The sequence below is a fragment of the Delphinapterus leucas genome, chromosome 14 (assembly GCF_059928025.1).
Source record: "Delphinapterus leucas isolate spDelLeu-1000000601 "Yukka" chromosome 14, BTC_Dleu_Yukka2, whole genome shotgun sequence".
In the NCBI taxonomy this organism is placed as follows: domain Eukaryota; kingdom Metazoa; phylum Chordata; class Mammalia; order Artiodactyla; family Monodontidae; genus Delphinapterus; species Delphinapterus leucas.
The window spans coordinates 23,165,579-23,234,536 of record NC_143142.1 but is presented as its reverse complement, the minus strand read 5'-3'; the positions used below and the strand labels follow the sequence as shown (position 1 = coordinate 23,234,536).

Sequence of the window (68,958 nt, the reverse complement as noted above, 5' to 3'; positions counted from 1 at the left end):
CCTCTGCTCCAAGCCCTCCACTATCCTCCTTTCCATCGGGGAAAAGCCAGGCAGCTGCATGCCTCTGGGGCTTCGCACATGCTGTTCCCTCTACTATAAGGCCCCCTTACTTTTGCAGGCCTAATACTGCTACGTGTTTTCAAAGCAAGTTCTGCCTCTTCCTCTGGGTGTCCTTCCCTGACAGCCCAGCCCCCAAGCTATCTTAGGGCCACCAGGCTCCCCATCTCAGCTCTGCTTGCCCAGGGCCAGAGCCGTGGATTTGCTTGTCTGAGAGGCCCTCCAGGATGCGGCCCGGGTCTTATGGAAACAATAGGCCTCCAGTGCCCAGACCAGTGCCTGGCACACAGTCAGTTCTTAATAAATGTTGAAAGACAGAGGAAAGGGACTTCCCTGGTGGTCCGGTGATTAGGACTCTGTGCTTCCACTGCAGGGGTCTCTGGTCTCATTCCTGGTTGGGGAACTAAGATCCCGCATGACGTGTGGTGTGGCCAGAAAAAAGGAGGACAGATAAAAAGGAAATAGGGAGAAAGGAAAAAAGGAAGGAAGAGAGAAAAGAAGAAAGGAGGGAGGGAGGGAACAGGTAAAAAAGAGAGAGTGAAAATAAGGCAGAGGGGAGAAAGGGAGCTATTTCGCCCTTGAGGGCCTTCTTCATACTTGTCCTAACTGACTGGGGCCTGTGTCCCTGGGAAAGATAATAGATTAGCCAAGGCACACAAGTGCTGGAATGAGTTCATTAGCTGAAAGCTCACATGACACTGGGGCGGGACACAGGTCAGGTAAGTCTTGACACGGGCAGGTAGAGGCAGGGAGTCTGGAGAGTGGGTGGCCCTGGGCACCCACGAGCACAGAGAGCCATATAAGAACTGAAAAAGGAGAGGTGGCCACTCCCAGCTTCCCTGGCCATCACATCTTTGGCAAACTCTTATTGAGTACCTACTGTGTACAGGTGCCACAGTGGGAGTGCTTTTCTCAGACAAGTGCCTACTGTGTGCAGGCTCCGTGCCCGCCGCATTCACTGGACTGGGACTCACTTCCCAGCAAATAAAACCAATTAGAAAAGACCTTGCAGAAGAGGAGGGCTTTGATTACAGGCCTTGAGGGAGGCAGGGATTGGATGCAGGGTGTTGCAAGGAAGGGCATTCCAGGGAGCGGGAACAGCATAAGAAAAAGCTGGACAGGTAATAGTGGAGAGGCAAGGGGGCTAGAATAAGGAGGAGAGCAGAAGAAATCCGCTCAGCAAGGACAGCAAATAATCTTGCGCTCTAGGCTACGGAGTTTGCAGTTTCTCCTGAGAGTGACAAGGAGCCAAGGGAGGCTTTGGAGGAGGCGCAGGACTACTCAAAGGTGGGCTTCGGAGGTGCTGGAGTGGGGAACCAGGGAGAGGAATGGGGGCCTGAGCCAGGGAAGGGGCAGGGGAGGGTGGCCCACACTTGCCCCTTGTGGCTAAAGCTCTAGCCTATGGGTCTGTGGGGTTCTAGGGAGACCTCGCCCTACAAGAGAGGCAGATCCACTCCAGTTACTCCCGTGCAAGGCCAAGGAGGGAGCATCTCGGGCTCAGCGAGGCGCCCCAGGTGTGTGCTCTGCCTGGCGCCGGCATGTGAGAGACAGAGTCCTGAGTAAGCTCCAAGTTCAGACGGTCCTGATTGTCACCCAACTGCTGCACAGCTCGGGCACTCCACTTCCGTCTTCCAGGCTCTGGGAGGAACAGTAAGGGGTTCACAGAGCAGGGATGCCTTTGGCCGAGAAGCAGGCACAAAGCCCAACACGTGGTCCCAGATTAGAGGTGAAGCTGCTGGTGCCCTGCCCGTGTCCCCTGCCCTTATCCCCTCAACCTCACCACCCCCCGAGGCCTTTCTCCAGCCTCCAGGGCCACAGGTGCCAGCAGGATTGTCAGCCCCTGGAGCAGCCCTCAAGCAAAGGTGTCTAAAGACCCTCAGACCCTGGGCGGGACTCTGAGGTGAGCGTTCCACACTGTCTCCCATTATCCCCATTGGGATCGACCTGTCCTTATTTTCTTCATTACTTCCCCGTACAGCCACCTCCCCACCTCTGTCTCACTTCCTCACTCTCCTATTTGTGTTTCCCCTGATCACCTCCAGAATAAGCTCCTTGCAGTGGAGTGCTTATCTCAGACAAGTGCCTGTTGTGTGCAGGTCCCATTCATGCAGCATGATCCCACGTGTCCTTGTCTTGGGCTCTGGCTTTCTGCTTGTCCAGGGGTGGGGTAGCTGACTGTAGCCAGGAGTCTCCTGTCACCCCTCACCTGAAGGCTGGGTGTGGCCCAGCTCAGGGTTGCACATCCATCCACCTGCTGGGTCTGGGTCTGGGAAGTCTCTCCTCACCCCCGATGCCACACGCCCTAAAGGCTGTGATGAATCATGGGCAGTTGCTCCAGACACGTGGGGTGGTAATTGGAGCCTGGGACATGCTGGGGCACAATGACAGTGGTTTCAGACCTCTGTTGGGTGTGAGTGGTGGCCTTCCTGGCTCAAGGAAGCATCTGATGGGACTGCAGGAGTAGAGGGTGGGGACTGAGAGGCAGGGTAGAGAGCAGCCTCTGTGTGCGTGACAACAGGCGGTGTCACTTTCGACATGCTGTGGGGCAAACATCGCTATCTTCATTTCACACATGAGGATTTGAATCTGGGCCAGTCAGGTCAAGGTTTGGTGCCTTAGGCACCCAGCAAGGAATGGACCTTGCCATGTAGGGACAAGAAGCCTGGCAGGAAGAGGCAGGGCTTCTGGGCAGTGGTAGGCATGGGCGGGGCTGCCAGCTGGGCAGAAGACAGGTGGTCTGCAGGGAGCCACAGAGTGGGCCCTGCACTCGGGACCAGCCAGCTGGACCCCATACCCACCACTGTAGGGAGAATGAGCGGGCAAGAGGGTGAGCTGAGCCCATCGCAGGAGAGGATGCTAGCCCAGGTGAGGTGGGGGAGAGAGCCCTACACCGGCCTCAATTTCTCCTTCTGCCCCAGAAGAGGTAGCCCCCAAGGCCCCTGAGGTTCCTCTGAGCTCTGCACTCCCGGGTCGCTTCTCAACTCTGAGGGTCTTGGTGGCCAGAGTCCACACTGGCGCTGTCCAATAGAAACATAACACAAACCACAAATGCAAGCCACATATGTCATTTCAAATTTTCTAGTAGCCACGTGAGAACAGGGAAAAGAAACAAGTAAAATCAATTTTGATCATATATTTTATTTATTTATTTTTTGGCCACGCAGCACGGCTTGCAGGATCTTAGTTCCCCAACCAGAGATTGAATCCTGGCCACAGCAGTGAAAGTGCCGAGTACCAAGCAACGGACCACCAGGGAATTCCCAATAATATATTTTATTTAACCTGACAGAGCCAAATTGGTATCACTGCAACATGTAATCAATATAAAAATGATCACTGAGATTTTTTTGCACTTTTATTATTTTTTTAAATAAATTTATTTATTTTTGGCTGCGTTGGGTCTTCGTTGCTGCGCGCGGGCTTTCTCTAGTTGCGGCGAGCAGGGGCTACTATTTGTTGTGGTGCGCAGGCTTCTCATTGCAGTGGTTTCTCTTGTTGCGGAGCACGGGCTCTAGGTGCGCGGGCTTCAGCAGTTGTAGCATGCGGACTCAGTAGTTGTGGCTCGCAGGGTCTAGAGCACAGGCTCAGTAGTTGTGGCACACGGGCTTAGTTGTTCCGCGGCATGTGGGATCTTCCCTGACCAGGGCTCGAACCCGTGTCCCCTGCATTGGTAGGCAGATTCTTAACGACTGCGCCACCAGGGAAGTCCCAGGGTCTGATCTCTTAACAACTTTTTTGGAGCATCAGAAAAAGGGCCGCGGGCACAGCTGGGGTCCCCAAGGCCTTGGCAGTGGCCGTGGGTGTGACAGGGACTCAATGTGCTGTTTCTCTGGACACCTTCTCTTCCTATCTTCCTCCTGGGTGGTGGCTTCTTTCTCTGCTTACCACCATCACCAAGGCCCGCCCAGGGGCACACCCACTGCCATCAGCCCAGGAACTCAGGGGGCCTGTACCCAAGTCTTCCTGGGGCTCTGGGTACCTCAGCTCTTACCTGAGCCACACTGTGGTTCCCCATGTCAGGAAAGGGACACTCTGAGCAAAGCGGGTAGGAGGGTGGAGTGGGGCCTCTTTCTTCAGACACCTGGAACAGGCCCCCAGGATTCTACAACAACAGCCTGTCCCCTTGTTGCAGCTCGGAGCTTTGACCTGGAGAAATCCGATGACATGCTGCAGAAGGTGAGGGCAACGCCTCCCTGACCGGCCCTGTTTCCTACCCCAAGTCTTCTGAGATCTTCCTTTCTTCCTGTCTTCCCTCCTTCCTTGCTCCCTCCCTCTCTCCCTCCCTTCCTTCCTTCCTTTCCTTTTCTTTCTTTCTTTCATGCAATGACTGTTTATTGAGCCCCAAAGGTGAGTCTAGCCAGTGCTGGCACTGGGGAGAGTGCAGTGGTAGAAAGAGAGAGAAAAGAAACCAGATAAATAAGTAAACAAGACGCTTCCTGAGAGTGGAAAGTTTAACAAAGACAGTGAGATGGAAGGAAGTGAGGGAGGTCAGGGAGGTCTTCCTTGCTGAAGGGTGACATTTTGGCTGTGGCACGAATGCCTGAATAGAGGCAGGCAGGTGAGGATCGGAGGCTGAGGGCACAGCCGTGCAAAGGCCCTGAGGTGGGGGCAAGCTGGAGCAATCCAGGAGCACAGGAGGTTGTGTTGTAGAGAGAAAGGGGAGAGATGCAGCTGCGTGGGTGGCGCAGGCCCATGGTGGTGGTGGTGGGGGTGGGGCTGCAGGCCACCATCAGAGTCTAGGTTTTTGACTAAGGAGGACTGGAAGCTAGGGGGTGAAGTCTGACTCCCAGAACTCCCTGGGAGACCATGTGGGGAATGGAGGGTGTCAAGCAGGTGGAAGGATGCAGGGAGAGGCAGCTGCACCTGTTGGCTTCACCTGTTCCTTTCTGAGATTTTTCCCTCCTCATCCATGTCAGACCCACGTCTCCTCTGTCCCACTCCTGTCCACATCCCCAGTTCTGTGCCCATGGAGCCCCAGATGCCCTGGCAGGCCCTCAATGGTTGCAGGCAGAGGGGCCTGGCCAAGTGTCCCTGGGTCCCTGCAGAGGCCTTTGGCTCAGGGGGGGTCTTCGGCTCCTCCTGTGTCTCTGTAGCAGGTGAAGTTCCGGAAGCAACAGGATCTGCACAACATCCTTGCATGGCAGCCCCCAGAGGTGAGATCCCCGGTCCCCCAGCCGCCTCGGAACCCAGGTCTCCCTCAAACCCACACCCCCTCCCCAACCCTCTCTCTCGTGCATCCAGGTTGTCAGGCTATACAACACCAACGGCACCTGTGGCCACGACAACGAGGGCAGCCCCATGTGGTACCACATCATCAGAGGCCTGGACCTCAAGGGCCTCCTCCTCTCCATCTCCAGACAAGAGCTGCTCAGGGCCAAGTCCCAGAGCTGTGGGCTGTCCCTGAGGGAGTGTGCGAGCAGCGGAGCAAGGAGGCAAGGGTCCCACGGGGCCCTCCCAGCCCCCGGGGCAGCCACAGCCTGGCAGCCTCCAAGGCAGCCCCCAGCACTGGGCACCCAGAACCTACCTCCCTGGTCTCCTCGGCTCCTCCCAGCACCTCTGAGCGTACACAGGATTCAGAGGCCAGTAACCCGCTAAGTGGTCCACACTGGGGCTCACTGACCCAAAGCCCAGCTCCACCCCCCAGGCCACGCTGCTCTCTGTGGCCTCATTTGATGGAGAAAGACAGGTATTTCAGCTGCACTGGACAGAGGAGGAAACTGAGGCATGGCGACCTGCCTTCCCATGGACAGATGTGGGAAGGGCGCCCCTTGGGACGGCCCCATCCCCCTGCACCTGGCTTCCTGGCATGAAACCTCCACGCCAGGCGGAGCCGGGATAAGCCAGGCCAGTGCCCTGGGCTCAAGCCCGGCCCCACCTCTGGTGGGGTGTGGGGGGCACTGACCCTCATGGGGGTCTCACTTCCCATCATTCCCTTGCACCTGGGGAAGAAAGTGGAGAAAATCATAGCTGTTTTCGATTTCGAGGGGCTGAGCCAGAGGCATCTGTGGAAGCCAGGAGTGGAGTTTGCCCAGGAGGTGAGGGAACCCCACCAAGGGGGGAAGGGTGTCCACCCTCCTGGGCCTCTGTCCCTCGCTTGCTGATGTGAAGTGTGTATGGGGGGGTCCTCGCTCCGCCCACAGGTTTGCAGCTCCTTACTTGCTGTTTGCAGGGATATTTTCAAAGCCATAATCTCTTGGGGCTGTGCTAAATCATACTCATCACCCCAATGTCACCATTTCAAGTCCAGCAGGTCACAACAACAGGTGACCTGCTGGACATGGTCACCAGGCCTGCCAGGGTCCCTGTGGATGCCCTTCCCTCTCATACTCCCTCCCCGCTCCTCCCTACCGGCCGCACCCCCTGCCCTTGGCTTGAACCCCTCCCCCCATCCTATTTGCTGCTTTGTCTGGGAGGTGGCTGGAAGCAAGTCTGCTCTGAGAGCCCTAAGGAGGGAAGGGAGGCCCTGACAAGACCTGGGCCCCCGGGGCAGCCAGCCTGCCTTTTCTTTTCTTTCTGCTCAACCCAGAATAGCAGAGAACCTAAACTTTAAAAAAGTTTAACAATCATCAAAACATACTAAATTGAGGAAGCCAGACACAAAAGGCCACATATGGTGTGATTCCATTGATAGGAAATACCCAGAATAGATAAATCCATAGAGACAGAAAGCAGACTGGTGGTTAACCAGGGCTGCAGGGAGAGGGAAATGGTGCGGGTGGTGACTGCTAACGGGTACGGGCTTCCTTTTGGGATGATGAGAATGTTCTGAAACTAGACACCTGTGTGAATATACTGAAAACTACTGAATCGCACACTTTGAAAGGGTAAACTTTATGGTATGTAAATTCTATCCCAATTAAGAGAAAAAAGGTATGTCTTACAACTTTGAATCTTTCTTATGCTAAAAGTGTTTTGTTTCTGAAGCTGAACTATTGTCTAAACCACATGGAGGGGAACCTTCCAGAGTCCTGAGGGAGATTTTCTTACTCTGCAGTAGGTGGGGTCACCCGCTTGAAATCTGTCAAGAAATTTGTACTAGTGGCTTCAGGAGGGTCTGTGACTGGGACCCAACAAACTGGAAAGCAGCAGCTTCTCTTGTCTGGGTGGGTTCTGGGTGTCTGGGGGGCCTTGGGAGCCTTAAGGGGGCAGCATTTAGGCACCTGTAGCTTGTGCACTGACCTGAGTTTGGCCTCACAGTTTCTCACAGCACTCGAGGCAAATTACCCTGAGATTTTGAGGAATATAATTGTTGTGAGAGGTGAATGAACCAGCCCGGGATATGCTGAGTGGGGGGCAGGGGATGTGGAGGCAACAAGGCAGGGAACTGAGACCCCAGGAGACCCTGAAACAGTGCCTTTCTCAGCTTCCAAGCTGTTCCCGGTGGCCTTCAACCTGATCAAGCCATACATAAATGAGGAGATGCGCAGGAAGGTGGTGATTCCTGGAGATGAGTGAGCAGCTCTGGCCTCCTCTGCAGCCCAGAGCCTGAGCTGGGGGCTGCCCCTCTGCAGACCTGACAGCTCCTGCATCCGAGGGCACCAGGCTCGGGGACCCACTCCTCCAGACCCACTGCTCTGGAGGACCCACTCCATTATGGCATCAACTGTTGAGGCCAATGTGTCCACCTGCCAGAGGGCAGAGGGGCCAGGAGGGGTCCGTCCCCCGGGGGCACCAGGAGGATGTGGGAAATAGGGGGAGGGAGCCATATGGCACAGGACAGCCCTGGGCTTGGCCCAACTACCCTCAGTTGAGCCTCCCCGATCCCACATGGAACCCCACTTTTGCCCCCACAGACAGCTGGAAGCAAGAGCTGCCTAAGTTCACCAGCCCCGACCAGCTGCCTGTGGAGTTTGGGGGGACCATGACTGACACCGATGGCAACCCCAAGTGCCTGACCAAGGTACAGGTGCCCAGAGGATGGGGAGGGAGGGGAGACAGCCATGGTCTAGTGCCGTCTCACCCACCCTCGCCCACAGATCAACTACGGGGGCAAGGTGCCCAGGAGCTACTACCTGCGCAACCAGGTGAGGGTGCAGTACAAGCACCAGGTGACCGTGGGCCGAGGCTCCTCCCTGCAGGTGGAGAACGAGATCCTGTTCCCAGGCTGTGTGCTCAGGTAGGGATGGCGGCCACTCCACACCTGGGCATGGTTGGGAGGGGCCCGGAGCCCAGGCAGGTGGTTGTCAGTGGGGCCCTGTCCCCTGCAGGTGGCAGTTCGCATTGGACGAGGTGGACATCGGCTTCGGGGTTTTCCTGAAGACCAAGATGGGGGAGCGGCAGCGGGCCGGGGAGATGATGGAGGTTCTGCCCAGCCAGCGCTAAAACACCCACCTGGTGCCCGAGGACGGGAGCCTCACCTGCCTCCAGGCCGGCGTCAGTAAGATCTATAGGGTTCGCTGGAGTCATTTTCCTCCTCATGGTGGAGAAATGATCTGACATCTCTTGCCAGTCTGACCTCTCTGTTTGCTCCTATTTCCAGATCTCAGGGAGGGTGTGGGAGTCTGTGCTAGCTCCTAGATCCCACAGGCACCAGGGACATTGGTTTCAGGTGTTGGATCTTATGAGTGGCCCCCAGGTGTTGATACAAGGGCAGAGACACATGGTGGAGAGCACGGTTCACAGCCGTGGACTCAGCTCCTGGGAAGCCCCCTCACTGCACCCAACAGGCTAAGTAAGAGACAGCTGGAAAACAGCCGTGGGCTCAGCATCAGGGCTCCCAGCCTGTCCACATGTGTGGACCACCCCACTTTGGGAATCCTGAGGAGATGACTCTTCCAGGTTTTTGTTACCCCATTCCCAGGCCTCCCAGGCCAGATGCAGTTTGGTCTGTTTTAGCAGAAGCGACGTTGCCCAGGACCACTGCTGACCTCCCACCTCTGTGGGGAACAGAGCTAGGAGAAGGGAAACCCAAAGCTGATGTCCCCTGGAGAAGAGAATGAGTTCTGCTATTGCTTTAGTTCATCCACATCTAGTTCATCTTCGTGGCAAAGGGAGAATTAGAAGGGTGGAGACAGAAATCTGGATGAGTCACCATGTCCCAGCATGCATGTTGGACCTTGGTGTCAAACAAAATGCCTCTAAAGAATGCATGATGAGGATGCGGCTGATGGAACTCAGCCCTCTCTTCTGGGGAAAGCAGGGCTCCCCTCTGGGTTGGAACATCAGGATAAGGGAATCCCAGTCCCTCCCTTCCCTTGGTCTGGAACCATAAGTCTTACCAACCTCTAAGCCCATTTCCTTATCCATAAAATGGGGGTGATAGTGCCTTCTGTGGGATTGCTTTGAGGATTCAGGGAGCTGTGTGCACCGAAGCAGTGCCCGTAGACGGGGCTGATGCATGCTGCTGGTGGTTACCATTATTCCTTTGGTTGGCACAAGCATCGGCCAAGGAGATAGTCGGGAGTGATGGGCTGGGGCAGACCCTCCAGCCCCACCCACAGTTCTGGGCGGCCCACTCCCAAGGGCACTGGGTGCGCAGATGTGCCAGGCTCGCTTTGCTTGCTTACTTCTCCGTCCTTGCAGACGTCCTGCGCTTTGACAACACCTACAGCCTGATGCATGCCAAGAGGGTCAGCTACACTGTGGAGGTGCTGCTCCCCGACAAGGCCTCCGAGGAGAAGATTCAGAGTCTCGAGGCAACAAGACAGTCCCCACTGCAATGAAGACCCTGGGCGCCCCTGTGCCCGTGCTCTCCAACCCCTTAGCACCCCTTCCTGTCCCCTGACCCTGCCCGCCGCCCCCAGGAAGGGTGGTGCTGGAGGTGACTGCAGAGAGCCACCCACCTCAGCCATCACCATCTCAGCTCCTTGTGGGCCAACCTGGCTCTGTGGCCGAGCAGGAAGGGGAACCCTGGTGCATAGGCCACGCTGAGGATTCAGACAGACACCCCATCCCCTGTTCGCAGAAAATGAGGATGAGAACCCTGAGGATAAGCTTGTGTCCACTGAGGAAGGGTCCTACCTGCAGAAGCTGCCCTTGTGTCCCTCCTGACAAGGTCCCCCCCATCCCAGGGCTCACCCACACCTGGCGTCGTGGTTGGAGGACATGCGCATGAGCACCAGGGCCTGCAGGGAGCACCGCCTCAGGCCTGAAGAGCAGGGAAGCCCCATTCTCCACATACAGGGGATCAGCAGGGATGGACAGGACCAGCTGTAAACAGCTGGGTGGAAGGACGGGCAGGGCTGAGGGTCTCGGTTCTGACAGAGCATCAACCCTCCAGGGCTGTTCTACTGCATTTGGAGGGAAAATCAGAAACGGAGAGCGAGAGCCAGCAGGAACAACCATCAGGAGGAAGAGCCGCGCTCAGCCTTACGCAGAGCTGAGTGGGTGTGACTGAGTCTCCGGGGAATTCCCAGTGTCTCCCCACCCCCAGCCTGCTGTGATCCAGCCCACCTTCAACTTGGGTTCTTTCCGGCTCTGATGGGGGCTGGGACCGAAGCAAAGCTGGAGGGAGGTGGAACGAACATACTGGGGTGCAGGGTGGAGCTGCCCTCCCAGGGCGCTCATCCTAGACTCTGACTTGCTTCTTGGAGAACCATCAGGTTTTTCCTCCATCTTTGTGTCTCACCAAGGGGAGAGCTGAAGGTTGGCTGCCAACCCCCCTCCTCCCCCACCCCAAATGCAACTCAGTAGCTGACCAGTGAAGGCTTCATTTCTCAATGGCTTGCCCTCCTGGAGCCCACAGCCCACAGTCAGAACCGCTGCTGGCCGGACTGCACCCAGCAGGGCAGCCCATGCCTGGAAGTGAGCCGAGGAAGCCCCTGAGATGGCTGTGCCTCTGCGGTTGACTCTAGGTGGCAATGAAGCCCTCAACCTGGGCCTGGGAGCCCAGGCTTTGCTGCCCTGCCCCCTTCATCCTGCTCCCTGCCCTCTGGCTGGGCCAGGCCACTGGCCCCCAGTACCTCTGAAGACCCAACCCCAGGGTGGCTCGGCCCTCGGCTCTGGATCCCTGTGCCTGTACTACTGTCCCACGGGGTGGAGTGCTGGCCACCCAGGTGACGTCCCCGGGAGTGAGTGGTCAGACGTACCTGTAAAAGGGGTCCTTGCTGCAAAGCATTAGCATCCTGGCTGCCCAGGCCCTTCCCAGGGACCGGAAGCCTCCGCGAGCCCCACTATCCAGGTGCTTTACCAGCAAGAAGCCCAGCTCTGGTCCCTTTCCCACTCTCAGATTCTGTGCTCTCATCTTCTCCAGTTAATAAGAGGTTTCTCGATTTCCCAAAGCCTGTTTTAGACAAGAGCATGATGAGGCTTGGGAAGGTGGGGTCTTCCGGTGAGCCAGGTGAGGTCCTTGGGTCCCCAGCCCTCCATCCACCACGAGTGACGGAGTACAGAGTCTGAGCAGAGGCTCTGCTGCTATAAAAAGCAAACTAAATAAAACCGAATGCCATAAGCCAGCGCCACGAGGCACTCCTGGCCCAACAGTGTTTGAATAGTTTGGCAAGAAAAAAACTGCGTACCAGCACCAAAGAGATGGCCTGAGGCTGTCAGGCAAAAATCACATGACATTTCTGTGTCCAAGGTCCTCTCCTGCATCCCAGATGTGGCAGGCTTTCCCGTCACCCCAGTTGCACTGCACAGCCACCCTCTGTGCAGCCTCCCAGATGCAGGGATATCCAGAGCCCCCAGAGGTCCTGGCTTCCCAGGGCCATCTTCCCACTGCCCATGGCAGGCTATGGAGGGCACGGCCAACTGGGGCTGGGAGGACCCTGTGCCATGTTTCACTGCTCCCAGCTGTTGTCATGATGGGGGCTCACAGTGCCTTACTTCCACCTTCATGCCCCCCACGTAAAGACAAGGGGTTCATAGATGTGAACAATGACCCTTGCCTTTCTAACCACTCATAGCCAACTTCCCACCATCAGCACTGCCTCATGTGGTTTTCTTGCAGGCAGCAAAGACTCCTTTGCACAGGGGTTTCCCAAGGCTCTGACCACAGAGAATTTATACAAATATGGCTGTGATAAGGGGGTCAGGTGTGGGCACCAGCGACACTGAATCCTAGAGCTGGCAGAGCACACCTCTGTTAAGCCGGCAGGGCAGCAGTCACCTGCAGAGGTGAGAGCAGAATCTCTTACCTGGCAAGGGGGGAGGGGCACTTTGGGAGATAGAAAGGGAGCATGTCTTCAGCAACCTCCATCCCTGTGTCTTAACACTTTAAGGAAAAAAAAGGTGTGTGTGGGGGGAATTCCCTGGCCGTCCAGTGATTAGGACACCATGCTTTCACTGCCAAGGGCCCGGGTTCGATCCCTGGTCGGGGAACTACGATCCTACATGACCCTGCATGCTGCACAGCAAGGCCAAAAAGAATTTTTTTAATTTAAAAAATAATAAATTTTAAAAAAAGGAAGTAGCCAGAAAGGGGCTGTTTACCCGAAGCTTGTTTCTTTGTTTATCCATTCATTCATCAACGGTTATTGAGTGTCTGCCCAGCGCCAGGTACTGCAGGCCCTGGGGACCTCGGGGAGACTGGGCTGACGCTAATAGGAAGCTCATCTATATTGAGGGAGGCAGAAGTGACTCCAATGATTATCAAGTGGGCGTGTCATCACCACGTGTGCTTGGAGGGGCAGAAGCCAAATTCTAGGGGAGCTCTCAGCAAAGAAGCCTGATGGGGAATCAGATGTACTTTGTCCGAGGAAGGGACCCTTGAAGGGAGAACTGAGAGATGTGGGAGGGTGACCAGGTGCGGACGAGCCTTCCAGACTGAGGAATGGGGTGAGGGTGGCTGTGGGGTATTTGAGACCGGAGGGGTGCCGGAAGGGCTCTTGGGCGGCGCTCTCTGATGTTTACCATTTCTTTGTGAACAACTGTGTGTACACATTTGATAATTATTAATAAAACCATTTTATAAGGCACATTACAAAGCAGCCGTGTTGTTTGTCAGGAAAGAATGGCAGAATCTTGGCAGGAGGCCACAGATCAAAACTTACTCAGAATGAGGTGGTTGGAAATACCCAGGCCTCACCTGTCCAGAGGAACGGAGGCGGGGCCTCCCGGTCCCAGCACATCTTCTGGGATGGAAAGCCCCACAATCTTCTGGTGGCGGGAGAGGGGGGGATGCAGGTGAGGGACCTATAGGGGTTTTTTCAATGCAGTTGGAAAGGCTCTCCTGCCCCCCAAATTTCCACCCCAGTCCAGCTCACCTTCCAAGAGTCCAGGTTGGAGAGGACACCACTGTGGGACAGTCACGGCTTCACCAGAGTTCCATGGCACAGCATTCCACAGTTTGCACAGCCCCTTTACATGCAACCCTGAAGGAGATGGGAATTATAGCCCCATTTTACAGGTCCAGTAACCAGAAAGGATGGGCTTGCCTAGTCGTGCCCTTGTCCTGGAGTTGAAGGCAGGCTGGGTGAGCAGCCCAATAATAACCATAAAAGCCAACACTATTGATTGCTTACCATGTGCCAGGTGGTGGGTCATGTACCTTATTGGCCTCTTCTAACCATCCCATTAACCTTGTAAGAAGGGAATGTTATTAGCCCCAATTTACAGATGAGAAATCTGAGACTCAAGCTCACATAGCACATTTGAGAGAAGGCCAAGATTCAAACCCAGTTACCCAAGCCGGTGTTTCAGCACCATACATTTTTTAACTATTTGAGAATTATTTTCTCAATGTTGGGAGAGGAATTACAGCTGCTTGGCAGTTTGTTTGCAATCACCCCCAGACTCAGCCTCCCCCACAGTAGTCTTGGGCACTCCATGTTGCCCAAGAATGGCAATGAAATCAGAGACCAGTTTGGCATGAAGAACTTGGAACACTGCATGCCCTTAGGGTACACCCTGGTCTTGTGAGAAAGTGTGTGCTAGCTCCAGCCCTGGACAGCGTACAAGCTTCTCCACTTTGCAGCCTCCTTAATAATCCTCCCCCATGCTCCTATCACCATAGCAACCCATTCCTATGGTAAGCAACAAGGGCATCTTGGCAGAAAACATAAGGGGAAAGCTTCATAACAATGGATTCGGCAATGATTTCTTGAAAATGACACCAAACACAAGAAACAATAACAAAATAAGCAATAGATGAATTGGACTTCATCAAAATTTAAGACTTTTGTGATTTAAAGGACCTATCAACAGAGTGAAAAGGCAACCCACAAAATGAGAGAAAATATTTGTAAATCGTATATCTGATGAGATTAAAATCCAGAATATATAAAGGACTCCTACAAGTCAATAATAACAACAACAACAGCAACAAAAACTCATTTAAAAATGAGTAAAGGGGACTTCCCTGGCAGTCCAGTGGTTAAGACTACACGTTTCCACTGCAGGGGGCACAGGTTCCATCCCTGGTCGGGGAACTGAGATCCTGTGTGCTGTGCTGTGTGGCCAAAAAAAAAAAAGGGCTTCCCTGGTGGTGCAGTGGTTAAGAATCCACCTGCCAATGCAGGGGACATGGGTTCAAGCCCTGGTCTGGGAAGAGCCCACATGCTGCAGAGCAACTAAGCCTGTGCGCCACAACTACTGAGCCTGCACTCTTAGAGCCCACGCCACAACTACTGAAGCCCGTGTGCCTAGAGCTCGTGCTCTGCAACAAGAGAAGCCACCGCAGTGAGAAGCCCGTGCGCCGCAAGGAAGAGCAGCCCCCGCTCACCACAACTAGAGAAAGCCCACGGGCAGCAATGAAAACCCAATGCAGCCAAAAATAAATTTAAAAATTAAAAAAAAAACAATAAAAATGGGTAAAGGACTTAAATAGACGTTTCTCCAAAGAAGATATACAAATGGGCAACAGCACATGAAAAGATGCCGAACATTACTAATTATCAGGGAAATCAAATCAAACCCACAATGAGACACCACCTCACACCCCTGAGGAGGGCTATTATCAAACAACAGAAAATAGTAAGCATTGGTGAGGACGTGAAGAAACTGGAACCCTTGTGCATGGCTACTGGGAATGTAAAATGGTGCATCCACTATGTAAAACAATATGATAGTTCCACAAAAAAATTGAACATAGAATTACCTTATGATCCAGAAATTCTACTTTTGGGTATATACCCAAAAGAACTGAAAGCAGGGACTTGAACAGATATTTGTATACCAATGTTCATAACAGTTTTATTCATAATAGTTAAAAGATGGAAACAACCGAAGTATCCATTAACAAATGAATGGATATGGACTAATCAAAATAAGCCACATGCAAATGGACAAATGTTGCATGATTGTACTTACAAGAAGTACCTAGAGTAGTCAAATTCATAGAGACAGAAAGTAGGATGGTGGTTGCCAGTGTTACTGGCCCCTTCTAGTCGGGCCCCAACAGGGGTCCCTCTACCTGGTGTCATTTGAGCCAAAAGATTGAGACCGAGTTTGGTTGTGAAGCAAAGGAAAGCTTCGTTCTTTGATCAAAGAATGGAGAGGTGTGAGCTTACTCTAGAGTCCTCTCCATCAGGCCCTCCCCAATAGGCCCTCAGCGGGGCTGCTTTATAGGGCTCTCGTCAGTGGGAAGGGGGCGGGGTTTTCACGGGTCTGGCGCAGGCGTGTTGCTCACGGCTCCAGACCGCCGTGCTGGGCGTAGCATCTCTGCGCACAGCCCCCTGCCGCCATCTTGAATTGAGTGTTGCGTGCAGCACTTCTGTACGTGGCCCACAGAGCTGCGGTGTCCGTGCAGCCATTTTGCACCAGGAACCCTGGTCTGAAGTGCCGGGTGCACAGCCTCTGCAGGCGGCCCCCTGTGAGCGAGTGAAACGATACTAAGCACAGAGGAAAAGAAGAAGAAAGGTTAGACTTTATTTTATTACCCAGATTCTATTTTTATTTCCCGAGAATTGTTCATGGGCTTTGCCGGTGACACCAGGGGCTTGGGGGGAGGGAGAAATGGGAAGTTACTGTTTAACGGGTACAGAGTTTTCGTTTGGGAAGATGAAAAAGTTCTGGAGCTGGATGGTGGTGATGGTTGCACAACAATGTGAATCTACTTAATGGCACTGAACTGTACTTTTAAAAATGTCAATTTTTTGTTTTTGTTTTTGTTTTTTGCGGTACGCGGGCCTCTCACTGTTGTGGCCTCTCCCGTTGCGGAGCACAGGCTCCGGACGCGCAGGCTCAGTGGCCATGGCTCGCAGGCCCAGCCGCTCCGCGGCATGTGAGATCCTCCCGGACCGGGGCACGAACCCGTGTCCCCTGCATCAGCAGGCGTACTCCCAACCACTGCGCCACCAGGGAAGCCCCTAAAAATGTCACATTTTATGTTAGGAATATTTTACCACAATTTTTTTAAAAAGTTAAAAAAAACCAAAGACCTAAATGTAAGAGCTAAAACGTAAAACTCTCAGAAGAAAACATGGAGGTAAATCTGAAACAGGAAGGAAGGGATCAGGGCACAACCTTTAAAAGAATGACTTAGCCATTGTGGATACGACGTTAACTGGTTAGAACTGACTAGGCCCAAGCTGGCAGAAGATTCGACTTCCAGTTGACCTTGAGCCTCATTATGTGCTCATTGTAAATATTAGCATACGCTAAACAACATGCTCACAGGCCATGACAGTTCCAAGGCCAAAAAGTGGGTGGTGGCCCAATTCCTGGAAATCTCCGCCCTTCTCCAAAATCATTGGAAAAATCTTCCCACTCATTAGCCTATGAAATTTCCCAGACCATAAAAACTAACCGCTGCATATTTCAGGGCCACTTTCAATCCTTTCTGTCTATGGAATGTGTATCTCCCAGGGCCTCTCACCTTCTGAGATGGTCCACACTCTGTGTGTCTCTTTTTTTTCTAATTAATTAATTTATTTATTTATTTTGGCTGCGTTGGGTCTTCGTTGCTGCACGCGGGCTTTCTCTAGTTGCGGCGAGCGGGGTTTACTCTTCGTTGTGATGCGCAGGCTTCTCATTGCAGTGGCTTTTCTTGTTGCAGAGCACGGGCTTTAGGCTCACGGGCTTCAGTAGTTGTGGCACACGGGCTCAGTAGTTGTGGCTCACGGGCTTAGTTGCTCCATGGCATGTGGGATATTCCCGGACCAGGGCTCGAACCCGTGTCCCTTGCATTGGCAGGCAGATTCTTAACCACTGTGCCACCAGGAAAGTACCTGTGTGTCTCTTTTTGAATTACGGTTTTCTCTGGGTATATGCCCAGTAGTGGGATTGCTGGGTCATATGGTAATTCTATGTTTAGTTTTTTAAGGAACCTCCGTACTGTTCTCCATAGTGGCTGTATCAATTTACATTCCTACCAACAGTGCAAGAGGGTTCCTTTTTCTCCATGTGTCTCTCTCAATTAACCTACTTCTTACCTATCGCTTTGCCTCTCACTGAATTCCTTCTGCGCTGAGGCAAAGAGAACCTGAGCTTCATTAAGTCCTAAGACCAGGCGTGTGATTTCAGTTAAAAGACAAGTGGGTTTGAGTCCCAGCCCATGGGTTCAAGTCCCAATCTTAGTTTTAGCTGGGTTTGAATACCATCTGAGGTGTGATTGAGTTCAAGTCCCAATCTGATCTGAGTTGTGCTGTTTCAGCCAATCTGAGACCAGGTGTGAGGTTTCAAGTCTACGTGACCTTGGATTTGGCAGTGCTTTTTTAGATATGACACCAAAAGCATAAGCAATAAAAGAAAAAGTAGATAAGTCAGCCTTCATCAAAATTTAGAACTTTTGTGTATCACAGGACACTGAAGAAAGTGAAAAGACAACCCACAGAATAGAAGAAATTTTCAAATTATATATCTGATAAGGGATTAAAATCCAGAATATATAGAGAATTCTTACATGTCAACAATAAAAAGACAACCCAATTTAAAATTAGGTAAAGACATTTTAAAATTTTGAATAGATGTTTCTCCCAGAAGATATACAGATGGCCAATAAGCTCATGAAGAGATGCTCAAGAGCTTTAGTCATTAGAGAAATGCAGTTCAAAACCACAATGAGATACCACGTGACACCCACTAGGATGGCTATAATAGCAAAATAAGAAAACAGAAAAGGAGCCCTCACACATTGTTAGGGAGTATATAAAATGATGCAGCCACTTTGGAAGACAGTTTGCCAGTTTCTCAAAAGGTTGAACATAGAATTACTATATGAGCCAGTAATTCCACTCCTAAAGATACACCCAAGAGAAGTGAAAACATGTTTTTACAAAAACTTGTACAGGGCTTCCCTGGTGGCGCAGTGGTTGAGAGTCCGCCTGCCGATGCAGGGGACACGGGTTCGTGTCCCGGTCCGGGAAGATCCCACATGCGGCAGAGCGGCTGGGCCTGTGAGCCATGGCTGCTGAGCCTGCACGTCCGGAGCCTGTGCTCTGCAATGGGAGGGGCCACAACAGTGAGAGGCCCGCGTACCGCAAAAAACTTGTACAAAAACTTTTCATAGCAGCATTATTCATAATAGCCAAAAAAGTGTAAATAACCCAAATGTCCATCCACTGATGAATGGGTAAACAAAATGTGGTATATTTATGCAAAAGAATATTATTCAGCCATAAAAAGGAATGACATACTGGTACCTGCTACAACATGGATGAACCTTGTATACATTATGCTAAGTTAAAGAAGCCAGTCACAAAAGATCACATACCGCATGTGATTCGCTTTCTATGAAATATCCAGAATAAGAAAATCTATAGAGATGGAAAATAGTTTAGTAGTTGCCAGAGGCAAGAGCAGGGGTGCAGGAAATGGGGAATGACTGCTAAAGGGTACAGCGGTTTTCGGGGGGTAATGAAAATGTCCTGCAGTTAAGCAGTGGAGTTGGTTGCACAACTTTGTAAATATACTAAAAATCACTGAATTGTACACTTTAAGAATGGTGAACTTACGATATGTGAATTATACCATATTTTAATTTAAAAAGGAGATGAAACTGCCCAAGGGTAAAAGAGGGAAGGCAGACGGTCCCAGGGCGCAGCTGAGATCATCACTGGGCCTCCGACAAGGCGCCCCTCCCCGCCTCCCATCCCCGCAATTCCCCTCTCCTGTCGGCCACCCCACCTCATCTCACTGTGCCCTGAACCCCACTCCCACTTGCCTCGTCCCAGCCACGTTTGCCCCATGGTGAGGCTCCCTCATCCCCGGGGCCCCCTCTGTACTCACCCAGCTGGTTCTGTTAGGACGGCATTTCACATTTCCTAGTAACCAACCCCCAGAAAGGAGGTGTTCCTGGGTGTGGACTGGGTGGCCCCGTCTATCCCCCTGAGGTTGTTTGCTGGTGTCCTGGTTGTAGCCATGGTCCCCTGAGAGCCTGACAAACTAGGACTTGGAGAAGACCGAAATGGTGGGTGGGGATGGGGGTGGTTCTCCTCTGCTGAGGCCTTTGTTTCAAGGGAGGGAAATAATTCTCCTGGCCTCAAAATACCCTGCAGTCCGAGGTGGGTGGATCCAGGCTTCCTAACACACAATGGATCTTAGACCTTTTATCGAGCACTTACTGTCTTCTAGGCACAGTGTTAAGCCCTCCGGGGGAAGTCACATCTGGGCAGTGGCTCCACTACAGGTTCCAGAGTCAGACAGGCTTGGGTTCAAATCCTGGCTTCCCATTTCCTGGCTGTGTGACTTCAGAAAAGTTTCTTTATCTCTCTGACCTTTCATATCTTTGACTGTAAAATGGAGATACCCCTACCTGTTTCCAAATGGTTTGATACCAATGTAATGTTCTCAGCACAGAGGAAATGCTCAACAAATGGGAGACTGTGAGTTCCGTGCAGGCAGGGACCCAATCCATCTTGTTTACTGTAACATCCTCAGCTCTGCCCTCCTTGTGCTTTTCACTTGCCCACCTCCACACCTTGGCCCATGCCGCCCCCTCCACTTGGGATGCCTTTTCCTCAATCTCCACTAATCGACATCCTCCTTTTCTTCAAGGTCTGGCTCAATGCCACTTACATCCCATTGGGGTGACTTCTGTGCCTGGGTCCTCTCCCTGATTAAGGTGGAGGCCCCCAGAGCTGAGACTGTGGGATGGCCTCCAGTGTGACAGCAGAGTGGTTAATTGCATGGGCTTAGCTCTGGATAAGATACTTAACTTCTCTCTACCTCAGTTTGCTTGTCTGTAAAATGGGCTTAATAATGGTTAGCTAATCCCAGGGGGGCTCTGAGGTTTAAATGAGGTGATGCTTTGTTTTTTTTTGACCTCACCATGAGGCATGTGGGATCTTAGTTCCCCAACTAGGGATTGAACCTGCATCCCCTGCAGTGGAAGTGCAGAGTCTTAACCACTGGACCACCAGGGAAATCCCATTGTTTTCTTTTCTTTTCTTTTCTTTTTGGCTATGCTGTCTGGCATGCAGGATCTTAGTTCCCCAACCAGGGATCAAACCCGTGCCCCCTGCATTGGGAGTGGGGAGTCTTAAGCATTGAACCACCAGGGAAGTCCCACAAGGTGATGCCCTTAGAGTGGGGCCTGGCATGTAGTAAGCCTTCAATAAATGCAGATCTGTGCTAATATGGTAGCCACAAGCCACATGGGGCAATCTATTATAAAATTAATCAAAATTTAATTTATTTAAAACTTGAGTTCCTCAGCCTCACTAACCACATTTCACATGTGACAACTGGCTACCAGTGACGTCCAATAGGACACAGCCCAGATACAGAACATTTCCATCACTGCAGAAAGTTCCATTAAAGGGGCTTCCCTGGTGGTGCAGTGGTTAAGAATTCACCTGCCAATTCAGGGGACATGGGTTCGAGCCCTGGTCTGGGAAGATCCCACATGCCGCGGAGCAACTAAGCCCATGCACTACAACTACTGAGCCTATGCTCTAGAGCCCGCATGCCACAACTACTGAAGCCTGCGTGCCTAGAGCCTGTGCTCCACAAGAGAAGCCACCGCAATGAGAAGCCCACGCACCGTAACAGAGTATCCCCTGCTCACCACAACTAGAGAAAGCCCCTGCGCAGCAATGAAGACCCAATGCAGCCAAAAATAAATAAATAAATAAATAAATGAAAGTTCCATTAGATAGCACTATTGATGATGATGGTGATAATGAAGATAACGATAATCATGCTGTGGGCACACAGTATGTGCTCTGTGTCTGTTTGTGGTCTGGGTCAGGAGAAGCACTTAGGGGTATCTCTGAAGGCTCAGAACTCCTGGGAGGACCTCAACTCCTATTCCTGGCCCTGCCTGCCCAGCCTCTGATATCCCCAGAGGTAACTGGGGCCCCTCACGTTAGAGGGATTAGGGTGAGAAAGGTGACTGGTGAAAAACAGGCAGGATTAGGGGCTAATGAGAGGGCAGTGGAGGAGCCCAATCTCTGCATGCTGCCCATCTGGCAGGAAGTGGGTGTAGGTGGCAGCTGCGGGCTTTGCAGAAAGAGGCTGGAATGTGAAGTGGGGCGGGACCGGGGTGTGGAGAGGTACCTAACTGCTCCTGAGTGCACGTGGCAGGCACCCTGGATGGAGGGAGATCGCCAAAGACAGCCCCCCTTCTCCTTCTGGACCCAATTCTATCAGGGCCTAGAGCAAGGAGGTGTCAGTGCTAACCCACATCAGCGTAAAGAGGTCCCAAGACAGCCCAGGGGTGAGGACCAGGAATGCCCTGGGGGTAGGGGACCTGGAACAGCACTGGGAAGAGGGGCTTGAGTTAGCCCAGCTGTTGGGTCCGAGGCTAGACCAGGGGAAACTTTCAGCCCATGTGGACCCCCTCAAGGCCTGGAAGATGCGGCCATGTGGCTGTACTGTGGTCCCAAGCAGATGCACTCCTGGTTTCCTTATAGACAGTCATTGACAATGTGGCCTCTGCCCTCTCGGAGCTTCTCACAGCTGGAGAATCCCTTAGACATGCATGACCCTTGACAGTCTATATCTCAAAGGACAGGGAAACCTTCTGGGCTTCCCTCATCACCTGGCACAAGTGGTGGACGCCCCTCACTGATCAGATGTTTAAAATCCCAAGAAGCACCCTTACCGCCCCAAGGGCATCAACATGCCCCACCTCTCCCTTAGGACCCAGGGGATGCGAGGTCCTGGACAAGGACCCTTGTGTCCCCATGACCTCTGCGATGAGAAGGGAGGGCAGCAGGGTTGGGGGAACTCAACCCTTCCCCGTATTGAAGGTGAGGGACCAGCACCACAGGATAGAATTTGAAAGTCAGGAAAAGCAGCATCAGCCCTGTGGGGAAAAAAAACCTTTAGCAAGGACACCTTTCGAGTTCCGTTTTTCTGCCCCAGCCTGTCTCCTCTTGAATATGGACATTTGTTGCAAAAAGACATGAGCCTCCCACCCCGACAAAGTGAATGAACTGTTTACTAGACTAAGTCCCTGACTCCTAGCCATCACAGCTGGGTGAGGGTGACGTTTGCAGAACCGTAGGTGCGGGGTCTCTTCCTTAGTGAGATGGGGAGACTGAGGGTCGGAGAGAAGGGGTGCCTGCAGGGAGCAGTCCTCACTCCCCCTGAAATCCCGCCTTCCCTGGAGGCCTGGGGAGCACTGAGGGGGGTTCTACAGGTACCTAGCCTGGACTCCCATGCCATGGGAAGCCAGCCTCATTTCCTCCCAGCCTCTTCCACCTGGCAGTGGACCTCTGACACGCCCTCCCGTGTACACCTGCCTCCCCCACCCCAAACTATCCCACAGCCAAGCACGGGACCTCACTTAATCCCAATTATGTAATGTGCAACCCAACAGCTGGCCAAGAAGGAGGCGCCTGGAGCCACGCCCAGGAGTGGGGGCAAAAGGCTCCGCTTGGTCAGGACCACAGACCAGACTTGGCCTCTGCCTGCAGTGGCCTCCACTCCTCCAGCCTCACCCAGCACCATGAGTGGCCGAGTCGGAGACCTGAGCCCCAAGCAGGCAGAGACCCTGGCCAAGGTGAGAGCCAGGGGAAAAGGGCTGAGAGGAGGAGGGAGGGTGGTGGCCGGAACACTGCCCCACTCTGTTGATTCAGCATGTCCTTGACATTGTCTCTTTGTCATCACCTCACCCAGGGTCAGGTCTCCCAGTGCCTGGTGACATCAGCCCTGTCCAGGGCAGAGACTGAGGGAACAGCACCACTTCCTGGCAATAGTGTGGGTGCCAGATGAAGCCTGACTTCTCATCCAGGGGCCAGACCCAGAGACCTTTACCTGACATGCCCCTCCCCACCTCCCCTTAGGTGGGAGCTGAAGATGGTCTGCCCTCTGACTCTGTTCCCTTTCACTCCCCAGGACCCTGACAGATGACCTGTCTGTAAGAGCTGAGAGATGGAGCAGAGTGTGTTGTCATCACCACGGTCAATGGGGAAGAGGACGCATAATCACTAACAATGTTTTTGTAGAAAATGGGATGGAAAAAAAGACAGAAGCCTTGGTGGACTAACACATGAAAAGAACTAAGAATACATTCATACTCCAATCTACTTACCCACCCATCCACCCATTTATCTTTTCTTCCATCCATCCTTCTACTCCCACCCACCCGTCTGTCTACTCACACACCCATCTCTCCTTCTGTCCATCCACTATTCATTGATTTGTCCTTCCTTTTTTCCCATCCATCCATCCATTCTTTCTTCTTTCTGTTTACTCACGCATGTATCCTTCCTCCCATTCACCTACCCATCCATCCACCCACCCATCCTCCATCACTGTGGGCCAGACTGCACTGGAAGAGAAGGAGGCAAGACGAAAACAATCACTGAGTCTGGGGCAAAGGCTCAGTGTGAAAACCTCTTCAATCAACGTCTCTCTTCCCAGTTCCGAGAAAATGTCCAGGATGTGTTGCCTGCCCTGCCCAACCCAGATGACTATTTCCTTCTGCGCTGGCTCTGAGGTGAGGGCAGAGGTGGGGGAGGTCACGGTGAGGGGGAAGTGAGAGGGCCCTTGTCCCAGCTGCTCCAGAAGGACCCAAGGCTCTCAGGATCCGACCATACCACCTTGCTTCACATGTTCAGGTGCAGGAGAGGGGAGGGGACAGGAAAGGGAGGTCCCACCCTAACCCCCAGTGCCCTCCATAGCCCCCCACTGCCCAGGACCAGGGCAAGATGACTGCAAGGCAACCTCTTTCCCACCCCATGCCTTCTTTCCATCTTCTCACAGCTCAGAATTTCGACCTGCAGAAATCAGAGGCCATGTTCCACAAGGTGAGACCCATCCCCCTCCCTGGAAATTTGGTGAGGGGCTTTGTGGGGGCAATCCCTGCCTCCAGCCCCTACCTCCATCCCCTCCTCAGGGGTGCTGGGAGCCCAGTGAGACCTTACCACTCAACTCCCTTTCAGTACATGGAGTTCCGGAAGACCATGGACATTGACCACATACTGACTGGCAGCCCCCCGAGGTGAGCCAACACCCACACAGCTCCCAGTCTCTTAGAGACTTACCACCCGAGCAGTCTCTGGATCATCGGGACCATGAGTGGAGGGTAGCAAAGACCATGAGTGTGCAGGCACCTCTCCTATAACAATTATGACTATTTCCTGGGGGCTTATGAGGTCCAAGCGTAAGTTAAGACTTTATCTGCATGATCTCATTTAATCCTCACAACCCCATGAAGTGGGTACTGTTGTCCCCATTGTACACATGAGGGCACTGAAGCCCAGCAATGATTAAGCAGCCCACCCAAAGTCCCACAGCCCCAAGGTGGAGCTGGGATTTGAGCTCAAGCTTGTCTGTCCTCCAAATCCAGGCTCTTCACCACCAGAGTTAGCTCGTGGCTCTGAGCCCTCACCCCTAGGGCCTTGGTCAAAGCATCCTGTCTAGGTGGGAAAGAAACTTAGCTCACCAAGAAGTTGGGGAGAAGAGTCCCACCACCGGCGTCTTAGTAAAGCAGTGGTCCTAGTTTCACTCGTGGAGCACAAGCTCTGAGTCAGGCACTTTGTGATCTTGGGGACTTTCCCCAACAGAGGAGAGGGAATGGTGCTCAGATAGGTGGCATCACTTGCTCAAGGATGCACAGGAGGGAAGCAGTAGCATCTGTTTTTGAACCAGGTCTGTGACCTTCAGAATCCATGTTCTTCATCACTAAGCCCAACTCCTTTCCATGGAAAGGGACGCGGGAGACATTGGGGGCAGAACTAAGGAGCCCAGAGGCCTCAAGCAGGCGTGGCTGAGACCTGCCTTGGCCATGTACCTGCTGTGAGCAAGACCTCCTCCTGCAAACCCCTCAGTTTTCTTACCTGGACAGTAGAGCCGCCCTCCATTAGAGGGACAGTGCTTGTACCACAGTGTGTGTTGGCTCAGGCCACCCACGGCAGCCTGGTCTGGTTATCTCTGGGAGGTGCATGATGCCAAGTTTCGTGTGTTTGTCCATGCCCAGGTGATCCAGAAGTACACGCCTGGGGCCCTGTGTGGCTGTGACCATGACGGCTGCCCTGTGTGGTATGACATCATCGGGCCGCTTGACCCCAAGGGCCTGCTTTTCTCTGTCACCAAGCAGGACCTGCTCCAGACCAAGATGAGGGACTGTGAGCGCATCCTGCACAAGTGTGACCTGCAGACAGAGCGGGTGAGGCTGCCAGGGGACTTGGTCCCAGGAACACACCTGTGCTCTCTGCCGTCACAGCCAGAGGGCTCTGTGGTCAGACACCAGCTCTGACGCTTCCCAGGTGGGTGTACTGGTTTTCCACCTTGGAAAGTGATAACTTTGGTGGTGGTAACTTTGCCACCTTGGAAAGTTACCTCACCTCCCTGAGCCTGTTTCCTCACCTATAGAACAGGGACAATAATAATGGTTGCAAAGATTAAATTAGATAATGCAAGTATATGGCTGGCCTGATTCGTATTTCTCAGAATGCTATTAGCTTCTGTTATTCCCTCGGAGTCTTTGCCCCTGTTGTTCCTCTGTCTGGATAGCCCGACCTCCAGCACACACACTTCCCTCCCACACTTCCCTTGGCTCTCTCCTATCTATCAGGTCTCAAACTGTCACTTTCTCTGAGGCCCCCATCTGGGTTAACGTGTGTTCCCACAGCTCCCATGTTGTCCAGCTCTCACTTGAGGACCATGGGGATCTGGTTGCTTGTCAATCTCCCCAACCAACCTGTGAACTCTTTAAGGACAAGAACTCTGGATTATTGAGCTACATGCTATACTTATAGTGTCTGGCTCAAAATAGGTGCTTAATAAATATTAGTTGGACAAATGGAGGAATGAATGGCTGAATAAACAGCAGTATGAAGGGATGGATGGGTGAACTGATGAGTGGGTGAGTCAATTAATGGGTGGATGGATAGACATGATGGGTGGATGGTGGATGGATGGGTAGTAAATGCATTCACTGTTTTGTCCACTCATTCATCTGAGGGCAAAGTAGGAATATGGGAGAAGCCCTGAAGGGTCATGTGCTGGGGTCACCATCTCCCAAGTTCTGAGCCTGCACCTTGATCCTTGCTCTCATCCTCACAGCTGGGGAGGAAGATTGAGACCATCGTGATGATATTTGACTGTGAAGGCCTGGGGCTGAAGCACTTCTGGAAACCCCTGGTGGAAGTGTACCAGGAGGTGGGGAAAGGCCCCTGGGCACCCCTGCTTGCTTTAACGACCAGCTTGGCCTGCTGTGACCTTGCTGCTAACTCAGAGCCAGGATCTGGTAAAAGGCGGTGGCCTTCCTGGGCCCCATCACTGCAGCTCAGGACCCAAAGATATGTTGGCTGGAAGATCCCACAGAACAGGCCTCAGGGACAACACTGTACTGAGTCCATAGGGGCCAGCTTCAGACAAACCCCGCCCAGCCCTGTCAGCCCTAGCTCTGTGACTCAGGCGAGTCGCTTTATCCCTCCATGCTTTATTTTCCTCACTTACAAAATGGGGATACTGATTGCACTTCAAAGGGATGTAGGGATATTTCAGTGAGTTGTTATGTAAAGTATATACACAAGTGCTTGGCAAATAGCGTTTAATAAACAGTAAACGTTTTATTTACTATTACATAAATTATTATTATATACTACTGTTGTTATAACATTTGCTGTAAAAATGATTATTGTTATGTAATTACTATTAGGTTATGGTTGCAATAGTCTGGGGTGAGATTTCTTCCAGGGGCCATGGAGGTGATGAAAAGAAGGGAAACCCTCCACAGCCCTCTGAATCCTCCAGAGGGGAGGTTGCAAAGGGAATGGGGGTAGGAGAAGAAAAGGTGTGGGTTCTCATGGGGTCTTTCTTGGTCCCACAGTTCTTTGGCCTCCTTGAAGAGAATTACCCAGAGACCCTGAAGTTCATGCTCATTGTGAAAGGTGTGTGGCAGGTGACTTCACTCCCCTGTGCCTCCAATTCCTTATCTGCACCCTGGGGACAATACTAGTGCCTTTTTCCCTGGATAGCAGTCAGGCAGGTTGGTTGTTTGGCTGCATGCAAATCAGAGTGCCTGAAACAGAGTAACTTCTCCATAAATGGTAACTTCTGTGGTTGGCTTTACTGCAAGAAGAGGCAGCTCCCACCTCAGTTCTTCCAGGAATCCCCCCTCACCTTTCCCACCCATGTTGATCTCTCCCTCCTCAAACTGCCTCTGGCACTGGCAGCTGGTGCAGCCCAGTCTGGCCTTTCCTGTCAACTGCTTTCTGGGGCCTCCAGTTGTCTTGTGTGTATTCATCCTGTTTTCCTTGGGTTGTCTGCTCCTTGAAGGCAGGGCCTCTGATTCTCCACTTCTGTTGTATCCCTCACAGGCCTGGGGCCAGGTGGAAACTCAATAGGTATTTGGGTGGTGGTTGTTTGGGTGGGTGGGTGGATAGAAAGATGGATATACGTTTGATGGGTGACTGGTTGATTCATTGCTTAGTTTTTGTCTGTTTGACTGGCCAGTTGTTTAGCTGGCTGGTTGACTGGTGGTTAGTTGGATATCTGGTTGTCTGGTTGGATAGTTGTTAGCTTGGTAGACTGAGTGACTAGTTAGCATTTTGATTGCCTATGTGGGTGAGTGGCTAGTTGGCAGATGGGTTAGTTGGTTGGCTGATTTGTTGCTTGGCTGTATCTTGGATGGTTGATTGCTGGTTTGAATGGTTGACTGACTGGAAGAGGCGGTTGGTTGGGCAGTTAGCTGGTGGTTTAGTTAGCTGATTGGTTTACTGATTGGCTGGCATGTTGCTTGGTGGTTTGACTATTTGGTAGGTTGGCTGTTTGATCGGTAGGCTGATTGATGGGTAGGTGAGAAGGTGAATTGATTGGCTATTTTTTGGCTGGTTTGCTGGCTGTTTGATACATTGGATGATTGATTGGGTGGTTGGTTAGTTGGCTGCTTGTTGTTTTAGTTGACCGATTGGTTGGATGGTTTGTCAGGTGCAGGGCATTGGAACTTGCCAAGGTAACTCATTATTCCTCCACATTGTTGGCTATGACTGTTATGGAGAGAGTGGCCCGGTGGAATTATCTTTTCCCCATTATACTTGCTTATATCTCTCCAGCCACCAAACTGTTCCCTGTGGGATACAACCTCATGAAGCCCTTCTTGAGTGAGGACACTCACAGGAAAATTATCGTGTTGGGAAATAAGTAATTCCAGCTCCATCCCCTAAACTCTACGTATGAACTTTGGAGTAAGTTTGGTCCATCACCCCCTCCAGAGATCCACACATCACTTAAAGTCAGAGGCTCCTCCTTCTCAAAGATGAAATGGGTCTTACACTATAGAGTCTATCCTGTTACCTCTGTCTTACTCCCTGCCGTACCTCTTTTTTTGTGTGTGTGGTACGCGGGCCTCTCACCGCTGTGGCCTCTCCCGCTGCAGAGCACAGGCTCCGGACGCGCAGCCCCAGCGGCCATGGCTCACGAGCCCAGCCGCTCCGCGGCACGTGGGATCCTCCCGGACCGGGGCACGAACCCGCGTCCCCCGCACTGGCAGGCGGACTCTCAACCACTGCGCCACCAGGGAAGCCCCTGCCGTACCTCTTTAGTGACTAAAACCTCCACATCTTTCTCCTTTTCAACCTCTGGGCTATGGGCATCAGTTTCTTTTCAACACTCATCGCCTCAGTGCTTCTAAAGGCAATTTGGGCTGAAGAGGATGAGGAAGAAGAGCAGGAAAAGGAGAAGTGATTCAGAGAAGGAATGCTCAATAAGGAGGGACTGGATAAGTAAATAACAATGCATCCATTTGATGAATGATTGGGCAGCCATGAAAAGTGATTTGATGTCATGGAAAATGTCATTAAGTTAAAAGAAAAATAGATTATAAAGTAGTGTGGATAGTATGGTCTTATTTTTATAAAAACAAGAATATATTTCTAGAAGGAAATACAACAAAATAATTTGTGGTTAGCAAGAAATCAGGTGGTTTATAATTTTTTTTATATATTTCTAAACTTTTAGAATTATATGTATTACCTTTATAAGTGGGCAAAAAAAATGTTTTAATGATAGAAAAAAAGAAATAGAGAAGAGAAATAGTTCTTAAACTCAACTGGTGACCCTGAGCTTGGAGGATAACATCTCATAATCAGAATGGTCAGATCATCAAATCAGGAGATCTGAGGATCCAGGAGGATGGGGATGAATCTAACAAATCCCTGTCTTCTCTCCCTTTCTGATACCTGAGTCTCTGCCTCTGCCTAGATCCACTGGGGTAGGGAGCTGGGTGGATCACAAGGTAGCCCCCAAATCCTGGAGCAGTGTGGGTAACTGCCACACTCCAGACCCACGTCCAGGCCTCTGCCCCATTTGGTGGCGCACAGGGTTCTGTGCATTTGGCTGTGAGATGCCAGGCATTATGGTCTTCCTTCTCATCCCACTGGTATCTCCCATGGCCACAGCAGGGGATAACTTGAATTGGTTATAGGTCTGGGGCCATGGTGACACCCCAGGATCCAGAACACTTAGAGCTTTGCATAGGGCATGAAGAACAATAATGGGCATCATGATTGTGGTGATTAAGCAGCAGAGAGGGGGAGGTCCTTTCAAAGACCCAGGGCTGTCCCTCTCCACCCAGAGGCCTGACTTGTGTATGCCACTTGCACACAGTGTGGTCCCTGACATGGTCCTTGACCTTGAAACAATTAGACAACTCTAATCGTGACTGCTTATGACTGGGAGACCCTCAAAAATGTGCAAACCCATCAGCCAGGGAAAACATGTTTCCATAGCAACACAATGCTGGAAGACATTTCTGCAGCCTAAGGCCTGGGGGCCTAGGGAATGGGCCCTGGCAGCCTAGCTCCTGTAGGGCTTCTCCCCAAGGTCAGGTCCTCCTGGTAAGAGGGGGGCTGATGGGTCCCCTCCATGCTCAATAGTCCCCCTTCAACTCCTCTCCCCACAGACAGCTGGAAGGAAGGTTTGCTAAAACTCATCAGTCCTGAAGAACTGCCTGCCCAGTTTGGGGGGACCCTGACCGACCCAGATGGGAACCCCAAATATTTAACTGAAGTATGAAGAGCCCCAGAACAGGGGAGGGTAGAGGAGTAGAGCTCGGTTCCTTTCTCACCCTCTCATTCATTCCACAAATGTCTATGGAGAAACCCCTGTGAGCCAGGTATTGAGTTAGTCCCAGCCCTGCCCTGACAGAGCCCTCAGCAACTGTGCAGGCAAACAAGAAATGGGGAAATTGTGACCCAGAGGGATGAGCTGGGAGGGGAAGTTCCCAGAAGAGGCCCTGATTGAGGATGGAGGGACACAGGAGGCTTCCCAGGGTGGGGGGGATGGGTAGGGGAGGACAGGATGAGCAGGATACTTCCAGGAGATGGGGAAATATCTCAGGCAGGAGAAACAGCATGAACAATGCAAGAGGTGGGGAGCAAGCCCATCTTGCTCTGTGTCTGCAAATCAGCTATGGTGGGGAGATCCCCAAGTCCATGTATGTGCAGGACCAGGTGAAGACTCAGTACGAGCACTTGGTGCAGATCAGCTGCAGCTCCTCGCACCAGGTGGAGTATGAGATTCTGTTCCCAGGCTGTGTTCTCAGGTAAGGAACAGGCCACCAACCCACCCCTGGCTGGGCCCTAGCCCCTCAGGGACCCTTCAGCCTGAGCAGTGACCTGTTCCCCTCCTTCCCCCAATACAGGTGGCAGTTCTCATCTGACAGTGAAGACATTGGCTTCGGGGTTTTCCTGAAGACCATGATGGGGGAGTGGCAGTGGGCTGGGTTGATGACGGAGGTGCAGCTCAACCAGCGCTACAGCGCCCACCTGATGCCTGAGGATGGGAGACTCACCTGCACGGAAGCTGGCGTCTGTAAGTCTGCCCTGGCTGGGCCCCAGCCCTGGAAGGTTGAAGCCACCTGTGCCATGGTTTATAGGAAGAAATAGAGGGATAGTGACCACTCCCCCACCAAGGAACATACACCCTAGGTCAGTGCCATTCATCCATACAGTCACTCTTTCGGTTCACACTTGAGAGCACCTATCGTGTGCCAGAAGGGGCTGAGAGCATTCAGGCCACAGGACACAGGCAAGGGACAATAGGGCAGTGACATTCCCCAGGAGGAAACTGGGCCTCTGAGAGGTAAATCAGCTTGTCCAGAGGCACACAGCTGAGTGTGGTACCAGGGTCCCACTTCAGCCTCGTGGTAGCTGCATAACCCTGAGCAAAAGTCTTACTGAACGCAGGTTTGCTCACCTGTGAAGCAGAGGCTACAACTCCTACCTCTCGGGTGCCTGTAATGAGGCAGAAAGCATGCACAGGCCTCGCCCTGCACCCCACTTCATCAAGGGGCCTGGGAGGCCTCTGATGTTCTGAAATGCCCCCCTCGCATACCTATCATGTGACTGTCCAGGTGTGGACACAATGGGAGGCAGTGGCTATTGTTCTCATTGCCAGTTGGTGCAACTAAAGCCAGGCTGGGCACATGCCAGGAGGAGGTCAATTTCTGTTTACAGGCCCTGCTCAGGAATGGCAGTTCCCATGGGGAAGGAAACAGCAGTCGGGGGAACTTGGACCAGCTTGGCAAACACAACAGTTGAGAACACAGCCTGTTCTCCCCCATGGCCAGGGCACAGGGAGTGTGTGAAGCCAGGCCAAACTACCCGTCTGTCCATCTATCCCCCCAGATGTCCTGTGCTTTGACAATACCTATAGCTTTGTCCACACCAAGAAGGTCAGCTTCACAGTGTATGTGCTGCTTCTGGATGAGGGCATGCAGAAATAAGACAAGGAGCTCACCCCTGTCTGGGCAGCTCCCTCACTTCCAAGAGACCCCTGACTGCTTTCGGCCTATATATCCTACTCTTCCCCCAGAAATTGCTCAGTAGTCCTCTTGACTCTGTGACACTAGTAAGTAAAGAAACGGCTGCCTTGGGAAAAATGCATATGCTGTGGTCAGATCAGGAAAGGTACGCGAGGCACAGCTTTGGAGAATGCCGAGGTTGCAGAAAAGGAAGAAACAAGGGTAAGAACAAGTGGATGTCCCTGAAACCCAAAAAGTAGGAAAACGAGTCTCCTAGCCTTTGCCCTCACTTCTGAGGCATTTGTGTGCATGAATTTTTTCTCCATGAGTTATCAGCAACCTGGGTTGGATATGTATCTAAATTCTTTTTACTGCTACTCCTTATATAGTATATGCTCAGTATATACTTGTGAAGTTGAATGGAGGTAGGGAGCAAGTGATTCATGGGTGTGCAAATAAGTACTAGGGGAGATTTCAGCACCTTGGACAGGGACAGAGCCCTGGAGGGGATGGACTCTCTTGGAGACCCAGGTGACCCAGCCCCTAGACCTATGGCAGTGGCTGCCCCCTCGGGTAGGTAGGAGCTGCCTTGAGAAGGCTTTGTCTGACTCAGCACACAGCTTCCCCAACCCATCTCTGCCACCCTCACCGCCTTCCCTTGCAACTCACAGCTTATGTTTTAAGCAATTAAAGGCACTTTCCTAGAAGCAAAGGAAGTCACGTCTGGCTCTAGCTGCTGCCTGGCGATAATAAAAAAAAAAACAACACAGCTGTCATTCGTTGAGTGCTCTCTGTGTACCAAACACAGTGCCAAGTGCTTTATGAGTTCAGCCCATTTCACACACCTACCCTGAGGCCACCTATCACAGTCACGTATGCATAAGGAAACCAAGGCTCAGAGGTGAAGTCACTCACCCAACATCATACAACTCTTTTTTTTTCTTTTTCTTTTTTTTTGGCTGTGCCACACAGCTTGCAGGATCTTAGTTCCCTGACCAGGGATCGAACCCATGCCCTCTTAAGTGGCAGATCCAAGACCTGTTTTTTTTTTTCACTCCAAAGACATTGCTCTTAATTGCCCTATAATACTGCTTCCTAAGACCCTACTTTTACAGAGGAGAGAAGGAATGACTTGTTTGTCCTAGATCGTCCAGTGGAAGTGTCTTGGATGCCACCCTCTCCAGTCTCAGTTTGTGGGCAGAGGAGGTGTTATGCCCATTGGGCAGCTGGAACAATGGAGACCCACAATGCTAATTAAGCAGCTCCTCCAAGGAAACTCACAGCAGAGGGGGCAGGGCTTGTGCTTCAAAGCCCAGCATCTGGTCCACTGTTCATATGGTCTCTGAGAAGCATGGCCTCTTGCCATCCACCAAGACCCTGGGTGACTAGAGGAGACACCAGGGCCCCAGGACGTTCTCGCTCCGGGGACATGGCCTCAGGGACATGGAGCTGCTGGCTTGAGCCCCAGGTCCTGACACATCTCTTGACACGAGGAGTCGAATTACACAGAGACTGTGGATGGTTGGGAACCAAAGGACTTGAAGTTCCTTGGGAATGAGCTGAGGGCCGAGCCCACTGCGGTGAGCTTACCCATGGGCAGAACAGGAGGCCTGACTCTTAGACTAATCAAGCTAATGTTCAACAGCAGCTAGTACTTTCCATCTGCACTTATGGACACATTTTATAGATGAAAAACAGCTCACAAAATGCACTGGCCTTGTTTCCTTCAGCCCATGGGTGGCAGAAATAGGACTGGAGCTAAAGGCACCCTCCTCCCACCACTAATTCACGTTACTGCAGCAACTTGCCAGAACAGGACAAGACTGCCGACTCTCTGAGCTGGGGGCTGGGGTGGGGGTGTGGATAGGAAGGAGGAAAAGAAGAAAGGTTGTCAGATTTAGAAGAAGAAAAAAGGCAATACTTGGGACATACTTAAAATGTATTGTTTATCTGAAACTAAAATTTAACTGAGTGTCCTATATTTTATCTGGCCACCCTTCAAATAAGGAATGAGAGAGAGGAGAGGGACGCGGGGAGGCAGAGAAGAGGAGGATGGGTTCATACTCTTGGAAGATGGTGGCAGCACCTGCAGTTGGGGCAAGGATGTCATGGGGGGAGGATGGCTCAGCATCGGGGATACAGCGTGGAGGGACAGGGGGTCTCTCCCTTGCCCTCTGAGGTAAAGACCCCACCCCCAGGCTGCAGCAGGGGCAGAGGATGAAGGGGTGGACCCTTTGCACCCTTGAGGCTGAGGCAGCTGTGAGCAGTGCTGTTGGATTATCTGCATTTGTCTAAGCTCCTCTACTGCAGTTTATAGACCCCATTTTGAACAGAGGGAGAACTTGCTACCAGGAGGCAGGGGCAGCACAGAGAGCTTAGGCTAGGGCTGGAGCCAAGAACCAAAAAGTGCCCCTTGGTATCTGTGGATGCCCAGCCACAGCAAACCCACTCCTACTCTGTAGCCACAGTCGGTGGGAAGCAGCCCTCCAGCTCCCAGCCTCCAGGTCTCCAGTCTCACCCAGGGGCAGGATGCTTTGCTCCAGTTCTGAGTGTCCAGGGGGTGGCTGGGGAGGGAAAGAGACCCCACTTAGCCTTGGCTAATGGGCCCCCTCATTCCAGCAGCAGTCAGCAACCAGTATAGTGGCAGGAAGACCAAGGCCTGCAGGCTCCCCACTGTGTGTGAAGGGAAGTAAAGTCCCAGTTCCCAAAGCCCAGAAATGCCAGGGAAGAGACAGGGAAGGAAAGACCTCAGCTGCCCTTGGGAGGCAAAGATGGTGACCACAGCCTGTTTCCCTTAAAAGAGGGGTTCAAATTAGGCAGCTGAGGCCAAAAGTCTGGGCCAGTTGACCTTGTAGACCCCAGGCCAGGGCAACCTTCTGTCCTGATGCTAATTAGGCACCAGACCCCATCCTCTTCCCCTGGAACCCAGCACTGCTGCAGCCTCTCCAGAGAATCCACTTTCACATCCACACAGTTAAGGTCAGCTTTTCCCCCCGGCACATGGTACAAACGCAAACAAGTACCAGAGGGAGTTAAGACCAGAGCACTAGAGAAGTAGAAAGCTTTATTGTGTGTATATAAAGGGTGATTTAGTGGTCTTCTGAAGGGCCCCCTGACTCCCTGATTTCCTCAGCAGTTGTCTGGGACACTCCATCAGTCTCCTCCTCCAAAGACAGTCTCTCCATTACCCTGGCCACCGGCTGCCTCTCCTCGGTGTCTGGCCTGGTCCAGGCCTGCCTTAGTGTGTTCCCCAGCCAGCCTAGTGGGCAGCTCAGCTGGAAAGCCTCCAACACCTTCCTCAGGGACAGCAGGATCAGGATCAACAGCAGAGTGACGCAGCTGACGGCCAGAACCACTGCCAGCAAGTCCTTCAGCGTCTTACAGGAGGCTGGGAAGGACGGGGCCGGGAAGCACCTCAGGGCTGCCCAGTGGTGTGGGGCAGGCCGTGCGGGGCAGCTGGAAGTGACCCTGAGCCCACAGTTACTCATCAAGGTAAAAAAAAGAGCCAGGAGCAGGCAGGGAAGCTGGAGATGGGACAGGGCAGAGGGGACAGGACCACAAACGATTATCTGTGAACCTGGATGGTGGTGGGACCAGTCCTCTCAGTCCTTGTCCTGGTTTTCCTGTACCAAGGAGAGGCCACCTATATTTCCATGATAAGGATTTCCCATGATGAGGGAGAAGCATCCAGGTACGGAGCTAGCTGAGGTCTTTCATCTCCCAGTTACCCAGATTCCAGAACCCAAGGCCTGTGCATTATGGCGGTCAACACTTTCATTTCAGAGAAATGGGAAAGGAGTTTGCCCAGGTTCCCGCAGCTTGAAACAGGAAGTACTCACCTGTAGGAGGTGTTGTTGTAGAAACAGGATTTCTGGCCAGACTTAAAGGGTCTCTTCCAACTCCAGATGCTCATCCAGCAGATGATACATACCTAAGGAAGAACCCAGGCCCCCAGCCCCAGGTGAGAGGGCTCCTCTTGGGCTCCCATGCCCCCCAACACAACCACCTGTGTTGAACTACATTATGCCTCATTTATCCAACTGGGCACTGCAGGGAGAAGCCAGGTCAGCCTGTGACGGTCACAGCCCCAGCCCATAATAGGTCCTTAGAGGGAGAGAAAATTCTCCTGATTTTCCCTTACCCATGGGCGTTTCCTCACTGCAACCCTGGTTTAGAACAGGGGCAGATTGGAACCCATGGGTAGTTTCTGCCATAGGGCACTGGTTAAGTTACAACTCGACCAGACTGGAATTCTACATAGCTGTTAACATTCATGGGAGAATACAAAACTGTATTCTCCTGGGAATTCCCTGGCAGTCCAGTGGTTAGGAGTGCATTTCCACTGCAGGGGACACGGGTTCAATCCCTGGTCAGAGAACTAAGATCCCACTAGCTCCAGGATATTTTTGACCCACTAGTCAAAAAAGTATTCTCCCATGCAGAGAAATGGGATATTCAGTGGGAGGAAAACAAATTCTATCATGGCATATGCAGACCTATTTTATAGAACACTAAGTATATGCCCAAGGATTGGTGATTCTCAGGGCTTCAGGATTTTCATTTTCTGTTCTATATATGATTTAACAGGTAACATTGAGAACAGCTCTTAAAAGGAAGCAAAAAATTGTAGTGTATGACTCTTATAAAGAGACGTACAGACAGGAAATTATAGTGTCATTTTGGGATAATCTCCAAGCAGCGTTAATTGTCTTTTGTGCATCTGTATCTCCCGTGATGGAAGTATCTTACTGTAAAGAAAGGAAGCTTCAAGTTGCACCAGGCTGCCAGCATCCTTTGGGACAGAGGCCACAGTGCCCAGGTTCCTCCGTCCTAATCACATCTATCAAAATCTCTCTGGGGTGAGCGGGCCTTCCCAGCCCCCCGTGCAATCCTTGGGCCAGGCTTGATCCCAGACTTGCTCCTGCACATGGAAATGCGAGACTCCCAGGGCCTCGCCTTTTGGTCAGAGCTCAGCCGAATCCAGGGCTGTGGGCTCCAAGTCCCAGCCCTGGATGCCTATCCCACTGCCATTCTCAGGGTGAGGGTTGCCAGATAATACAGAATGCTTGGTTAATTCTTTAAAAATTTAGTATAAATGTATCTCATGTAATATTTGGGACATATTTAAACTAAGAAATTCATTATTTATCCGAAATTCATGTTTAACTGCAAGGCCTAAATTTTGATTTGCTAAATCTGGAAAACCCATCAGGGGATACAGCACTCCTTTCCTGGGCTGACCCCCAACTCTGCCCAAGATAGCCCTGGGAGGGGAAGCAGAGTAACAGGAAGAGAATCCCCAGATCCACCTCGACCTGGGGCATCGCCCTCACCTCATCCTCTTCCATGTCATCGTTGAGCATGAAGGCCTCCACGCTGAACTGCAATGTCTCATTCCACCGGACCGAGGGCCAGAACCGGGGCCTACTGAGAGGCACCCGGGGGACAGACAAGGGATCCCAAGGGACCATCACCTCGGAGACTGGCCGTAACAAGTTTCCTGGGAAGCCATGGAGAGGCTTACTCTGTGGGACCTTCTTGCTCCCTAAAGCCACATTAAAGAATTACCACCCCATTACTAGAGTCTGGGAACAGATGTATTTAGCCTGAGCAAAGGGCAGAAGTTACAAAGTCAGCCACGAGTGACAAGACTCTTAAGGCCCCTGCAACCACTCAACGGCCTGCTCCCCGGCTGGGAAGGACAGCCCGTCGTCTGCCAAGCTACTCACAGCCCAGGTGGGCAGCTTCAGGCCCCAGCAAGTTCAGGCCAGGCACCATAGATGGTTGGTTACTAACGACCAAGTGCAAAAAACAGACTTCTACATAGGATTACACCAGTGGCCCAGCTAAGCAAGACCCCAGGATAGGGATGAGCTATCTGACCCCATCTCCCTCCCCACCCCTCAAAACCCCACAGACCCCCAGTTGAAGACGAGGGTGTATGTCGTCTGAGAGTGGTTCAGGAAGAGCTTCATGGCCCAGTTTAGCACCGGCTGGATGCAGGCTTCTAGGGTCAACCACAAGCCTTCCACATAAGGGAAGTGGCGAGGCACCCAAGGGAAGAGGGTTATTCCTGGTACCTAGCCAGCTACCCCCTAACAAGCACCTACTGCATACCTGGTAAATCACAGCCATTATTTCATTCTTTCCTGAATGGTCCTAGAAGTGTTATGCCCATTTTACAGATGGGGTGATGGAAGCTCAGAGAGAACTTTGGTTCTTACCCCAGCCTCATCTACCAAATGGGTGCACATCTGTCCCACCAGGGGTGGAAGACTGAGGCCAGGTACAGGAATGGTACACATGGCCCACATTCTGCCCTCCTTGGGCAGCCCTCAGGGGTTCACTCTCCATCCGCTCCGTAGGCACCAGGCCAAGACTCACCATGCGGTACCTGGAGGGCCACCTGCAGGAGCTGTGTGTTGAGGGCTGAGGGAGGCGTCCTTCAGGGGGCCAGGCAGGGTTCACGATGGGCCAGCTGCAGCCGAGCTGTTTGCCTACCGCCCAAGGAGCAGCCTGCGCTGGGGAGTTGCTAATGAAGAGGCACCACAGGTCAAGGGGGTTCAGTGGGTCCCCACAGTCAGACTGGAGGGCAAGCCCTGAGCAAGTTCCCCTAGGGGGAGGGAATGGGAATGGGAGGACTGAAGGGAAGCTACTCAAATAAGCTTGAGCATCCTCCTAGCTGCCATTAGGGGCCATTCCACATACCCCCATATGAACCGCACAACTGCCCCTATTTTACAGATGTGGAAACAGGCTGGGAAGTCCTGCTACCATCTGCCCATAGTTACATGCAGCTATCAGCTGCAGTTCTTAGATTCAAACTCCCAACGAAGGGCTCTTCCAGAACTATTTAAAGATTGAAGTTATATGGCAAGATTTGGATGATACCAATGGTATTAAAATAAAAGCTGAGTTTATCTTTACCCCGTCCCTACCAGTAACTGCTTGCTTTGTGTCAGTGTGAGCAGCTGGCCTGTGTGTAAGCAGACTCATCCCTGAATTGTCCCCAGTTAATTCTTTTTACCATTTGGGCTCCTGACCACCTTGCCGTGCTGCTTCGAAGAAGGATTATCTTGTCCCAGAGGGCCTAGAGCAGACCAAGGACCAGAAAGGAATTGAAAGGTTTTTTAGAAAGGAGAAGAATTTAAGGCAGTTGTGTAGTGTTTGTTGAGCATCTACTGCATGCCAGCTCTGTCCTAGAGGCCAGGGGTGCAGGGTGGGGGTGGGCCCTTACCCCTGATTTTGGCCTGGCTGGACAGCTCAACCCTTAAGAAGGAGGACCCTGGACTCTGGAGGTTCCTGCTCAGCCTGGCTCCCCAGACACAGGGTGAAGGTCAGGGAGGAGGAGGAGGTAACACGGGGCTCTGGTGTCCTGGGCTCTCAGTGGGGGAGGCAGCAAGGGACTCCCAGGTCAGGGGGCATTGGGAGGTAGGGCTGAGTGTTGGAGGGCACGTGACAGAGAGGCCATCAGGAGGGAAGTCCCCTCCTCCCAGTATCCCCAGGATGCCAAGTCCAGCTCCTGTGGTGGCCCAGACCAGGCATGGGGGGATGAGTTATCCTCGCAGGGGCTCCCCAGGTACACAGCTGGCAGAGGGAGGCTCAGCTCAGCTCAGGGACCGGGAGGGCAGGGGGAGGGCCCCCACGGAGGGCCCCTGCCCGCCACCCCACCACTCCAGCTCCCAAGGTAGACCCATTGCCCAGACCTTACCGAGAAGCAAGACCCGAGCAACACGCAGAAGCGCCCTGGGGACAGCCATAATGAGAAGAAACATTGCCTACCCCCCACAAGCCTCCTTAAATTGGCCCACAGAAGGCTGGAGAAGGAACAAGCCTCACCTGGAGCCCACACGTGAGCCTAGGGCACCGCTGAGCTAGGCCAGACCCAGCACTTCCACGTTCCCCCACCAGGGCCCCCCACCTACCTGCAATGCCTTCTGATTTTAGAAAAGGTTCTGAAGCCCTCCTCACATGGGATTTAATAAGGCTGGCAGAAGGCTCACCGCACAGTGGACTTAACTTTCTCATCTGTAGGATGATAATGGTGGCACCTACCGCACAGGCCGTTATGGAGTTTCTGTAACACAGTGCTTCGCACAGTGTCTGGCACATAGTAAGAGCTCCATCCCTGTTCTCTGTGGGTGTCATCTGATGGTTCTTGTTCAAGAGGAGGGAGGAGCATGATGATGATTCTGTCTGGGGGGCAGGAGCCAGGGAGGGTTCAAGGAGCAGGTACCGTTAGAGATGGGCCTTGAAGGCTGAGAACAGAGGGAAGTGGGGGCGGGGAGGGCATTCCTGGCAGGTGGCATGGCCTGAGCAAAGGCGGAGGGGCTGGATGTGCAGGAGTCAGAACAGAGGTGCAGGATGCGTCACGGTGAGAGATGAGACTGCATAGGCCCAGAGGCTCTGAAAGCCAGGCTGAGGTGTTCAGACTGGATCCTGGGGGCTGTCAGGAGTCAAGGAAGGTATCAGAACAGAGGAGGGACTTGGGGAGATTCAGCCAGCAGCAGAATCAGATCAGAAGCATGTTCCTTTACTCACTGGACCTTTAAGGAGTGCCCAAGACTTTCTCGCTTATAAAAATAAAACCATGATCACCCTCAGATGCACATCTTCGAATCATCATGCAATTATTTCCTCTGAATAAATTCTTAGGATTGGAATGCCTGAACCATAAAATTGGCATACTTTCTCTCTAGATTAGTCATCTGATGGCACAATTACCAGTTATTTACCCTTGAAATGGATGTCTCTTGCCACAATCATAATAGTGGTTAAATAACTCTGTGAGCCCCACTATGGCCAACTGCTTTGCAAGCCATTTCTCCTGTAACCCTCACAGCAGCTTCAGAGGGTTATTACGGACAACTGTACAGTGAGGAAGCAAGGCTCAGAGAGGTCAGGTAACTTGCCCAAGGTCACACAGCCTGTGAATCAGCTCTGCCTCTGACCCTGTAGAGAGCCATAGGCTGGAAGGCAGTAGGCAAGGAAGCAGTACTGGGCTGCGGGGGGACGGGTGAGGTGGGGGTTGGAGTGACTCCAACTCCAGGAAACAGGGACCCAACCACAGTGCGGTTGTAAAGAGTAAATGAGGACTTCCCTGGTGGCGCAGTGGTTAAGAATCCACCTGCCAGTGGAGGGGACACGGGTTCAAGCCCTGGTCTGGGAAGATCCCACATGCCGCAGAGCAACTAAGCCCGTGCGCCACAACTGAGGCTGTGCTCTAGAGCCCGCGAGCCACAACTACTGAGCCCACGTGCCTCAACTACTGAGCCCACGTGCCACAACTACTGAAGCTCACGCACCTAGCGTCCGTGCTCTGCAACAAAGAAAAGCCACCGCAACGAAGAGTAGCCCCTGCTCGCCACAACTAGAAAAAAGCCTGCGCGCTGCAACGAAGACCCAACACAGCCAAAAATAAATAAGTGTATTAAAAAAAGAAAAAAAGAATAGTAAATGAGCCTCAACACAGGAAGCGCTTAGCATGGAACCTGGCCCACTAGGAGCGGTTCAATAACACATATTCTTCTCAATGACCTGGAGGTGGTTTTAACCAGCCAAGGTGGGCACGTTTGGAGGTGCTGCCTCCTTGTGGTGGTCCTGAGCATTGCATGAAGCTGGCCACTGGGGGACCCAACTCCCAGCATGCCCCAGGTCAAAGGCCACCAGGCCCCCGGGGTGGGAAAAGACATCTCCCCCCACCCAATCCCAGCAGGGGTCTGCCTCATCCTCTCAGGCTCCAGGAAAGCAATTTCATATTACACCCGGCTCTGCCACCTCCGGTCCATTCACCTCTCTGCACCTGTTTCCCACCCATCAAATGGGATAATACGAGTTAGCCTAGTCACTAAAAACTGTCCCTCATCCCCTGCCCAGGAAAGAGACAGGCTGGAGAGAGTGTTTCCCACCTCTACAGGGCTGGGGTGTTTGGGGGAGGCATTCCAGCTCCATGCATGGCCCCCCAGAGTAGAGTTGCAGATAAAATACAGGATGCCCAGTTCAATTTCAATTTCAGATAAACAATGAAGAACTTTTCAGTGTATATATGTTCCATGCAATATTAGGGACATACTTATACTCAAGTATTGCTTGTTGTTTAAATCAAACAAAATTTAATCGCTCACCCTGTTATTTTATTTGCTATGTCTGGCAACCCTACCCTGGAGGGTTCAGTGCAGAAGCAGGACTGTGCTGCCCATTCTGTGCCAGCTGCTTTGGACCTCCCACTTCAGCTCTCACAAGCCGGTTGGGGGAGTCTATCTTAGCCCTACTTCACCGAGAGGCCACTGAAATTCCCGCTGGCTCAAAGCCACATGGCTGATATGTGCAGGGACCTAGGGGAGAGTTGGGGCTGCAGCTTCCAGGATAGCTGCAGGCCCTGGCCATAGGAGCTCACAGAGGGAGAGGCCAAGATCGCTACAGGCTATCAGCACAGTCATGGAGGAAGCCCAGAGGAGGCTCCCAAGCCAGCTCTAGGGAGTCAGAGGCTACCTTGAGGGGGTGAACTAAGGGAAGAGTGAGCTGTAGTCAGGCTCAGGTGGTATCTGCCCAACAGGATCCCCTCCCAGCGGTGTTATTTTAGGAGGCTTGCAGAAAGAGGGCAATGCCTACCTCAAAGGAGACTGGCAGCACCACGGTGGAACCCCAGGCATCTGCAGGGGGGGCATTGATGGGTGGGGAGGTACCAGACAGGCCCAGTGCTAGCCACTGTGAGTGATGCATTGCCAGAGACATCGGCCTCCACCTCTGAGGGCCCCCAGCCCTGCTCCCCATTACCACATCCCTGCTCATCCCCAACAGAAAAGGAGAAAACAACTTCTTGAGGATTTATTGGACCGGGGGCTGTGCTGCCTTCCAGCCAGACCCCAGCAGCCCCTGCATCAGGAAGGGGCTGCCGCCAGAGAATCAGTCCTCGGGGTCCCCAGTAGTGTACTCCTGCGTTTCTCCAAGTGCCTGCTGCTCCTCCGTCAGCCACACTGCCATGGGGTGACCCGGCCGAGCCGCTGGGAATCCTGTAGGTCCCCAGCTTGCCAAGTGAACTTGGCCATATTCCTTGCCTTGTCTGGGCCTTAGTCTCCTTACCCTCCATGGGAGTATGTTATTGTCCTGTCAAAAGACAGGGCTGGGCCCACTCACAGTCCAGTCCAACTCAGTATCACAGATTCCATGGAAGCAGATGGGGTTCAGGTCCTGTCTGTGAGTCACTGCAGCTGCTGCTCTGAGGTCTTTGTCTCTCAGTTTCCGTCCAGCTTAAACCCATTCAGGTGCCAGGGCCTCGGATCCCAGAGAGCCAGGCATCCGCAACCCCTGGCAGGAGGAGGGAGTTGGAACAGAGCAGGGAGTGGGCCAACCCACAGGCCAGGTACTGGGGTGGGGTCAGGAGGAACTGGGCTTCTCCACAGAGGGGTAGAGCTTGCGCAGGCTGGAGTCCAGGAGGAAGTCCACTGACCTGTGGGGCAATGGAGGGTCATGAGCAGGCAACCAAGGGGTGCTAATGGGGGAATGGGAGGCAGGAGGTCAGGGCTAAGAAAGGGACTCCTGGATGCAGGACACAAGTGCCATCCTGGTGTCAGCCATCACCCTCTCTTTATTCAGTTGGGAAAACTGAGGCACAGAGAGGGTAAAAGACTCACACAGGACCTCAAGGTCAGCTATGTTCCTGAGGAGAAAGACGACTCCTCGCACTCTATGTTTGTCTAGTTGGGTTGGCCCCATCTCTGGTTCTAAGGGAAGGCACATGACCCAAGCCGGGCCAGTCGGAAAAGGGAAGCTGGCTCAGGGATGGGCACCCAGTCCAGTATGGACCAATGACAGCCTTCCTTGGGATTTTTGCTGTCACTATTAAGAAGCTTCCTATGGGGGGACTTCCCCAGCAGTCCAATGATTAAAACTTCACCTTCCAACGCAGGGGATGAAGGTTTGATCCCTGGTGGGGGAGCTAAGATCCCACATGCCTCGCGGCCAAAGACCAAAACATAAAAAACATAAAACAGAAGCAATACTGTAACAAATTCAATAAAGACTTTAAAAATGGTCCACATCAAAAAAAATTAAAAGGGTTTCCCTGGTGGCTCAGTGGTTAAGAGTCCGCCTGCCGATGCAGGGGACGTGGGTTCGTGACTCGGTCCGGGAAGATCCCACATGCTGCAGAGTGGCTGGGCCCATGAGCCATGGCCGCTGAGCCTGCGCATCCGGAGCCTGTGCTCCGCAACGGGAGACACCACAACAGAGAGAGGCCCGTGTACCGCAAAAAAAAAAAAAAAAAAAAATTAAAAAAAAGAAGCTTCCTATGGGGTTTGCTAAGCTGGGGGGAGGGGAGCTGGGAGCTGCTGAGAGCCATCTCTGTTCCCATGAAGGGAAAGTGACTGAAGCCAACACGGGGTGGGGCGGGGGGAGAAGGCCAGCAGAGAGACCCAGACCCCTAATAACATCAGTTGAGTGCTTGGATCCAGCCACGCCTCCAGGTAGCATAACTCTGTACTTTTCGGTTATGTGAAACAATCAATTCCTATTTTACTTAATCCAGTTTCAGTTGGGCTTCTGTCACCAAAACTTCTCAAAACCCAACCCTTCCAGGGTGCACCTGTTCCTGCCTACCTCTGGTGGTTTTCTAACACTGAGTTTTCTTTCTGGGAATTTACTTGTCCTGCGTCCCATACTCTCATAGCACCTCCTACCTTTATAGCCAAAGTACCTGCCAGATCATATGACAAGAGCCTAGACTGTCCTTTCTACCTCAGGAGCCCCAAGTGCCAGCCCTGCCTCCGCTACAACTGTTCTGTGAAAAGTGGATACACCCCCACACCTCTCAAAGGTTATCCCCGCCTGTAGGGTGGATGATCCCTGGGGCTGGGAGGAGCACCCACCTGTCGATGGGGTGGATGATTATGGGGATGGCCAGTAGTCCCAGTGTGGTGGTGGTCCACTTGCGGACAGCCAGAGGCCAGCGGGTAGCAGTGCCCAGGATATAGAGAGAGGCAGCACACACACGGTTGATAGTGAAGCCTGGGATGGCCACAGAGGCCAGAGCCTGCCACACGAAGGTGTCCACCATGGCCACGGTCACCCTGGTGCTGCGGCCTGCCTCAGGGCTTGGCACCTGGCAGGAACAAGAGACATTTAATCCAGCAGAGGCAGAGGTGGGAAACCCTGTGGACAAGGGGCATGAGGCTGGACCAGGGAGAGGGAAGTGAAGGGGGTTGGGGACAGAGCCACGCTAGTGTTGGGTTCTGGACTCCACCAATTCAGGGCTGAGGGTGGACTCACTCATATCCAGGACTAGGATATAGACTACGTCACCTGCGCTGGGGACAGGGTGCACTATGCTACAAACGGTACCGGGGTATGGAGTCCACCAGGCCAGGTTGTGGGGACCGGACTGTCCCAGAGGGACTTAACCACAAGCAAGCCTGTGGACTGACCACAAGGGGAGTGGACGGGGGTGGGGGGTTGAGGGGCAGGTTAACACTCACGTCTCTCGCTTTCTTGCCCTTGTCAATGGCATCAGCCAGCACGTAGGAGCTGGACACACCGTAGCTCAGCCACACGACAGATACAGGCACCAGGGAGCGGAAGGCCTCCCCCACCTCATTGGCGTAGCCTGGTGGGGAGGGGATATTTAATTCCTGAGCCTTTGGGTTGTTCCACAAGGGAGCACTTGAGTGAGCTGGTTCTTATCTCATTCTGCTGAGCAGTAGCTGGGTGACCTTAGACAAGTGATTTTACCCCTTTGAGCCTCAGTTTCCCAGCCTATAAAATGGCACTCATGATGCCCACCCCAATTCTCCCCTCGTGGAAGAGCTGAGCGCAGACACCTTTCTCATCACTCACTTGCCTTCACAGCCTGGGTTCTAGAAGCATCTGAGCTGATGGCTGAACAGGCAGTGAGAGAGACTAAAGGCAGCCCCACTGACTAGGGGCTCACCATATGCCAGGCCTTTATGTACTTTATCTCATTCTGACCTTACAATTACCACCCAATGAGCGAGACCCTGCGTTCATCCCTTTTTGCTGAGGAGGAAACAGGCTCAGAGCCAGTGAGGAGCCAAGATGAGAGTCCAGATGCCCTGACTCCACAGCCTGTGCCAGGCATGCCACAGAAGGCGATCCGATCACCTGGTTCCATCCTCCTAGCAGAGCTGCGGCTTCCACCTGGGAGTCTGACCAGCAGAAACCCCGAGGGCGGGGCTGGGAATACCAGAGCTGTGTGACCTTGAGCAAGTTCAGAACCCTCTCTGAGCCCAGTCTCTTCCCTGGCTAAATGAGAACTAAGATCCTCCCACCTTCTCCAGGTCCCTGACCGGCGTCTGGCAACCCCTGCTTCCCCAGACACGTGGTGTAGGGGTCGCTGTCCCCCTGCCCCGCGCTCACCCAGGTACCGCACCCACGTGTCCCGGAAAAGGTCGCGCTCGGCCCCCCGCGGGGGCGGCTCGGACATGGCGCTTCCTCCTTGGCCTCAGTCGCTGCAGCGTGTACTACCGCCTCGGCTTCCACCAGCACTCCCGTTCGCAGCGGCGGCACGGGCCGAGCCGAAGGTCCCCGCACAGGTCATGTAGTCCCCGCCAGCAGGGAGCGTCTGCAAATTCCCCCCGCGCACCGGAGCCCCTCTCCCAGGTTTGAGTTTTACAGCTTAATTTTCTTCACGTTTTCTGTGGAGTCGAGCGGTTGGCGCGATCCTCTTCCAGCACTGGCTGTAGTGTTGGAACCAAAGAGACGGAGGTTCAAATACGGGATGCTACACTTCTTGGCTCTGTGACCTCGGGCAAGAGCCTGTAACTTCTCTGTGCCTCACTTTATTCATTTGTTAATTGGGGAACAGGACTGGTTCAGTCCTGGGACTGTTTCGAAGATTAATTATACAGTCGTTATTTATTGAGTTTACTACCGGCCAGACCATTGGCTAAAGACTCTAGATGGATTACTTCTTTAAACCCTCCCACCAGCCTGGGACACCGCCCCCCCCTTTTACCGATGAGTAATAGAGACACAGGAAAAATATTAATAGATCACTTTCCCAGGACATATAACTGCTGAGTAGTGAGGCCGGCATTTGACTCCTGGCAGTGCAGCTCCAGTTCCCTTGCTCCTAAGGTGAGCTGAGTAAATGAGGCTGGGGGAGCGAATGGTGAGAACCCTGGTGATGTGGATGCTTGGACTCTTAGGAGTCCCTACCCCATGCTCATCTATCAAGCACTGGAGTCTAACTGGACCGAGCCTCTTCGGGGTAGGACCACGAATGAACGAATGAGGCCAGGGAAACAGGGTTGGGGTACAAGACTTCAGGGAAATGAGAACAGAATGAGAGGACGTGGGGTTGTTGATTACTAAAGAGTAAACTCTTCCCCTGCTGCACCTCAGTTTACCCATGTGAGGAATAAGTGCACTTCACTAAAGCTCTGTGAATCCTTTGGGGGTACCAGCGAGCAAAGGCCCAGCCTTTAAAGACAGGCAGTCCTGGGTTCAAATGCTAATTGTGCCGCCTATGAACTGTCAGCCACGCCTGTAAGAAACAAGAGTAGCCAAGATTTACTGAGCGTACACTTGTACCAGGCTTTCTGTGTATGCGCTCTGAATGTATTAATTCCTTGAATCCTTGCAATAAGGCGATAAACACAGGGCTGTTGCCTGGTACCCAGGAGGCGCTCATTAAAGAATTAGCTTTATTATCATCAAATAAAGGTCACAGCCTCCCTGTTGAGGTCCCTGGTTTCAGCCCTGGGAGTCTTCATCACTGTAGGATCATGTAGGGCAGCCAGGTCAGCTGGGATCTCGCAGGAAGCTGGGATCGCGACTCAGTGATCCTCAACCCCTGAAACACTGGCAGTGCCTGCGCGGAATTAGGAGACGGTCCCTAAAGCCACGTGATCGTCGCTTCTCCGTGACCCTCCCAATCCAGGCCCACCGCAGGCGCCGCGCGCGCGCTTGCCAGACCCGCACTATTTGGCGCGCTCTGAGAAGCCCGAGTTGGGCGGGGTCTCCGTCCTGACCGTTAAGATGGTCAGGTGCACCCTTAGTGCCCTTAGCAAAAATGGCGGAAGACGGCCCACCGGCTGGGCCAATCAGGGGGCGAGCAGGCCGTCAGGACGCCGTCAGCGCACGGAAGGAGACTAGCAGATGGCTTCTGCGCATGCGCTCCGCTTATTGAAGGGGAGAAGCTGGCACCCCGCGGCGGAAGTTTGCGTGTGTGAGTAACTGTGAGGAGCGAGGCGGAAGGCGCTGACTTCCACGCCCTGCGCGCTGAACGTTCTTTATTCATTGGTTACTTTTCCTAACAGAGCGCTGTAAACCAAGGTCAGGATATCCTCCTGAGGGGTCTGGCTGGGACCCATGCGGCCTCGGGGACTCCTGTCAGTTCCGGCCTTGCCCCTGACTCCTGCTCCCTCAGCTTGGCCAGACCATCTTCCCAGGATGGGTCAGGGCCTGGGTTTCTGAGGGGTGGAAGCTTCAGGACTCACACCCACCGCCAGCCTCCCTGGCCCTTCACGGAGCTGGGATCCCTGGAGGTAACTTCCTGTGCTTTGTTTGCACTGAAGGACAGTGGCTGGGTACCAAAGCTCACTGTCCCAGGAAGCTCTGAGTCACTGACAATCAGTAATTAAAGAGGCAGCCAGTGGGACCCAGGAACTGCTGGATTCCTCGAGGTGAGGGAGAGGCCTGCCTGTCTACCCTTGAAAGGGAAGACCTATGCTGACTCGGGCCCCCTCCCAAGACTTGGGAAAAGCCAAAAGATCCTAGCCTGGGTAGAAAGTTCAGAAGAGCCTCAGACCCCCACCATAACTCTAGCAACCGGCTACCTTGCTATTCCTCATTATGATCTAGACTTACATGTTCATTTGGGAGCAAGTTCCTCCCCTGCAGCTGGCTTCCCTGAAGTGTTAGGTCTCAATTTCTCCCCTTTTTCCTAATTTCCTCCCTGCCACCCCATGGTTCCCCTCTTCCTGTCTCATCTGTCACTGGACAGGTGAAGTTGGCAAAGCTTATAAGACAGATGCTGTCACGGTGCCCAGCCCCTGGGGACTCCTTAGTAATTTGAGAGGCAAGGAGGCCCACTCCAGCTAGTCTCCCTCTTCCTAATTCTGAAATGAAGGCTCCCCAGATCCAGCCCCGAGGTCTTTCTTCTAGCCCAGTTTCTTTGGGCGTCAGAGTGCTGGGGAAATGACTGCTACAAGGGATAGAAACTGACAGGGAGACGCTGAGGGAGCCAGGCCTGCTGTGGGAGGAGGCGTTACTTTGGGGTGACTGTCCCCAGCTGTTTCATCTTCTCTTCTGAGGCTTTGTCTGGAAGCAGGACCTCCACGGTGAAACTGACCTTCTTTGCATGAATGAAGCTGTAGGTGTTGTCAAACCGCAGGACATCTGAGAGGAGGGGAAAAAACAGACATTCAGGCAATTCTGACAAAGAGCTTAGACACAGTGATTTTGGTTGACTGAGCAAGGCAGTGTGGTAGGTAATGAGGCTGAAGGTAGCATAAGCAATGGTCCTTCACCTTCTGAAACCTAGTCTAGCTGGGTTACAATATGTTCATGAAGAGAAAAATATATAAGACAGAACATGCCAAGTGCCAGATGAGTGGCAGAGACAGTCACGTCTGTAACAGCTTGGAACGAGGGGGCTCTGTAGACTGAAATTGTGTGAAAGGCTTTTTAAAGGAGTTAGAGCTTGAACTGGGTCTTGAAAGGAGGGAGTAGAATTAGTTGCAGCAGTAGTTATTATAATAATAATAGTAATGGTAGCAACAGCTATTTATGTGACTCAATACTGGTATGGCAATCTATATATATTATTCACAATAACTCTTGAGTTCAGCATTAGTACTGTGTTATATAAAAAGAAAGTCACTGTGTCACACAGTGAGGAAGGGATGGAGCTGGAATTTCCCTCTGGCCTGCATTGCTGCCTGACGTGGGCCCTAGAAAGCCTAATCCTGTTCAGTTTCTGACAAAAGGTAAAATATGCAAACTTTTTTTTTTTTTTAAAGAAGATGTTGGGGGTAGGAGTTTCGTAATTTATTTATTTATTTTTGCTGTGTTGGGTCTTCGTTTCTGTGCAAGGGCTTTCTCTAGTTGTGGCAAGTGGGGGCCACTCTTCATCGCAGTGCGCGGGCCTCTCACTATCGCGGCCTCTCTTGTTGCAGAGCACAGGCTCCAGATGCACAGGCTCAGTAGTTGTGGCTTATGGGCCTAGTTGCTCCACGGCATGTGGGATCCTGCCAGACCAGGGCTCGAACCCGTGTCCCCTGCATTAGCAGGCAGATTCTCAACCACTGCGCCACCAGGGAAGCCCAAAATATGCAAACTTTTGAACCAGAAACTTATCCCACAGAAAGATAAATGGACAAAGATGCTCAATACACCCCTATTTGTAGTAATAAAAGATGAGGAAAACTAAAATGTTCAAAGAAGAATTGCTTTAAAAGTTTTTATTGAAATACTATTCTGTATAAAAAGAAAGAGGTGAGCTTCATAGAAGTGACTGGGGAAACTAGTGACAATATATCCTTAGGCTAAAAAAAGCAAGTTGCAGAACAATTTGTAAACCATTTCTAACATTTTTGTTAATATATGTAAAAAAAATTTTTTTTGGCTTTGTTACTTGGTCTACCTACATTGACAAGTTTTACAATTTCAAAATTCCTTCAAATATACACTGAATAACATATATAATTCCTATGAATGTATATGGGTGGGCACATGTCCTGTATATTATGGAAACACATAATGCTTCTAAAGGGATGGAAAATATTTGGTAGGATAATACACAAGATCTGTTAGTGGTTTCCTCTGGGGAGAGAAAATGGGCATGCAGTTGGCAGAAAAGGCTTCCAACCCTTGGCCAAGGAACAGACTGCTTTTAATCTAACCCTTCTTTTTTTGAGAAGTTTTTCCATTCCAGTCAAACACCCCTTCCAAAGAACAGAGTGGGAAAACAAAAACACTAGCTCTGCCCCTTCCCTATCCTGGTCTTCGCTAACTTTTCCCAGCCAAAAAAACCCTGTGCATTTAATCCTGAGATTTAACCTTTCCCCTTTTCTGCCCCTGGATAAAATGCATAGTTTTAGACTGAGGGTAGACACACCACTCACCCTTTTCTTCATGGTGTGAAGTGAGTAATAGTCATTGATTTTCTCTCTGAGCCAGAGGTCTTTCAGGACCAGTGGTGCCTCTGGAAAGAGGGAAGCTTCCTCTCTGACCTGGATGACAGAGCCTTAGCAACCAGAGTCAGTCGTGCTAGAGAAGAAGTCTTTGAGCTCCTTGGACCAAGCATCAGGATTGAGATGACTCTGCCTAGCATGATGTTCTGCCCTCAGAAACAAGGAAGGGGCTGTTGTGACGCCCAGGCCCGAGGGAAGTGGTTCATTTTGACACTAATCATGTACTCACAGACTTGTAGAGGCCCCAGAGATCCTCCAGGCTGGGGCTCCTTCACTTTTGTTGGGGAACTGACCCCCCTGAGAATCTGATGAAAGCATACAATTTCAGATCCCATGGAGCCCATCATGGACCCTCTGGGGCAGTGGTTCCCAATGGGAAAGTCACCATTCTGAAGAGAGGAGGAGCTGGGGGTAACTGTGCCCTCTCATTTATGTATTGAGAAAACATATATATTCTTAGTGTCCTTTTATTTCTCTTTTATATTCCAGATAGGAGAGTATATTGACTTTTTAATTATGTGTGTAGGTGGTTATAATATCTATGAATTTCATTTCAGAGTAGTAAAGGGGACATTAGACACCACTTATTATAAAAGGGAGGTGTTTGGTCTTTAAAGATTTAGAATCACTGTCTTTAAAGATCTAAATCACTAAAGATTTAGAATCATAGACCCCAGATTAAGATCTGCTGTAGCCTACTCCCCTCATTTTAAGGAAAAAGAGAGCAAAATCTAATTAGAGACACTCGGAGAGTTACTGGCAAAGCTGGACTCAGAAACCGGGTCTTCTGGTGCCTAGAGGGGCTGTTTAACCTTCCTACAGTGCTTCAGCTCTTCTAGACCACATTGCACGCTCCAGATCTTTTTTTCTGAATCTTTTTCTTTCCTAGAAGAGTACTCTACACTCAGGACCTCAGGAAATATTAGTTGGGAGAAAAAAAAGTGGAATCTCCCAGTCAAGCCCTCACAAGCAGATAAACATTCCATCTGGGAATGTATCCAAGGGGAACTATAATTTGGGATTTGCAAACCTAAGCCTGATTATGTTAAAGGGTTCATGGTACTACAGAGAGGTAGTGGGCAGCGCTGGAAAACGGTTTGGTCTCTGCTGAGTTTGGGTAAATTACTTCCCAGGTCTGGGACCCCACTCTCTCCTCTGTCACATGATCATCTCTAGGGTAGTCTATGGTCACGAGATCCTGTACCGGGACCCTAGGATTCTCTCCTGTCTCCGTTTCTTGGTGTCTATGCAGGCTACGCTGTGGGAGAGATAACATCCCCTCTCTATACCTCAGCTTCCCTGTCCTTTAAAAGAGAAATTCAAGCTTATATGTACAAAATGCTTTATGCTCTGAGGATGACAGTGTCTGGGCTGGTGCTAAGCCTTGTTCTTGATGAAGCACACAGTATACCGCCTTCTCCCTCAGGACCGGACAGCTCACTAACAAGAATACTTCTCCCTGGGGGGCCAGACCACAGAGTATATGTGAGGAGGGGGCGGTGGAGACTGAGGTTGCTTGGGCTGTGGGGGAGGACACAGGATCTGAGGTTGGGGCAATGGTGTGGACAAGTACAGAGGCCAAGACATCTGTGGGGCTAGTTCAGACTTCTGGCAGTGCTGCCATGAAAACAGGGCGCAGGGCTTCTCCCATCTCTGGCACTATCTCCCCAGTGGCCCTTCTCCCCCAGGTTTTGCCCTAATGATAATAATGGTGGCCCAGTGGCCCTTCTCCCCCAGGTTTTGCCCTAATGATAATAATGGTGGCCCAGTGGCCCTTCTCCCCCAGGTTTTGCCCTAATGATAATAATGGTGGCCACAGTGCGCTGAGTGCTGCGTGGCAGGCATTACGCTAAGTGCTGCACAGACCTGATCGCATTTCATCATCAGGTGTCCCTATGAGGTAGAGAATTTGATCCCCATTGTAGCAATCAGGAAACTGAAGCTCAGGGAGGCCAAGTCACTTGCCTAAGGACTAGTCAGTGGTCAAGTCCGTCTCAGCTTGATGACAAAGCCCTTGCTGTCACTGATTTTCCATGCCTGGCCCCTTGGCTCAGACAGAGGGGAAACGAGATTTGATGGGGGTTTTGTGTGTGCGTGTATGTGATTTTTCTGCTTATAAATATAGTACATGTTCTTTGTAACATAAACTGTATTTGCAGGGCCAGTATAAAGAAACGAAAGCCCTCTATAAGCTTCCTACCACCATTAGCATTAGCAGAGTCCCCAGAATTCTCTTTTTTTTTTTTTGATAGGTAAGAAGTGAATTTATTTAGAGAAACACACTCCACAGACAGAGTGTGGGCCATCTCAGAAGGTGAAAGCGGCCAACCCCAGAATTCTTTTGACCTTTTTTAGCCAAAGTGAGTATACACTATATATGCTAAGTCTATGCTTTATTTTTTTTTTAACATGTATCAGACATCTTATATGTCAGTTTATTCTCTTTAATGCATATACTGTATTCCATTATATGGATGGACCATAATTTATTTAACAAGACCTTCTTAAGGCCATTTAGTTTATTATCAGTTTCCCAAACTGCTAGGAACATCCATGTACCTATATCTTTGTGTTTTTGTGTAAATATTTCTGTACAATAAATTTCCAGAGGTAGAATTGCTGAGTCAAAGGGAATTTAATCGATATTGCAAAGCTAAGTGAGGTTAAACACCTTTTCAAATGTCTATTTGCCATTCTTATTCCTCTTGGGTAAACTTCCTGTTCATGTTCTGTGGCCATTTTTTGATCAACTTGGAGATGAGTGAAGTTCAGCAGAGTCAAGGCTAGGTTTGTCAGCACTCTGCTCACCCTGTGATCCCTACACCTACGTAACGTGTTCTGCCTCTCTGATGTCTGGGGAGGGCGCATCCCCAGGAAATGTCTAGTGGCAGTCACAGCCCCAGTTACACCTGGACCAGGTCACCTTGAGCCTGTCAGCTCACCTCTCCAGGCCTAGGTTTCCTCACCTATGCAAGAGAGGTTGAAACTGATGGAGCTCCACTTCTAGTTCTAACAGTGTGAGAACTTAAATCCATGGAGAAAGAGGGACCTCCCGGGCAAACAGCTAGAGCAGGGGCTTCGAGCCAAGACAGAGAGACTTACAGATGCCAGGATCGCTGCAGGTGAGGGTCCCATCCTCAGGGACCAGGTGGGCATTGTACCTCTGGTTGGCAAGCACCTCTGTCATCTCCCCTGCCCTCTGCCGCTCCCCCATTTTGGTCTTCAGGAAAATCCCAAAACCGATGTCCGAACCATCCGACATGAACTGCCACCTGCAGGGGACACCCACCCACTTAGACATGATTCCGTCTGCATGTTCCCTCTCTGGGGTCCTGCCACCAGGGCTTCTCCCACCCCAGCCCACCGCCAGCACCTATGGCCAGAAGGCTCAGGTCTCCTGGAAGGGTCCAGAACCCTACCTGAGGACGCAGCCTGGAAAGAGAATTTCATACTCCACTTGGTGGGAGGAGCCCCGGGAAATCTGCACACTGTGTTCGTACCGCTGTTTCACCTGGTCTCGCACGTAATACTTCTTGGGGATGTCACCCCCATAGTTGATCTAGAAGCAGAACACGGAGTGAGCTGGAATGTGCATTTGAGCCAGGTGTCCCTGGTCACCTCCGGCCCCTGGCAGCCCATACCTTGGATTTACACTTGGGGTCTCCATCAGGGTCAGTCATGGTGCCCCCATACTCCACAGGCAGCTGGTCAGGGCTGACATATTTCAGTAAAACCTCCTTCCAGTTTGCTGGCAGGAGAGGGAAGGAAGGAGAGAAAAGGATCACCACCAGGGCAGGAGTTCATCACAGCCCTGGCAGTCTACACAAAAGAGGCAGAAAAAACCTGTCTGCCCCTGCACACAAAACATGGGCATTGGGAGCACAGGATGTGCGCACAGCTCTTCCGGGGGTTCAAGAGGAGCTGTCACCCAGATGACTGCCCTGTTCTGGACCAGGAAGCAGGAGACAGAGGTCCTGTCCCCACTGCCTCTGGCCAGCGAAGCGACCTGAGGCAAATAAATCACTTCATTCTGAGCCTAGTTCCTCCTGCCCTGCAAGGTTATGGTGGGAGTGAAGTGAACTAAGTACTTGAGAGGGTGTTTGTTGTAAACTGTAAAATGCCGTACCTGTATGAGAGTGTATTATCACTCCCAGGAAGAGGGGATACAAATATTTGAAGTGCAAGCAGGAGGGAACAAAGAAAGGAGGAGAGGGCATTCCACGCAGAGGTAACAGCGCATGTGGCAGGCAGGAGGGCAGTCAACATGATCTGCCCTAGTTAGACTGAGCGTGAGGGCATGACCACTGTCACCTACTGTGCTCACTCGTGATTTATTGAATGAATGCGTCACTGTAGACCGACCCCTTAAATGGGCTCCCTTGGCTTTACCCCAGCCACAGTTTCACTTCTCTTGTTTTGTAGGCTGTTTGGCTACCAGTGATTTGGTTTTTTTTTTTTTTTTCTTTAAATAACCAAGCCCTTTCCTGACTAGGAGAGTTTGCCTCAAGTGCAACCAAGGCTGAGATCCATTTCTCTGCCAGATTCCTAAACAAGTATCAGCCAAGGACAATATTTTGATACTGGATGGAAACCTTTCCATGCTGACGACAGAGACCAGATATAGAGAGCAGCTCCAGGTCACAGGGTACCACCGAGCATCCTCTGTGGCTGGTGCTGCCTGTAAACCCACAGGGATGGTCCAGGGTCTCCCAGCCTTCAGATTTCTAGGGACTTGAGACCATGCAACTCCAGGGGTGCTTTAATCTGTGCTGAGTACCAGTGACCAGCCCAGGGTGAATTTCTCCCCTCCTCTATTGAAGATCCGGTACCTTCCCAGCCCGAGGCGGGTTTGGTTGAAAGGGTTTCAGGTGTGGGTGGGGGAACTGACTGAACCTCCTCTGCAGCCCCGCTGCCAGGAAACCGAACTGGCTCATGCTCATGGTGGGTGGCAGCCACAGAAAAGCCAAAAATCATTAGAGCCTTTTCCTCAGACGTTGTTTCTTCACCCAGTTCAGCTGGAGGGTTGGAATAAGGCCAGGAGGATTCTTCCCATCTCACAGAGAGGAACTGAGGCTACAAGGACAGAATTTGTTGCACTAGAGCCAGGACCAGCACCCAGAGGTCCTGTGCTTTCCAGACTGCTTTGCACCACACCCAGGCTCAGCGCACATTTGGAAAACCTCCACTTTCAATGTGGTGCCTGAAGGTGAACATTCAGAAACCTTCAGAATTCCCTACCCCCAGTTCAACTCCACAGGTGGCATTAAGCCGTCCACGAGCCAGTCCCAATCTCCCTTTCTAGGCTTTTCTCCCACCACCCCACATCACGCTCCAGCCAAACTCGACTCCTGCCTGTCTCTGGCTGGCTTGATTCCCATGGGTCTTCCTTGCTGGCTTCCCCTCGTCCCCTGATGTTCTCCTGCTGCCCTGCCTATCCAGTGTTTGTCTGCTCGCTTCCCCGCCAACCTCGCAATCGCTTCTTCACTCCCTGGTGGGCTCCTCTTTCTCTTCATGCCCTTGAGCCTGGATATTCCCCAGGCTTCAGCCTCTGTTCTGTGGGCAGTCTTACCTCCTCTCAAGGTTTTAGCTGCTGTCTCTATCTAAAACTCCAAATCTCCAGACTGGAGTTTGCTGCTAAGCTTCAGGCCCAGGCATCCCCAACATGTGTACACCTCACAGACTCCTAGAACTCAACTTCAAGCCTTTCCTTCTGACTGTATTATTCCCCAGTGGAACTAACTGCATCAGAATGACTGCAATGCTGTCACTCATGCCAGATACCAGGGAGCCATTCTAGATTTCTCTTCCTCCCTTCCTACATCCAGTCAATTGAGTTCTGCTGTTCCACTTCCTACGAAAGTCTGAAATCCACCCTCTCCTCTCCGTCCCTACAGCCCCCGCCGTGGCTCAGGCTTGCAACACCTGGTGCGTGGGCTGTGGCCGCGGTAAACAAACTGGTATCTGTCCTGAGAATCAGGTCCTGTACCCCACCCCCTGCCCCGGCTCAGGAACTCCTCTCTGGTGCCCAGTGGCCTGTGGAGTTGTGTCCCAGCTTCCCGACACAGTGCCCTGGATTCTCTGTGACCCAGCTCCTGGCACCTGGCTCCCTCTCCACGTCATCTCTCACACACCCTGCCGTGCGCCCTCTTCAGCTGCCCGTGCCATGGTGTGTAAGGTCTTTGCTCATTGTTCTTCTTTCTGCCCAACAGCTTCCTGCCTTGCTTCACCTGGCTACCCTACTCATTCCATAGCTCGCAGGTGAGGGAGGCATCGCCCCTCCCCAGGCTGGGCGGGGTGAGTGCCCCTGCTCAGTGTTCCCATGGGCTTTTCAACTCCTCTCTTTTACACGTAACATCTTGCGCTGATATACATCTGTTTGTGTCTCCCTTCTCCGAGAGGCCACAAGCTCTTCAAGGGACTCTGTCTTACCTTTGTGGCCTTGACACCTACCTAGTCCAGGGCCGGGCACACAGCAGGTGCCCATCCAATGAATCCACGCGTACTTGCCCTCAACTGAAAGCAACCTCTGCTCCTGTGACCTCCCTTCTCTGCCGCATCTATGCCTTTTCTTTTTTTCAAAGGAATTTTATTTATTTTTTGGCTACATTGGGTCTTTCTTGCTGCACGTGGGATTTCTCTAGTTGCGGTGAGCAGAGGCTACTCTTCGTTGCAGTGCGCGGGCTTCTCATTGCGGTGGCTTCTCTTGTTGCGGAGCATGGGCTCTAGGCACGCGGGCTTCAGTAGTTGTGGCATGCGGGCTCAGTAATTGTGGCTCACAGGCTCTAGAGCGCAGGCTCAGTAGTTGTGGTGCACGGGCTTAGTTGCTCCATGGCATGTGGGATCTTCCTGGACCAGGGCTCGAACCCGTGTCCCCTGCATTGGCAGGTGGATTCTTAACCACTGTGCCACCAGGGAAGTCCATCTATGCCTTTTCTAGTTTGTGTCCTAGCTTTCTCTTAAAAGTCTCCTGTTTGACTGCAAGCTTATTGAGGACAAGGACTGGCATTCCATTCATCTTTGAATTTCCCCAGAGTGTCTGAGAGAAAGAGTTCTTAGGAAAACAGACAGGAAGCCCCTTGCTCCGGCCCAGCCTGCTCCTGGGTCCCACTGCTCCCAAACCAGCAGAGGGAGCCTTTGCCCCGGCAGCTCTGGCTCTCTAACGCCATCCCCAGCGGGGCTGCAGCCATGCCGTGGAGCGGAGGAGGGTCTGGGCTACTCACCCCCCAGGACCATGATCTTCTTACGAGTGTCCTCACTCAGGAAGGGTTTGATGAGGTTATAGGCCACAGGAAACAGCTTGGGGGCTGGAACAGAGACCAGGCCATGTGAGGCCAGGAGCAGTCCCCACTCTGTCCCTAACAGTGTCCACCATAGCCCCCAGTGTCTGGCCATGCACTCCCTGGTGCTGTGGAGCCCACACAGGCAGCCCTATGTGAGGCTCAGCTTTCCTGTCTGTACAGGGGGGATGGTCTTCCTTTTTCACGGGGCTCGGTGGCTCGAAGGAGGTAACGAATACTAAAAGCTTTGTGAATTACAAAGTGGTCTGCGTACATCATGGGTCGGTCTTCTGAACAGGTCCTAAGACCCCACCCTCCACCCCCGACTTCGGCTCACTCTATTTCACTCTCCTTAATCTGTCCCAGTAATATTTTTGGCCCCTCTTTCCCATTGGGCTGCATCACAGGTAGTTGCCAACTTACCTTTAATGACAAAAAGACGCTTCAGTGTTTCGGGGTAATTTTCCTCAAACATGCAGAGAAACTGTGGAAAGAATCCAGTGGGCTCAGAACTCTGTGCCAGGGAGGGAGGCCCTTCTTCCTCTGGCTTCCCCCACCCCACAGGGCCTCCTAGCAGAGGGACCCACCCTCCCAACCCATCCCCCGACCCTCACCTCTCACCCTCCACCACCCCCGAGCCCTGGCCTTCACCTCTCCATAGGCCTCCACAGCTGGCTTCCAGAGATGTTTGAGACCAAGCCCCTCACAGTCATAAATCAGGGTGATGGTCTCTATCTTGTTCCCCGTCTGCAGGGGACAGAGGAGCAGAAAGTCACATCAGGCTGCCCCACACACAACACACACAGAAGCCCACCCCGGTTCAGGGAAAGTGCTGATCGTACCCTGCGCCCATACTGCAGCCAGATCCAGCAGGGCCGTACCTAGGGTTTTCCAAATCGAGATAATTACCCCAGGCCGGAACTGTGGCCTAGACAAGTCACCCTTCCCGTTTAGATCTCCGTGTTCTCATCCAGTAAACAGCTGGATGAACTTAGATTACATCTGAAGTCGCTTCTGTTCTGCAGTTTGACCTGGTGGCCCTCCTCGTCCTCTGCACCCCGTGCAGCCACTCATCTCGCAGGCACAGATGCTCTCTATCCAACCTAAGCCCTTAAGGTGCATCTCTAACGCTTCTCTGCGTGCCCAGCCCCACAGGGCCTCTGCGCACACTAGGTTCTCAGTGAATGTGGATGACACTGTTGAAATGTCCCCAAACGTATCACATGGTCTCACTGGATCTTTACGACTGCTGAGGAGGAGGGCAGGGGGAAGGACCATGGCAGCTCTGCCTCGCTCTTCAGTCTTATTCCAGTAAGAGAATCAGCTGTCCTTAGCTTTGTCTGAATTCAGAGTTAGGGAAGCACAGAATCTGAGCTCACTGACACCAGCGGCACTCAAATACTTGTCCAAGGATAGGGTGGTCCCTGACAAGGATTCCTCTGGTGCCCAGATAAAGGAAGAAAAGTAATGATAACGTAGCATGTTTTCTATGAAGCTAAACTTTACTCAATTAAAGGACGGCCCTTTATTCTGAGACAATGCCGTCCCTATAGCTTGGTGGGTTAATTATGGCAATAATAGCTGGTTAGTGTTTTCTAAGTCCTTACTTGGAAAAATAAAAATTCAGTAACATAGATCAGTCCCTAAAACTGCAGTTTCACTATGAAATCTAAACATCAGGGCCTAAAGCTGCCCTTAAAGCCACGTGTGACACCCACACTTCTGCGTGACCACCTCCACCAGGCGTAACTCCTCTTCAGCCGTGCTGGTCCCCTCACCTTTTCGGTCTGGCAGGCGCACTCCCACAGAAGCAGCTCGCAGTCCCGCATCTTGGTCTTGACCAAGTCCTGTTTGGTGGCTGAGAGGAGCAGACCCTTGGCATCCAGAGGTCCAATGATGTCGTACCAGATGGGGCAGCCATCCAGGTCGTAGCCGCACATGCCCCCTGAGAGATACTGTTGGACCACCTGGGCCCAGACAGAGATGGGGGCGCCTGGTCAGCAGGCCCCGGGCAGCCACACCTTCCCGGTGTCCAGGGACTTCCTCTGGGTTCATCCGCCCCTGGGTGCCAATGGATACTCATTCAATGACTTGGCATTGTCAGACCTTTCCTCTGAGGGTCCCAGTCCCATAGACCCAGGATACAGATCATGGGTCTAACAGACCTCACGTGGTGTGGGGCGGGATAATCTGTTCTCACCTCTGGAGGCTGCCAGCTCATGATGTTGTCAATGTCCTTTTGCTTTCGGACCTCCACATGCTGCAAACACACGAGGGCTTTAAAAAAGCAGGGCGGGGAGGGGGTGGTCCTTAACAGGCATCTAGCAATGGGTGACAGCACGAACAGACCACCGGACCACAGGTAAGTCACGAGAAGGCAACCAGCAGGAATGGAAAAGAAGGAAGTGCCTATTTCAGAGATCTCAGCAGAACAGATTATAATTCTTGGCCGGCCCAGAACTATGAAAGCTCTGTTTCCAGGGAAGGGAATGCACTTTGTCCTGGAGGATAAGGCAGTACCGGTCGGCTAATACTCAGATATGTCACATAAGCCACAGGCGGTGATCGGGGTGGGAGGGGGTGGACAGAAGTCCAAGCACGGCGTGATTCTGATGGGCAGAAATGGAGGCAACAGTGGGCTTCGGAGCCAAATGGGTCTCACCTTCCGGAGCATGGCCTCAGACTTCTGCAGGTCAAAGCTTCTTGCTATAACAGGGAAACATGGTCAGGGTTAGGATAGCAGCCTGGGCGCCAAGGATGGGAAGATTTCCCTGCTCCTGTGCGGGAACGCCCGCTGACTCTCAGATCACCCCACATATAGAAGCTAATGTGAGGACATTCACTGCTTCTAGAGCACCACAGCCCCTGGGCTTGTGGGGAAAGCAGGTCAAGGTTCAGGGCAGGTGGGGGCAGCATTGCAAGTTCAGGGTCAAAAGAGTTTTACCCTAGTGGATGCAATCAGGTGAAGGGTCTTATCTCCTGTCAGGGAAAGCAAACCCTGGGCCCCCTTATCATTTACCCTTCTCCTTCCACAAAGTTAATCTCCTCCACGGTCTAACATCCAGTCCTGAGAGCTTGACCTGCAGTTCAAAGATGAATACAGCTGCCGCATAATCTGGGGCAGGACTGGCAGAACATTCCAGTAGGATGGAGGGGAGATGAGCCTCCAGTCAACCTTGCCATATCCTCAAAGGACCCATGCATACCCCAGGGGGACACAGAGGGCCCTCGTCCTCCCAGGGTTCCCAGAAAGTTTCAGAATTAGAGTTCACCTGGCTCAACTCTATTTCATGTACAAACCCTGACATGCTGTCCTGCTCAAACTTGAACACAAAGACCTCCCTGCCCGCCAAGGCCATCTGCTCCCAAACAATCCAAGCTGCCATTTGCACACAGCCCTCACTATTGTACTGAGCAGAGACCCTCTACAGAGACATTCAGAGAGGAGGGGTGGGGGTGCTTCCTCAGCCACGTGACCACCTTTCCAATACTCGCAAATTCTGTGCTGCCACCCTAAGTGCTCCCTGCTATCATGCTGCCCGTCCATGGATCCTTTAACCATCCTTCAAAGCTTGGTTTCAAGTCCATCAACTTCCCTTTGGATGTTTTCCAGTTTGCCAGTGCCCCTCTTGAAGTGTGTGGTCCAGAGCACAGGTGTTGCCTACCCTTCTCCAATTAAGCCTAAGAACTTTCTCGGCAACAGGCCAGGCCCTTAACTCAGGCGAAGCTTACAGTCAATTGAAACCCCCAAATCCTTTTCACCTGTGCTGCTTATGAAGCCTCTACCCCATAGGTTGAGAGGTGGTTTTCTGGATCTATCCCTATCAGATTTCATCTTGTTATGGCCAGCTGCATTTCATCTTTTTTTTTTTAAATTTTTAAATTTTTGGCTGTGTTGGGTCTTCATTGCTGCAGGCAGGCTTTTCTCTGGTTGCAGTGAGCAGGGGCTACTCTTCATTGTGGTGCGCAGGCTTCTCATTGTCGTGGCTTCTCTTGTTGTGGAGCGCGGGCTCTAGGCACACGGGCTTCAGTAGTGGTGGGACACGGGCTCAGTAGTTGCGGCTCACGGGCTCTAGAGCGCAGGCTCAGTAGTTGTGGCGCACGGGCTTAGTTGCTCCACGGCATGCGTCATCTTCCCAGACTAGGGCTCGAACCCATGTCCCCTGCATTGGCAGGCGGATTCTTAACCACTGCGCCATAAGGGAAGCCCCTGCATTTCATCTTTTAAAGAGTTTCTGAGATCCAGATTCTGACCAATTTTGCCATTTGACCTATGAACTGTCCCTCCCAGCTGTATGTCCTCTGTGGGTCTGATTGACATCCAGATCTGCTGACAGCCCTGGAACCTGGGCCAGACAGGCTGCCCTCTGGACTGTCACCAGCCCCTTAATCACTGCTCTTCAGGAGTGGCCGAGCACATTCCCTGACTCTGCTGCCCTGAAATGCAGTCCACTCTCCTGCACCCAAGGATGCGACAAGAGATTTGACCAATGCCATACCCTGTCATGTGTGCTAGACACATGTTTGCAGAAATGAGCAGCCTTCCCGCTTGGGAAGTTCCTTCTCATGGTCACCCTTCACATGCCATTGTAGCAGCAGGGGGCAGCTTTCAGAGGAATATAATCTGGGTTTGCATCTCAGCCCTTCCACCTTCTTCCTGTTTGACCTTGGACAAGATACTGCACATCTCTGGCCAAATCATCCAGTGAGCTAGAAACACTTGGAAGATGCAAGGCACCATGCTATCATGTTGGGGTAGCCCAGCTGGACCTGAAAGTGGGAATCCTCCATGGGAGGGACACGCCCAACTGTGAGGAGAGTCATCTTCCTTGGGAACAGGAGTGGTGGTGAACTTCGAGCCCCCTTATCTCAGGGAGGCTCTCCAGTTAACCTTTAGCTGCTGGGGTCCAACATCCAGGGTCTTTTAGGGCCCTCCCCGAGTTTCCATTGCCCCTGGCAGTACCGGCCTGATGCCTCTCCAGGGCTCCTGCCGCCCTGGTCAGGGGCAGCTCAAAGCATGGCTTAGGGCACTGCCAGAGAGGCCGGCCTGGGAGCAAGCTGTCCTGGGTTCTTATTTGATCTCTTCCTGTCCTGGAAAACAAAGAGACTCAGACCTGCTCTGCCAGGCTCACAGGTTTCCTCCACCTCCTCGTTTTATCTTGCCATCTGAGCCCCCTCGCTGGGGTGCCCAGAGCTCAGGCCCACTCAGGGGGAGGCAGTGATCTGTGTGCGTGCTCTCGGGCCTGGGGCCCAGCAGAAAGCCAAGCCTGTGTCGGGGGAAGGGAGGAACCCAGTGCTCACTCAAGAAAGGGAAGAACCCAGTGCTCACTCACACCTAGATTAGACAAAGACATTCGGCTGGCATGTGCCTTGCAAATGTTTCCTTTAGATGAAAAGGAGAAAAAGAAAAGGTTTCTCGAAAAAAAAAAAAAAAAAAGGGGGAATTCCCTGGTGGTCCAGTGGTTAGGACACCGAGCTTTCGAGCTTTCACTGCCGAGGGCCCAGGTTCAATCTCTGGTCAGGGAACTAAAATCCCGCAAGCTGTGCGGCGTGGCAAAAACAGAAAAGAAAAGAAAAGCAAGGCAACAAAAACCCTAATTGAAATTCACAGTAGAGTCTGACCAGGCCCGAGCTCCTGCCCAGGGAAATGTGAGGCACAAATAAAGTGCAGAGGAGATATTTCCTTGGTTTGAAGAGGCAGAGCTTGGTTTCAGGAGGCAGCTGTGGCTTACTGGAGAGGATGATGGCCTGGGAATCAGGGGCCCTAGGTTTCTCCCTGATTCTGCTTCACATTAGCTGTGTGCCCTCAGCTAAGTGCCCTCTCCTCTCTGAGCCTCAGTTTTCTCATCTGGCAAATGAGGATAACTGCACTCTTCTATATTCCTGCAAAGAGAGGGGTTATCCCAGGACTGGGGAGTTGGGGTGCCTGGGAAACCAGGGCCCCAGGCCAGCCGTCTCTCAGATAAAAAAAGAGCTGCGAAGCTGTTCAATTCAACAGCTCTCTGAAACCACACTTCCCCCACCTCACAGTAGCTGGGTAGTTTGTTTGATCATCTTGCAGCTGGCCCTTTAATGCAGCGCTGTCTGCCCACTCTCCCCACCCGCCCCCTTCCAGCTACAGCCCTTCAGCAAAGGCTGGGCCAAAATGTCCTCCAGCTCTGGACTGACTCCACCGCCGCCTCTTTGCTGCCTCTCCACCCTCTCTGAGTGGGTGGGGTGGGGGGAGTTCACAGCTTTTTAGAGGGAAAAGGGCAAGTGGCACTTTCAGAGGCACACAGGGCCTGCTCTGGCGGGCCTGCTAGCTATCACCCTCTCAGGAGTGTGCCAGCTCTATTCAGTTTCTGGACAGAAAAGGAAAATACATCTCTTCCCCTGTCCCAAGACTCGCAGGGTATACATGTGTGTGTCTGTGTCTATAAATAAGTAATTGGCCATGACTTATACTTTAATATTTTGGGCTCTGATTCTGTTATCACGATTTAATCTCTGCTAATCTAACACAGAGGAATTTTCTCTATTATTTCTATGTCTGGCACTAAAGTTTCTACAAAGCCAAAAAAAAAGTGTGTCACAAGAACCAGAGAGGGTGGCACATGACTTGAATCACAGGAGAGGAGGAGAAAGAAAAGAACGGAAGGATTTCAGGAGTTGCAACATGGGGTTGAGTCTGACCCTGATGCTAGTAGAAACGTGTACACTGCATCATCATGGGCATAGCACTCTCATGTCCCATCTTGCCATAGGCAGGGCACCCTGTCTCATCCAGCTCTCCCAGAGAGGAGCCTCGGACAGATGTTCACCCCTGGACCAGGTACCAGAGCCAGGCCAGGGCAGAGCTGGAATGGATCTCAGGGCCATGGAGCCAGATGATGGCTTGAGGGGAGTTTTGTTAACCTAGGTCAGGCTGAACCCTACCCACCGTGTTCCCTGTGCATTCTGCCCCTCCTTCAAGCTGCCACAGAGAGGGCCAGTCTCTCCCACGGGCCAAGACTCTGGTTCTAAGCTTGGCTCTGCCTCCAACTTCCCACAAGCTTGGGGCCTTTCTTGGCTTTTCCTCAACCTGTTTCCCCACATCCATTGGCAGAGTAGATTCATCGAGTGGATGGAAAGGGCACCGGGCTGGGAGTCAGCTGACCTGGCTCTAGTCCTCTCCCTGCCTGCAGTTCAACACTGTGCGACTTGGGGCAAGTTACCTCACCTCTCTGAGCCTCAGTGTCGTTATCTATCCAACAGGAGGGTTGAGGTTATATCATTGCCAAGAACGCTTTTGGTTCTGAAGGTTGAATACTCCAGATTCTGAGATTGCCTGGGGCAGGGTTTCCAGAGGGTGCTATTCTGTTCCCCAGCCCAAGCCCCTGCCCCAGCATCCCGCAGCCCCTTTTTCCTCACCTCGGAGCCAGCGCAGGAGAAAATAGTCATCTGGATTCGGCAGAGTGGGCAGCACATCCTGGACATTCTCCCGAAACTGTAGGGAGAGGCAGCTGGGTGAGTAGCAGGTCCCACCCTGACCGCCCTCTGCCCGGGACTCTCCATAGAGGTTTTTGCTGGACTCCTGCTCAGCACGGGTCAACTCTGCAGACACTGGCTGAGCACCTGAGCAGCGTGAGACACTCTGTCAGTCATGCTGGTGGGAGCTGAGTAGCAGGAGGAGGTGAGAAGGGAGTAAGACACTGCCCCTGCCTGGCTGTGCGCACTTACACGCTCCAGTGTGATGGCTGGGCAGAACTGCCCCCAGCTAACTGCCACAGTAGACACTCTGGGGTGTGTCACAGCAAAAGCGTAAGTTTACCAAGCATTCCTCGTGTGCCCAGCACCGGCCTCGGTGCTTATTCATTCTTCTAGAGATGTTACTGCTCCCATTTTACAGATGAAGTAATTAGAGCTCAGAGAGGCCAAGTAACATGCCCAAGGTCGACAGCTAGTAATCAGCAGAGCTGGGATGCAAACCCCGGTCTGTCCCAGGCCAGAGCCTGCACTCTTTCCACCATGGCCTGTCCCCTTAGTAATGGAATGGTGAGCAATGTGTCCAGGGAGTAGAGGGAAGGAAGAGTTTGATGCTGACTGGGGCCAGGAAGAGGGTGGTCTCACACTACTTCATATAAAAAATGACATTTGAGCTGGGCTTGAAGGACTCCAAAGGCAGCAGGAGGAGGAAGGAGGGCAATCCAGGTGGAGGGAACAGTTCCAGCCAGAAGCCATGATGGGGGAAAGTGTAGGGAGTGCCAAACAAGAGAGCTGGACAGTGACCCCAAGGATGGCCACGCCCCCTCCAACTGCTCATTACCCTGCAGGTGAGCATGCCCCCATGTGCTGTGCTGTCCCCAAGCCTCCTGCTCCCAGCCACTCACCTTTCCCTAGTCAGTGACCCTACAGGGCAGCCACAGAGAGGATCAATGAGGACCTGCCACCTCTGCCCCTTGCCTAGGTCTGCCAGGGACTCAAACCATCCCATCCCCCAAACAGCTCCCAGACCCCCAGGGAGACTGGCATGAAGCCACCCCTTACCAAGGACACTACCCAGCCCCTGATATCTAGTTTAATCACCACCTAATCCCTTCTCTGCCTGACTTCCCCTGCAGGTCAGCAGTAAAATCTGAAACCTCCCTACCCGGCCTCCCTGGGATGGGGAGGCCCAGCCTGGGGCAAGGCCTCCATGGGACTGGAGCCTCTGCCCCACTACCACGGCAGAAGACACCTACCACCCACCCCCTCCACCACTTTCTCAGCAATGGAAAACTGCTGTGGAGGCTCCAGACCTAAGACTGGACCCAAACAGCTCCAGCTCCAAGAACAGCCAACCTTCCCTCTCTCCCCAAGGGCAGCAGGGGAGATCCAGCTGGTGGGAAAGGGTCCGGCTCTGGAACTGTTGCCCCCTCCTCTGCCCAGGCGCCAAGGCAAAGCTAGGCTTACCTCCTTGCCTTTTGAAGAGCATCAGCCCAAGTCCCCAGCCCGGGAGGGGCCTGGGTTGCGGGAGGGGCCTGGGTTGCAGGACGGGGTGGGGGGCTGGTCTCAACTCAAACTAGCCCCAACCCAGTCAGTCACCGGTAGGATCCTAGGCTTTGCACTTGAAGCTGCTCCTTTCCACATCATCTGGTCCAACCTCCTCAATTCCTTTCCTCAAGGAGCGAACAGAGAAGGACCGGTTTTGCCCAAGGTCGCAGAGAGACTTGGTGCCAGAGCAGGAGCCATCCAAGTCTCCTAAGAAGCCCTCCGGCCCTTTCCATCGTGCCACTGCCCCTGCAAGAGGAAAACCTCCCGGAAATGGGAGGAAACCTAGGGCCCTGCCCCTGCCCCTGCCCCAAGGGCCCGGCTGCCAGTCCCGAGAATGAACGTTGCCTTTGTGCCCTCAGCTGCCTCCGTGGGCTTCCAAGCAACCACTTCTTCCCAGGTGGCAGCGCCAAGGGCTCGCTCGCGGCTGGGGCCGGGACGACCAAACTTCCCCGGGGTCCCCTCGGCGGACGGAGGGGAGCGAGGGAGGGGGTGGCCGCGGACCGCTCGGTGCGGTGGCTGCCGCTCCTTCCGCCGCTCGCCGCGGACCCGCGCTCGCCCCCCACCCAGCCCCTTCCCAGCCCGCTGCCGCCAGAGGATGGGGGCCATCGCCCGGGGCGGGGCCGGGCCGGGGTGAGGGCTCACCTTGGCCAGTGCCTCCTTCTGCCTGGGGCTCAGATCGCCGACTCTGCCGCTCATCGTGGCCCAGGCTCCGGGCGCGGCGGTTGCGGCAGCAGACAGAGCACGGACTCGTTCTCCGCCGCGGGAGTAAAGTCCCAGCCTTTTGCCGGGGCCGCGGTTGGCAGCCAAGCCCCGCCTCTTAAAGGATCCCAAGGGGCGGAGTAGGAGAGATGCGCTGGGCGCAGGAGCGTCTGACGCGGGTACCCTCCGCCCTCCTGAAGCGGAGACCTGAGCAGGAGGCGAGCAGGAGTGCCCACCCGGGCCGAGGCCGGTAGACATGAGAAGGACGGGAAGTCTGGGTTCCAGTCCCCAATTTACCCTTAGCTCACCCTTAGTGACCTTGGAGGAGACACCTGAACTCTCTAGGCCTTACTGTCCCCAACTAGGTGCTATCTAATGAGCTCTTCTAAGATCAGGTCCCCACGGTGCAGGACCTCTCCCTCCAATACGAGAGGAAGCTTGACTGATGCCTCTGTAGGGGACTAGGGGACCCCTAAGTCTAGCCATCGCCCTGCCTGCAGGACAGTGGCCTTGGCCTTTTCTCTCTGGGGCCCCTGCCCTCCTGTCCTGCCATGGATTTTGGACCACTGCTGCAAACCCAGCTTGGGGCCTTTCAGTGTTAACAGCCTTTCCCCTACCCCTTCGGGGCAGGCAGGCTGAGGGGGGGTAAGGAAGCCCAGACCCCATCTTCCCACCAAGAGCCCTGTCCTCTGCTTCTGACCTTCGCAGCTCTCTGAGAGGCTCATAAGGTGCTGGCACCCTCAGCTGGCATGGAGGATTGCTTCCTCTCTGGGAATCAGAAGACCTGGGTTTGAATCCTAAATCTTCCCCTTGTTTTTATGAGACT

General features: G+C 52.5%; 4 protein-coding genes across 6 annotated transcripts; 2 read left to right on the top strand and 2 right to left on the bottom strand.

The window, feature by feature from the left end:
- Window positions 1–3,914: 3,914 nt before the first annotated feature.
- On the top strand, window positions 3,915–9,733 carry SEC14L6 (SEC14 like lipid binding 6). Its single transcript, XM_089894717.1, is given in 10 exon segments — window positions 3,915–4,233; window positions 5,151–5,210; window positions 5,299–5,487; window positions 5,997–6,092; window positions 7,255–7,315; window positions 7,421–7,508; window positions 7,855–7,957; window positions 8,034–8,173; window positions 8,265–8,434; window positions 9,580–9,733. Coding segments are annotated over 10 exon segments (1,059 nt in total). The 5' UTR covers window positions 3,915–4,221; the 3' UTR covers window positions 9,720–9,733.
- A 13,035-nt stretch (window positions 9,734–22,768) lies between these two features.
- On the top strand, window positions 22,769–32,085 carry LOC111162655 (SEC14-like protein 3). Its single transcript, XM_089894242.1, is given in 13 exon segments — window positions 22,769–22,822; window positions 23,686–23,761; window positions 24,028–24,071; window positions 24,207–24,240; window positions 24,243–24,265; window positions 25,244–25,432; window positions 26,332–26,427; window positions 27,101–27,161; window positions 28,326–28,413; window positions 30,177–30,279; window positions 30,522–30,814; window positions 30,914–31,083; window positions 31,899–32,085. Coding segments are annotated over 13 exon segments (1,383 nt in total). The 3' UTR covers window positions 32,051–32,085.
- A 9,943-nt stretch (window positions 32,086–42,028) lies between these two features.
- Window positions 42,029–46,960, bottom strand: MTFP1 (mitochondrial fission process 1). The gene is made up of 4 exons (XM_022551061.3): window positions 46,385–46,960; window positions 45,487–45,614; window positions 44,881–45,113; window positions 42,029–43,463 (listed from the first exon to the last, which is right to left on the bottom strand). The coding sequence occupies exons 1-4, from the start codon at window positions 46,449–46,451 to the stop codon at window positions 43,391–43,393; spliced, it is 501 nt and encodes a 166-aa protein (XP_022406769.1). The 5' UTR covers window positions 46,452–46,960; the 3' UTR covers window positions 42,029–43,390.
- A 1,000-nt stretch (window positions 46,961–47,960) lies between these two features.
- LOC111162829 (SEC14-like protein 2) lies at window positions 47,961–68,241 on the bottom strand. 3 transcript variants are annotated; one of them, XM_022551054.3, is made up of 13 exons: window positions 68,076–68,240; window positions 67,485–67,679; window positions 65,832–65,907; window positions 61,105–61,148; window positions 60,643–60,702; window positions 60,221–60,409; window positions 59,094–59,189; window positions 58,866–58,926; window positions 58,386–58,469; window positions 54,807–54,913; window positions 54,585–54,724; window positions 54,268–54,437; window positions 48,015–49,369 (listed from the first exon to the last, which is right to left on the bottom strand). In XM_022551054.3, exons 2-13 carry the CDS (start codon window positions 67,530–67,532, stop codon window positions 49,239–49,241), a joined length of 1,206 nt encoding a protein of 401 aa, XP_022406762.1. In that variant the 5' UTR covers window positions 67,533–67,679; window positions 68,076–68,240; the 3' UTR covers window positions 48,015–49,238. The 3 variants fall into 3 exon arrangements, with proteins under 3 accessions (XP_089750841.1, XP_022406760.1, XP_022406762.1); XM_022551052.3 differs by lacking the exon at window positions 67,485–67,679 and having other exon boundaries at window positions 47,983–49,369; XM_089894715.1 differs by lacking the exons at window positions 58,386–58,469; window positions 67,485–67,679 and having other exon boundaries at window positions 47,961–49,369; window positions 68,076–68,241.
- Between the last annotated feature and the right edge of the window lie 717 nt (window positions 68,242–68,958).

Coding starts and splice junctions, on each gene's coding strand:
- MTFP1 (XM_022551061.3), bottom strand. CDS start 46,451: ATGTCCGAGCCGCCCCCGCGGGGGGCCGAGCGCGACCTTTTCCGGGAC. Junction 45,615..46,384: donor CACGTGGGTGCGGTACCTGG/GTGAGCGCGGGG, acceptor CCTCCCCACCAG/GCTACGCCAATGAGGTGGGG. Junction 45,114..45,486: donor AGGGCAAGAAAGCGAGAGAC/GTGAGTGTTAAC, acceptor TGTTCCTGCCAG/GTGCCAAGCCCTGAGGCAGG.
- LOC111162829 (XM_022551052.3), bottom strand. CDS start 68,129: ATGAGCGGCAGAGTCGGCGATCTGAGCCCCAGGCAGAAGGAGGCACTG. Junction 65,908..68,075: donor AGAAGGAGGCACTGGCCAAG/GTGAGCCCTCAC, acceptor CTCTCCCTACAG/TTTCGGGAGAATGTCCAGGA. Junction 49,370..54,267: donor CTGCAGCGATCCTGGCATCT/GTAAGTCTCTCT, acceptor CCCTCCTCTCAG/ATGTCCTGCGGTTTGACAAC.